This window comes from Crinia signifera, chromosome 4, assembly GCF_055691185.1.
Source record: "Crinia signifera chromosome 4, ASM5569118v1, whole genome shotgun sequence".
Taxonomy (NCBI): Eukaryota; Metazoa; Chordata; class Amphibia; order Anura; family Myobatrachidae; genus Crinia; species Crinia signifera.
In genome coordinates, this window is record NC_139220.1 from 203,614,620 (window position 1) to 203,668,651 (window position 54,032).

Sequence of the window (54,032 nt, forward strand, 5' to 3'; positions counted from 1 at the left end):
GTCAGTGCTGCTGCTGCTGCAGTGTCATAGAGTGATAGATAGTGAGAGATAGAGAGATAGAGAGAGATAGTGACAGAGAGTGATAGAGAGTGCTATATTTTGTGTCTGCTGCCCCCGCCTTTTGTGCTGATCACTATATCTGAGGTGATCAGCAACTTTTTGGGGGTGCAGAGGTTTTTTTTTTTTATATATATACCTGTCAGTTGCTGCCAGTTGCACTGTCAGTTGCACCAAAGGTTGTGCACCTGCTGCCCCTCACTGGTAATCAGTGTCGCATCACTGATCACCTTTTTTTTTTTTTTGAGGGTGCTGTGGGGTCTTTTTTTAATTTTTTTTTTACACACACTGTGATTTTGTGGGTGTCCTGTGGCCACTGTGCGCTGATCAGTGACGTACATCACTGATCAGCTTTTTCGGCACAGGGTTGATCTATTTTTTTTTTTTTTTTGATCAAATTCCTGTTGCCTTTGAGCGCTGTTCAGTGACGGACGTTACTGACCAACATCTGTGCTTAATTTTTGGCGCAGGACCTTTTTTTTTTTTTTTTTTTAACCCCTTCAATTTTTTTTTTTTTAACCCCTTCAATTTTTTTTTTTTATTGGGATCAAATTCCTGTATAAAGTATTTTTTTTTTCTGCACTACATACACACTACACACTACATACCCCCCCTACACTATACACGTGTTGAAACATTTCACTACCAGTAACACAAAAATAAAAATGTCATCCCAAATGTCATCCCAAATGTCATCCCAAATGTCATCCCAAATGTCATCCCAGTCATCCAGAAGAATGTATTCAGTGGAGGAGGCATATGCCATGCTTGCCTCTGACACTGACACAGCCAGTGAGGCAAGCAGGGAATTTGAAGGATTCGTCTTAAGCTCCTCTTCCTCCTCTGGTGATGAGGGACCCCCTCAAAGACGCCCCCGTAGAGCAGCTGAGACCCCCCCCCCAATAATTGATCTCGTATGGACCCCACCACCAGACAATTTTGAGCCCCAGGTTCCTGAGTTTTTGGCCATGCCAGGAATTCAATTTGATTCCACAGGTCTCAGAGAAATTGAGTTTTTCAAATTATTTTTCTCTGATGATTTTATAAATTTAATGGTGGACCAAACTAATTTATATGCCCAGCAGTTTATTGCTCAAAACCCCACGTCATCATTTGCTAGGTGGACCCCTGTAGATGCAGTAGAGATGATGACGTTTTGGGGTCTGGTGTTTCATATGGGCATAGTAAAAAAGCCAGAAATTAGGCAACATTGGAGTACAGATGTTCTGTACAGCACCCCATTTTACCATATGGCCATGACTCGGGCTCGTTTTGAGATGATCCTTAAATTTTTGCATTACAACGATAATGCACAGTGCCCACCCAGAGATGATCCCACCTTTGACCGGCTATTCAAAGTCAGGCCGGTCATTGATCATTTCAGTGCCAAATTTGCAGAGATGTACATCCCTGAAAAATTTATTTGTATCGAAGAGTCCCTTATACATTTTAAAGGAAGGGTTAAATTCCGCCAGTACCTTCCCAGTAAGAGGGCAAGGTATGGCATAAAAATGTATAAGCTGTGTGAAAGCACCTCAGGGTACACCCACATGTTTAGGGTATATGAAGGGAAGGATTCAAGAATTGAACCGCCAGAATGCCCCCCGTCCCTCGTAGGTGTTAGTGGAAAAATTGTCTGGGATTTAGTGCACCCCTTCCTGGATAAAGGTTATCACCTCTATGTGGATAACTTTTACACTAGCATCCCCCTGTTTAAGGCCCTTGGTTCAAGAGGTACAGCAGCTTGCGGTACTGTGCGCAAGAACCAAAGAGGCCTCCCAAAAACGCACATTGCCCAAGTAATGAGAAGGGGTGAAAGCAGGGGAATATGCACCGAAAATATGTTGTTGGTCAAATATAAGGACAAGAGGGATGTCCTTATACTGACAACAATTCACGGAGACAGTACCACCTCCGTCCCTGTACGAGGTACCAGTACCCACACCTCAAAACCTAATTGTATCCTGGATTACAATAGGTACATGGGCGGAGTGGATCTTTCAGATCAGGTACTGAAGCCGTACAGTGCCCTGCGGAAAACAAAAATCTGGTACAAGAAGCTGGCCGTGTATATCATCCAGATGGCACTGTATAACGCTTACGTGCTATTCCGTTCTACCAGCCAGAGGGGGACATTTATGCACTTTCAAGAGGAAGTCATAAAGGGCCTAATATTTGGGAACCAGCAGGCAGAGGGCCCCAGTACTTCTAGTACTGGCCCCCGTATTGTACCAGGGCAGCATTTTCCGAACGAAATCCCCTCCACTGCAAGAAAGGGCAGGACACAAAAAAGGTGCAAAGTTTGCTATAAAAAGGGAATAAGAAAGGAAACTATTTTCCACTGTGAAACTTGCCCCGACAAACCCGGCCTATGTATAAAGGAGTGTTTTAAAATATACCACACATCTATGGATTATTAGGTTCATCATTTCACCGTGCTTCGGGGGTCTTGCTAATGCCACATAGCACCCACCATTCATTCCACCAGAATCTGAGCTGCAAAATCCAAAAATAACTCCTTCCCTTCTGAGTCCTGCCATGCACCCAACTGGTATTTTTTGGTCACATATGAGGCATTGCCATACTCGGGAGAAATTGGGGCACAGATTTTGGGGTGCTTTGTCTCCATCATTCCTTGTGAAAATAAAAAATTTTGAGCCAGAACTGCATTTTTGTGTAAAAAATGTAATTTTTCATTTGCACAGCCCAGTTGTATCAAAATTGGTGAAACCCCTGGGGGTTTAAAATGTACACTATACCCCTAGATGAATTCCCTGAGGGGTGTAGTTTGCAAAATGGGGTCACTTGTGGGGGGGTTCCACTGTATTGGTGCTTGGGGGGTCTTGCTAATGCGACATAGCACCCACCAACATTCCACCAGAATCTGAGCTGCAAAATCCAAAAATCACTCCTTCCCTTCTGAGTCCTGCCATGCACCCAAATGGTATTTTTTGGTCACATGTGAGGCATTGCCGTACTCGGGAGAAATTGGGGCACAGATTTTGGGGTGCTTTTTCTCCATCATTCCTTGTGAAAATGAAAAATTTTGAGCCAGAACTGCATTTTTGTGTAAAAAATGTAATTTTTCATTTTCACTGCCCAGTTGTATCAAAATTGGTGAAACCCCTGGGGGTTTGAAATGTACACTATACCCCTAGATGAATTCCCTGAGGGGTGTAGTTTGCAAAATGGGGTCACTTGTGGGGGGGGTTCCACTGTATTGGTGCTTGGGGGGTCTTGCTAATGCGACATAGCACCCACCAACATTCCACCAGAATCTGAGCTGCAAAATCCAAAAATCACTCCTTCCCTTCTGAGTCCTGCCATGCACCCAAATGGTATTTTTTGGTCACATGTGAGGCATTGCCGTACTCGGGAGAAATTGGGGCACAGATTTTGGGGTGCTTTTTCTCCTTCATACCTTCTGAAAATGAAAAATTTTGAGCCAGAACTGCATTTTTGTGTAAAAAATTTAATTTTTCATTTTCACTGCCCAGTTGTACCACAATTGGTGAAACCCCTGGGGGTTTGAAATGTACACCATACCCCTAGATGAATTCCCTGAGGGGTGTAGTTTGCAAAATGGGGTCACTTGTGGGGGGGTTCCTAACTTTTAGCATCTTATGGTGCCTAGAATCCTACATGGTGCCTAAAAAATAATCTCATAAAAAGGAGGCTCCAAAATCAAGTAGGTGCTCCTTCTATTATGAAGCCTGTGGTTTGGTCAACGTGCACACTAGGGCCACATATAGGATATTTATGAAAACAAAAGAATTGGGGGAATCAATTTTTAGTCACATTTCTCTAGTAAAATCTACTGTGTTCCTTAGAAAAATGTATTAAAATTGCAAATCTGCAAAAAAAATGAAATTTTGAAATTTCACCTACACTTTGTTTTAATTCCTGTGAAACACCTAAAGGGTTAACAAACTTCCAAAATGCTGTTTTGAATACTGTGAGGGGTGCAGTTTTTGAAATGGCATCATTTATGGGGGTGTCTCACATACAAGTCCCTCAAAGTCACATCAGAACTGAACTGGTCCCTAAAAAAATCAGTGTTTGAAATTTTCTTGAAAATTTGAGAATTTGCTATTCATATTGTAAGCCTCCTAGTGTCCAAAAAAATTAAAAGGAAGTTGAAATAATGATGGAAACATAAAGTAGACATATGGTCTATGTTAGTTATTAACTATTTTGAGTGGTATGATTATTTGTCTCACAAGCAGAAAATTTAACATTTTGCAAATTGCTAAATTTTCCATTTTTTTACGACATTTTGGTATTTTTCACAAAAAAACACAGACTGTATCGACCCAAATTTACCACTAATTTGAAGTACAATGTGTCACGAGAAAACAATCTCAAAATCACTGGGATAAGTAAAAGCAAAAAAAAGTTATCCCCACTTAAGTGATACATGTCAGATTTGAAAAAAAGGGCTCTGTCAGGAAGGCAAAAACTGGCTGTGTCAGGAAGGGGTTAAAAAAAATATTTTTTTAAATTTTTTTTTTTTTAAGGGATGGTATCCAGGAATATTTAGACCATCATCGTCTACTCAGTAATAACCAGCATGGGTTCGTGAAAAATTGTTCATGCCAAACTAATCTACTAGGGTTCTATGAGGAGGTTAGCAAAAAACTTGATAATGGAAACACTGTAAATGTGATTTTCCTGGATTTTGCTAAAGCCTTTGATACTGTCCCACACAAGAGGTTGATAAATAAAATGGAGGACCTGGGATTGGGTGAAAATATCTGCAGATGGGTAGGGAATTGGCTGTGTAATAGAGAACAAAGGGCCTTATTCTGCTCGGTACGGTGGGACCGGCGGATCGTTTTTTTTTTCATCTGCGCATGCGTAGCTTTCGCAATGTGCAGGTGCGGCGACCTCACACCGCTCACGGACGGGTCTCTCCGTGCGAAAAAACCTGTCCGCAAGAGTACGGTCAATGTGGGTGGCATGGGAGCGTTTTTAGGGGAGCGGCCTGAATAATGAGGAAAACTGGGCGTACACGGGGTGTGCAAAAAAAAATTTACGGTGCTACAACCGCTCGATCGGCGAAAGCACCGTGCATTTTGGGCCAAAAACAGGCGGACGCCAAAAAGATAACTCCAGACCACCCCTAGAGATACCGTATGAGGGCGGACGCCTAGGTCTGCTATTTAACGCTGATTAAGACACAAACACATACACCTGAATGTAATAAGCAATGCTGCAGCCTATTAAGTAAAAACCATGATTTCACTACCTGCAAGCCACACACAGCCCTCAAACACATTGGAAGCATATCTTTCTACACTTCTAAAGGTTGGTTTCATTTTAGGTAAGAATCATTCAAAGACCTGCTTATATATGTCAAGGTAGTCATTTTATAACCATCTACACCCATTCAGAAAGTGTTTTGGTATATACTTTAAAAAGCAGGAAACTCAATTCACAGAAGTCGACATGTGTCAACTTTTTCACTGTAGCACAAACATAACTTTATTTTAAAGTAAAACCAATGTGGGGACACATAGATAGTGATTAAAATGCCACATAGAACATAATAAATATACATGTAATGAGGGTTAAAATGTTGTTTTATTAGGGTGTGTATTAAGGTAGACAATTGAGTTAATAGAAAACAATTATTGAATAACAGTTAGAATAATTAATTAATTGGCTTAATCATAGTTGAAAGGCTAGATTAGCAGGGCCATATATGTGAAGGGTATGCCACCGTGCACGGACGTAGGCTCACTCTCACGATCGGTGACACACGCTGAGTTTTCCATTGAAAAAAGGTGAGACCCGTCCATGCACCGTGGCGTACGCTCCGATATACGAAAGATGTCGGTGTGAAAACGGATGAGACCCGTCCATACACGGTGTCTAAGAGGAGACCCGTCCGTATAAGGTGGCGTACGCTCAAGTGTACGCCACTCCCCATTGTCGGTTTTTGTGACCGTCCGTATGCGGCTGTTCTGTGGGCGGACTTACGCTCACCGTCCGCGTACTGGAAACGTACGGTGAAACGGACCGTATGTACGTTGCACCGACCTAACCAGAATAAGGCCCAAGGAGTGGTTGTAAACGGTGCCGTATCAGATACACAGGCACAAGTGGAGTACCTCAGGGTTTGGTTTTGGGGCCCATTTTATTTAACATTTTTATTAACGATGTTGGGATGGGGTTACTCAGTAATGTACAGGTCTTGTCCCATCTTGGCAGGGGATGGCGCTGGCGTCGCCAGCCGCCATCCCCCGCCAGCGCCATGGCGATGGTGAGAAGGGGACGCGCGCGCACGAGAGGCGCGCGCGTCCCCTTCCGACGGCGCTTCCATCCGTTCCCCCGGGTCCCCGCCGGCTTGCCGGCGGTAACCCGGGGTCCCCGCCGCCTGCCCGCACCCCCCCCCTAACCCCCCCTAACCCTGTCCGTCTCCCTGAGGCGGAGACAGACAGGGTTTCCGTCGCACTGGCGACGGAGACTGAGACGCGCGTGCATTCGCTGGCGTGGCTGCTGGCGGGTCGCCAGCGCGGACGTTCTGGCGACCCGCCAGCAAGGATGGGACAAGACCCATCTGTATCCATCTTTGCGGAAGATACAAAACTAAGCAAAGTTATTAAATCATCAGAAGATGTCACCATGCTTCAAAAGGATCCTGCAAATCTAGAGGAGTGGGCTAAAAAGTGGAGGATGAGGTTCAATGTAGATAAATGTAAGGTCATGCACCTAGGGAGACACAACCAGTGTGCTAGATATAACCTTAGCGGAGAGGAATTGGGTAATTCAATACTCGAAAAGCATCTAGGAGTCCAAATAGACAGCAACCTGTGGTGTAGTGCCCAATGTAATGTAGCAACAAAAAAGGCCAATAAAATTTTAGCATGCATTAAAAGGGGCATGGAAACTAAGGACTCAAATATGATTATGCCACTGTATAAAGCATTGGTGAGGCCTCACCTCGAATACGGAGTGCAGTTCTGAGCCCCACACTATAAAAAGGACATCATAGAATTAGAAAAATTCCAAAGACGAGCAACAAAGCTTATTAGGGGAATGGACAATTTAAGCTACGAGGAGACATTGAGCAATTTGGGACTATTTACATTGGAGAAGCGACGTTTAAGGGGGGACATGCTCACCATGTACAAATATATCAGGGGCCAATATAAGGATCTGTCCAACACCCTTTTTTCTACTAGAAAGGAATCTAGGACGCGAGGGCATGAGTATAGACTAGAAGAAAAAAAAATTGTTCAGCTAGAAGAAAAAATTTCTTTACGGTCAGAGCACCTGTTTCTTTACGGTCTAGAGCAGAGATGTTTCTTCCTCGGCGTCTGTATTCAGAATGATTTCTGGCCAATCAGGAGCCGACTTTCTCGGCTCCTGATTGGCCAGAAATCATTCTGACTAGAGACGCCGAGGAAGAAACATCTCTGCGCCTGTGAAAGTCCTGTGAGCCGGGTACCAGATGGGAGCAGCGCTTCTGCCGGAGAGGATGCCGAGGTCGTCGCCGGGGACCAGGTGAGTAGGATTTCCTTCCTTAGATACCCCTGGGGACTACCTCGGATCCTGGACCCCGGATTCTTTAGCCCAGGAGTCCCGGAACCCCGGACCAAGGCCCCGGAACCGGACTCTTCTGCCCTGGAGCCCCGGACCCAGGATCCAGGGACCGACCTACCGGACTCTTCTGCCCTGGAGCCCCGGACCCAGGATCCAGGGACCGACCTACGGGCTCAAGGTAGGTAAGTATCAGTGTGTGTGTGTTATGTGTGTATTAAACTTTTATTTTCAGGGTGTCAGTGTGTTTTCTTTAACTATTTTTTGTACTGTAGAACTACAAGTACCAGCGGGCCCTTTAATGCCCCGCATGCTGGGACTTGTGGTTCTCCAAGTCCCAGCATGCGGGGTAGGCTTGCTGGGACTCATAGTTCGCCAGTAGAAAACAATAGTCTTTCTTCTTTTTTTTACACAATCCATCAGCCCGATGCCCACCGCCCAGGGGCATCGGGGACAGCCCCGGACTATCAGCATGGGCTGGTAAGTCCTGGAGGGGGGGGGACCCCTTCATTGGGGGGGTCCCCACTTCCCCAGGACCCCTGCCCATGCTGACCAGCCAGGGGGTTAATGCTTTGGCTGCGGGACCTTATATAATAAGTGTCCCCCGGCTGTGGCATTACCCTGCTGGCTGGTTGGGTCCGGTGCTGGTTCTTAAAATACGGGGGACCCCTAGTCATTTTGTGCCCCGTATTTTGGGAACCAGCGCCGGACCTTGAGCCTGGTGCTGGTTTCATGAAATCAAGGGGACCCCTATTTGACGGGGACCCTGATTTTATGTCACCAGCACTGGCTCAATGAGCCCGGGGCTGGTTATGCTCTGGCGGGGGACCCCGCGCTCGTTTTTTTTTTTTTACTTTGCGCTTTCCTGCAAACGTGCGATTTTCAGACATAAAAATCGCACATTTTCAGGACTAAAGACATCGCACCACTTCGCCGCAAATCGCACCACTTCGCACTTTTCAGCCTCCAAATCGCATCACATTAAATATGCGAATTATGACTGAAAAATGCGATTTGAAAAAGTGCGAATAGCGGCGATGTGGTGCACTAAAAAAACATGTGCATTTATCTCAAAGCATAGAATGTCACCCGACGTTTCGGAGCACGCAGCTCCTTTTTCAAGCACTCTGTGAACAAGGTTGTTCACTGAGTGCTTGAAAAAGGAGCTGCGTGCTCCGAAACGTCGCATTAAAACTTTGTCACCATTCACCAGTCCCAGGAGTGCCGTGTGGAGTGTGTTCATCCTCACCCTATCCATCCTATCCTATTGTTTACAAGGGCACCCGGGTAGCTGCTTATTTGACTTTGGAGTGCCGGATCACAAGGGCCATTATGTGTGTGTGTATATATATATATATATATATATATATATATACATATACACACACACACATATAACATGCAGAAAAAGGGGGAAATTATTTTGGCAATATTTTATAATATGGAAAGTTACAGGGACACATTTGCAAGCAATAATATTTGATAAATGGGTACTTGTGAGTTATCCGGGCTGCCGATTTCTAAATCGGGTCGGATCGGGTACATCGGATGCGATGCGATGCGATGCGATGACCCGATTTTTCCATAGGAATCAATGTTAAAATGGACTGAGTCCATTTTAACATGGAATTCAATGGGAAAAAGGGGTCCTTTTCATACCCCTACTATCCAAGTGGGCATGGAGTTGGATATAAACCTGTGGCGAGCGTAGCGAGTCACCGAGCCCGAAGCGTGGCGAGCGTAGCGAGCCCCGCGAGGGGACACAGAATACCGTCCCCTCGCGGGGCTCGCTTCGCTCGCCACGCTTCGGGCTCGGTGGCTCGCTACGCTCGCCACAGGTTTATATCCAACTCCATGCCCACTTGGATAGTAGGGGTATGAAAAGGACCCCTTTTTCCCATTGAATTCCATGTTAAAATGGACTCAGTCCATTTTAACATTGATTCCTATGGAAAAATCGGGTCATCGCATCCGATGGTCGCATGCGATGCGATGCGATGCGATATCGCATCGCATCGCATCTGATTGTATGCCTTAACTTAAGGCATACAATCAAAAAATCGGCAGCCCAGATAACTCACAAGTACCGATAAATGTTACTGTGAAAGGAAACTAAGGACAGTTGTCGTTTTTTTTATGTAAATGTCTAAATCTCATGTCTGCCCCTCTACCATAATTTCTTTCCAAATTCAGAGACACTCGAGCATAAATGTAATTTCATTAGCGTCAACCTTGGAAAGCTATGTCTATTCTTTCACTTCTAATTATTGTACTTTAGGTGTATAATTTATTTATGTGCCCTGCCCCTTGTAATCACTCCTAGGATGGTTCATGTAATATAAGTGAATGCCATACATATAATATAGCAGAGTTGAATTACACATAGTACCAGCAATCAACTGTACTGGTAGAAACTTTATACACACAAAAGGTATATCTTCCATATAGATAGCAGCACAATATTCAGATGCACAATTTCCACACACTGTGTAGACACAATAATATCTACATATTCTGTGTATAAGTATAATTAATGTTCCCCAGGTAACTGTTTATAGACAATGCTGTAACAATGAGACATTCACTTTCTTTTAAAGTAAAAACTGTTTTGAAAATAATAATCACATAAATATCTAATAATACCCCTTTCAGACATACTACACGGGATTTTAGACCCGGTTCAAACCCGGGTATTTAAAAATCCCGGGTCCATTGCAGGTGCGCAGGACCCGGGATTTTAGAGGACTAAAATCCCGGGTAGAGCCTTTCAGACATACCCTAGTCCCGGGATTGTGCAAGTAAAAAATCCCGGTATTTTGCCGTATGTCTGAAAGGGGTATAAGTGGAAACACCACCTTTTCCTCCAATAGCAGAAGATGGTTAAAAATGTTTGTGAGTATCTGCAGCTCAGCGAATAGATCTGAATCATGCCCCGTGTGTGCTGCTTTTCCAGTCATTCTATTAGTTGTGCTCTGGCGTTTGTACGCTGGAGTTCCCCTGCCGCTGCCCCCGGGGCCATTAGTTGCAGGCGGCAGGCTCGGGGATGTTCGGGGCGGCTCCGGGGGGACTCTGGAGTCCTCCCGAGCTGCCACAAACATCCCCAAGCCTGCCGCTTTATCACTTCCTGCTGTGAATGGTGGCATTGGCAGTGGCAGGGGAGCTCTGGTGTATGATTGCCGGAGCGGAGATGAGGGGGGGGGGGGGTGTGTGGCAGGAGGGGGGGAGCGATTGGGGGGGGGGTCCTGGGTGTGACAGTACGACGTTCTGTGGTGGGTTTTGCTGGGGCAGGAAAAACCTGCCCTGGTAGGTTTGTCCTGCCCTAGCAAAACCCACCACTCAAGGGCAGGGCCGGTGCAAGCCCTGTCAGCGCCCCAGGCGACCCCCCACGTGCCCGCCACCCTCCGCTCACCCCCTCTCCCCTCTGCTCACCCGGTCCGGATGTCCCACCGTTCACCACCAGCTCCAACCTGGTCCACGGGGGAGGGGGGTATGACCATCCCACCGCGAGTGTAGGGGAGGGGGGGGGGGGTTAGGAGGCAGTCAGTCAACTCTCTGACCCGGTCTCCATGGGCGGAGGGCTGTGGGCGCCGCTAAACTGGCTCCACGGTGGGTGCAGCAGACGCCGCTTCCATACAAAGTGCCGCCCTCCAGTGGCTGGCGCCCTAGGCAAATGCCTAAACCTGCCTAGTAGTGGCGCCGGCACTGCTCAAGGGAGTTAATGTTAGCAGCAGCAATAAAATAATACTCCACCAATATGTTGTTTAATGATTAATATGGATTCATGTTTGTGGATCAGCAACCACTTTACTGATTATAACCCATATATCAATTGCTGCAAACTGTAAACAAGAAATATTGTCAGTGATATTTGTCTGGTTCATGTTAACTCTTTGAGTGCCAATGTTGCTGTGAGAGATCCTCAAAATGTTCTGCACAACTGTTTTTTTGTTTGGGTTCAATATTTAACTAAACTTCAGTTAATTGACTGCTGTATTTGTATTTATTTATACTAAAATAACAGTCACTGTGAGCGATGCTGGCATTTTTAGCAGATATTTTGAGGATCTCTCCCCGCAATGTTGGTACTGAAAGGGCCATATTCAATGTGGCCAGCGAGGGCGTTAAAATGCGGGGATCACCGAAAACAAGTGACCGCACACGCCGTTTCCCCGTCGCTACAAAAACCTAGTGAGGGGGAAATAGTGTGTGCAGGAGGTCAGTTGCAAGCTGTGACAGTGATCAATCAGCACTGCTCGCTGTCACAGCTAGCAAAAATCATTGAATACACCACAAAGGGTTAAATTAAATTCAAAATATTGATCATGAACAATTGTGAAACTAATATACAGTAGCAAATGACATTTTGGTAATTGCTAAAAAAAAAAAAAATACTTTTCGATATGTGAATTCAAAATTATTTTATGGCAGAGTGACCCTTTTAAGTCTGCAATATTTAGTAGTTACTATATAGTTACTATATAAGTTGATTCTATTCTATAAAGTTGATTCTATAAGACTGACTGTCCCATGTTTTTTTTACCAGCCTTGGCAGCAGCTCTGTAACCATACGCTTGTGTGCGCCCCCTTGTGGCTCTTCGTGCGTATGCTGAGATGTATCAATTTAGAGGGAGTGTCTTGTTCCTACTCCCCCCTATTGATGCAAGAAGAAGCCCATTAAACATGCACTGACTGCTGGAGACTGGAGGCTGCTCGCAGGAAATCCAGTGTCAGCCCCAATCATTGAAAGTCACTGTAAATGCTCGAAAAAACAGACCTAGTAAGATCTAGATAGCTGCACCCAATGGATGCTCCCTGAAGTCCTCCTTATAATGCCATCACTGCACTGACCAAGCAAGGATCCTGATGCAGCCTCTGTCCACTACTGCCCCAGCTGCCTCAGTGTAAATGCCAATGCATACACTAGATATCCATCCTGCTCCTCCCTGTGTGATGCATTTCAGGAGACCAAGAAACCCGCAGTTATCATGGGTAATAAGCAAACTATATTTACCGATGAACAGCTAGATGCCTATCAGGTAAGGTCCAAATACTGTCATGGTGATTATGTGTTGTGTGATATTCTTTCATTTAATTTATTACTGTAAATGAAAAAAAAAAATATTGTGTGTTTATAATGATTTACAGTATGTAAAAATACCGTAGTGTTATATATGGTCACGTGTGTCTCTATACATTTAATTGTATATAGTATATACTTATATATGTGGATCTGCAGTATATTCAAGGCTATTTAACAAACACATAGGCAGTTGTTTCTGGCAGCAAAGTTTAGGGGCAGCATAATGATAAAAATAAATTGTACAAATATATAAATTGGTGGTATTTACATTTTTGGAAGAGATAATAATGACTACAATCATATGATGTATTATTTACAGTGCATGACACAGAAACAAATGTTGGTGGTCAGCATATGGGATAAGGAGAGTTCTGCGTTGCTTGGTTACAGAATGGCAAGGCAAATCCATTAATGTATTGTCTCTATTAGATACTATATGTATAATTATTTATTTCCTTTAAACATGTATCATTTTGTGTGCATGTGTATGAGGGATGCATGGATAGACATTCATAGTATAATGTACACAGTGAATTATGTGCAGAAACTCCATTAAGTTGTGATGCTGATGCACAAACAGCTTTGGCAGGAAATGAGACCTAACTGTTCTGTGACTCACACATAGGGAACATTAGCTGATCTTAGTGCTTAGCATCCTCTGCTAAGGGGGTGGCTGCAGCCTAGGAGCAGGAGAAACAGGGATTGAGCGGGCCCTTTAGTTGTAGGTAGGCCAACAAAAGAGGCGAACACAATTGATGCTTTATGTCAGACAGATTTATGGAGCATGCATGGAGAGATGAGTGTTGTGGGCTTGAGATGTAAGACACAAGTAGAGATTGCTGTCCAGGATGTTGTCCAGCTGAGGGATGCTTGGTATACAGGGCCTTATTCTAGTTCACTCTTTCTGACAAAATCCTTAGATGGACAAACCCATGTGCACTGCAGGGGGGCAGATGTAAAAGGTGCAGAGAGAATTATATTTGGGTGAGTTATTTTGTTTCTGTGCAGGGTAAATACTGGCTGCTTTATTTTTACACTGCAATATAGATCTCACTTTGAAGTAAAACCCCACCAAAATCTAATTCTCTCTTCACAAGTAACATCTGCCCAACCTGCAGTGCGCATGGTTTTGTCCATCTAAGAAGGATTTAGTCAGAAAGAGTGAACTAGAAGAAAGCCCACAGCCACCTCATAATGGGCAGAAGACCGAGAAAGTGTGCACTGTTGAAGCCAGATAATGGTTATGATAGATGGGGGGGAGCAGTGTTTATTGATTACATAACCGTGATTGAGGGATATTTACAAAAGCTTTAAAGTGAATCCCATTATTTAGCAGAAGCCTGCCATTTTTCAGATAATTCGACTTTAGACACATTATTTTCCAACAATAAAATGATTCCACTAATGGATCCATATATTATCCACTGCAACATCCCATGGTCACAAGCTTGTGTCATTAATAAAGCTGCTTTTCCTCCCAGTGTCTTTACATTGGCTTTGGGGTTATTGGGCACTAATGAGCGCTCATCCAGTATTAAATTACTAGTGAGCACGTAGATACAGCAGGTAGCGACATGAAAGTGTCAGGAGGTACAAGAGACTGCTTAATTGCTGAAAGTGACATGTGCTCTCAGTGGGGTGGGTGTGTTATGTGTAATATGTGGTTTAATGTGTAGGATATGCCTCGATATGCTGTGGTTAATGCTCTTTACCTACAGTATACATATGTGATGAGGGCCTAGTTGCTGGATTAGAGAGTGGCAGTGATATACTGTGCAGTAGAATGCAGCTAGTGTTGGGAATGATATACTACATTATAGTTTCGTTTCTATCATTTATAACGTTGACATGAGAATCTGGAGTGTCAACATGTTGACATTAACAATGTCAAAATACAGCATATTGACATTAATGAAATGGTGACAATATGGACAGGCCGTTTTTAGCCTAACGGTAATGTAAACATTTTAACTATGTTGACGTGTCATACAGTATGGTGACCTTTTATTTGTGTTTGCAGGTGACGACATTTTAGATATTACCATTAATCCAATGTCAGAACCATAACATTTGACTTTTTGGTGTTGACAAGTAAATGTTGACAGTCTGACGCCAGACCCAGTATTATTTTGTCCAATGTATGTGTGTGGTATGAAAGGATAGGTTAGGACTAAAAACAATGAACATAAATGAAAGCGAACCAAGAGTATATAATATATTTGCAATGCCGCTCGGCCGAACGCAACCCCCCCTCCCCCTGATGCAACCTTCCTCTGGGAGAATCCCCTCAGTAACATGGGAGGGGATGTGTTGATCACCATCAACTGATTTTTCCAGCCTTCAGTCGGAAAAGTAACTCAATACTTACTTTTCAGATGGCCGATGTACTCCCACTTCAGGGCTGGCACTGACGTCATCTGACATCAGCTGCCCACCCCAAGTAGGCATTGCCACGCCTGCGTTAGCAAGGAAATGCCAAGCATTTTTACAGGGATGCCCATAAAACACTGGGTATTCCCTGCCTGCCCCCTTCCCTCACATTACTCATTACTGAGCAAACGCGCGGGGGCTTGCACATGCACATATACGCACATGCGCAGACCCCCACCTTCGAAAACGGGGCCGAATTCGGACCCCGGGTTAGTTTTTAATAGAGCTGAGCGTTTTGATTCTGTGCTTTTCCCAAACCAATCGCAAGTGCTGATTTATCCTCTAGCCTTAACTTGCAATAAGTTGGAGAACAGAACTGGACCACTCCAGTCATCTCTAGTGTTTAAATGGATCCTAAAATAGTGGGGTTGTTACTTGCCTCATATAGTGTAATATAGCATTAATAAGGAATAATAATTATTACCCCCACCAGCCGCAAGCCTCCCCAGTCCAGGAGTTTGCAGCGTGAGAACCACATGTACCAGGGATGTGCCATGTCCAGATGCGCACATTACCATTTATCATAGCAGAGATGTGGTTAGTGACCATAAAGGTAGCTTTTGCACAGAACTTTTCTTTAGTAAGGGTTGCTTAGAATCTTTACTGTAAGTAAAATGATGAAGCGGTTATCAGCAATTTATTTCTTCATGATAATAATGCTGTGGTTTCTGTAGACACCTGTTGCTTCCTGTGTAACATAACACACCTGATCCACATACAGTAGTTTGTGCTGCAGATGAGCTAAGATGATTGGCTTGGTCATTAATTATCTACCATTGAGTATCTTTAGTAAATGACCTGATGAGCACACTTGAGGATGAAGTAGAGGAACCGTTTCCATTATGTTTACTTTACAAATGTATACAAATTTGTGTTTTTATTTGTAATACGTGTATTGTTGTTTATTGATCGTGGTGTGTATGAAAAGATTATTGAAAACTAAGTGATATCTAAAGGCGCCCATACACGGTACAATTGTTGGGTGCGATGAGATGCGCATCTCATCGCACAGCTCAAAAAGTATGTGCTGCACATAATTTTGTACTAGATTGCATCTCATTGCATTGCAAAACGTATGCAATGCGATGCGATCTAGTCCAAATTGCATACAATAATTGTACCATGTATGGGCACCTTAACAGAAGTAATTTATGATGGAAACCTTACCCTGACTATACATTTTATTATCACAAATATTCGAAACAGGTCACACACACTGTATCTAGCAGTATTGGGAGACGCACACTTAATTACACCAAGGGTGAAATGTAATAGGATGAGAGATTCAGAAAGTGAGAGATTTGGTAAGAAATCTCCAGTTTTTTTAAAGTGGCAATCATTTACACAGCAAAAGCAGTGTGATTTTGCTGTCTCAATGATTGCCACTTTAAAAAAACTGGAGATTTCTTACCAAATCTCTCACTTTCTGAATCTCTCATCCTATTACATTTCACCCCAAGTGTTATGTGTGGGGAAAACAGACACAATGCTATATATACTGTGTGCCATCTTATCCTTAGTACAGTCCTGAATTATTCATTCTAAAGACTCCGGAGAACAAACCTGGAACTCTAGACAATGATAAGCTACCCTCCAGAACATTCTAACAGGCCTTTCCCCTTCCCCCACCAGTCATTAACCCTGCCAATGAAGTATGTTATGTTGTTTCACACACACACACACACACACACACACACACACACACACACACACACACACACACACACACAGCACTAGTAGCATCTATCTCAGTAACATCTTTGAAGCATACTCTGACATACAAGCAGGAAGAACTAGGAATAACGCAGACAATATACAATGCAAAAATATAAAGCACACTATGGGAACATAGAATTTGATGGCAGATAAGAACCACATTGCCCATCCAGTCTGTACTTTTGGGTTATTATTAGTATTAGGGTTACTTTAGGAGTCTGTTATCAGGATTAGTCTATGTTTCTATGTTTAGTTGATTTGTAGCAGTTTGGGTACTTGTGTAGTTTCACGGCGCCAGCATGGCGCCATGCGTCTGAGTCCCCTTGCGGGGCGCGCTTCGCTCGCCCACGCTGCGGGCTCAGTGGTTCGCCACACTATCTAAAATCAACTCCATGCCAACGTGGATAGTGGGGGTATGAACTATCCACGTTGGCATGGAGTTGTTACTTTATTTTAGATAGTTGTGGCGAGCGTAGAACCCGGAAGTAGCACGGCTCCATGCTGGCGCCGTGAAACTACACAAGAACCGCAGTTTGTGTTAGGTTGACCGCAGACACTCCGCCAGCAGCAGCCCAGTCTGAAGAAGCTGCGGCCAGCTGTCACTGCAGGCTTTCACTGGGATAGTCTACGACTGAGACAGTCTAGAAGTGGTCATGGCTGCCGTACAGATCCACCTCAGAAATGTTTGGACACACCTGTGTTTTTCAGACATACTGTACCCAGAAAACATCAGGTTTGCATTCCCAAAAGTTAGCTTACTGTCAATCAAGCGCCGGACACATTGCGCTTAGGAGACCATTTATTAATAACAATAGAGACAACTTAGAGCAAAATACAAAAAATGATTACCGGGAGTTGTTTGGACACCCCTGATGACCTCCCTTGAGGACTATTTAAGCAATTGGAAGTTTCCAATTAGCTTAATTAATCTGTAAAATGTCACCGTCTGAAGCAGTGTTTTCTGTATCCAATGCCTGGAATCTGTGTGAGTGTTATCCAAAAATTGGGTGCGAGGTAAGCAAGTATTTTACATTGCTAAACCTTGCTCTAAATTGAATTTCCCCTGTTAAGATGTAAGTGTATAACAAAGGTCAATCTCGTGCAATTATATGCTGCCCTTACATACAATTACCTTTATGTTCATATCCTAAAATATTACTAATTTAGTTTAATAAGAAAGGAGATTGTTAAAGTTTGGGGCTAGCTTATGGGGCACCATGTTACTAATTGTCCTATTGTTATGGGTTTCTTCTCAGTGCTGTATGTGAAGCTTTGTGGGCTCATACAAAGCCTCCATGTTCCTGTCTGTCCACTTTCCTTCCACAATTTTTTTCCGTTTTTTGGTGGTACTGTTTTGCGCAGAGGAAACAACGTCAGGTTGCCACTTTGGGTGCAAATTTATTGGATTTGTTTATAGAATTTGATTTCTTTGGGTGGGCTTACATTCATTGAATTGTTAGTTCGTGACCACCCTAAAAGGGGCTGTGGTATCACCCTACTGAGTGGGTAGCCATATCAGCAGGTTGAGTGGATACCTAATTTTGACAGTTGTTGCTATTTTGGTTTGTGTGCACCTTTGGTGGTATCCGTTTAGTTGTGTAATGCATTGCTGGGGTGGGGGCTTATCCTGCCAGTACTTTCTTTACCATCATACTTTAATTCAGGTAAGCATATATTTCAATATTCGAAGGGCCGTATTCAGCAATTTAATTGAACCGATCCCCTTCTAAACTGACGGGAGATCGCAGGGCGATATTGCTCTTATTATGGTTGGATTAAGCCACAAATAGCGGCGAAACCCAACAAAACTAATGGTCATGACGTGAAAAGTCCAGTCTGAGCACTCAAACAGGCAGAGCCGGCCTTAGGCATAGGCCAACTAGGCAATTGCCTAGGGCATTTGGAATGCCTAGGGGCATCAGCAGCTTCTGCTGATTAAAATGATATGCAGCATGCCTATATTCGGTGTGTGAGTGAGGCTGTATCTGCATATGAAATAGTGTATTCATGGAAATCACTGTAACATAGCATTCCGTATGCAGGTACAGCCACAGTCGCACACAGAATATAGGCATGCTGCATATCATTTTAATCATCAGAAGCGAATGGGTGCGCTGGTTCTATTTAAAGCAGGGTCAGAGACAGAACTAGTGGCGGTGCTAAGGGGCAACAGTCAAAATCTTGCCTAGGACGTAATTTAGGCTAGGGCCGGCTCTGCAAACAGGTGACATTTCTGCTCACCACCCCTAGGCGTAGTGAGCTGAAATTATGTCAGCGCGCCTGCTAGGAGATGGGCAGCAAGAATTTAACATGTACCTAAATGTGTTTAGAATAAATAGCTAACAAATTGTCTCCAAATCTTTACATTATTGTTTACTTCTGAAAGTGTTAATTATATGATGTGTACACTGGACACCTCTCAGACACTTGCATGTTTAATATTCTCTCTCCAGCCCTTCTTTATTTATTATTTATTTATTTACAGTTTCTTATAAAGCGCAGCAGATTCCATTGTGCTTTACACTTATACTGATTTCACATTGCACAACCTGCTCTGACCCGGTTTTTTAAACGTTTCTTTAACCGGGTCAGAGTAAGTTTAACCCCTTTCACATTGCCTGTTGTAAACGGTATATCACTGGCTAATTACCGTTTTTGTACCTTTCACATTGCACCCGTTGTGAAAGGTACAAAACGGTAATTAAGCAGTAATATACCCCCCCCCCTCCTCCCCTGGAACTGGCAAGCGCAAACCCCCCCCCCCCTACTTACCAGCGCACACCGCCAGCATTAGAGCTACAATGCCGGCAGTAGGCAGAGCGGGTTCAGGGGGTGACCCGGGGGCGGCAGCCCCTACCCTGAAATGTCAGTACATACCTCCCTCCCCTTCCCCGGGCAGAAGCCCCGCTCACGCGCCTGCAGCAGCATCCCCAGCAGCAGCGCACAGTGTAATCACAGCAGGAGCAGCGGCTCGCCATTTCGCCACACACAGCCATCACCTACCTCCTACCCCGGGCAGCAGCCCCGCTCACCCGCCTGCAGGAGCAGCGGCTCGCCGGGTCACCAGGAGCACCCGCTCTCGCGTGTCTGCCTGCCGCAGCTGGGTCCGCGCACACAGCCCACACAAGGGACCCGCTGCCTCCCAAGCAATGGACCGCGCTTGCCAGGTACCTGGGGAGTGTGTGAGAGACAGAGACCCTGCGTCTCTGGGGGAAGGGGGGTGGTGGAGACCCTGCTTGCCTGGTTCCAGGAGATGGGGGACCCCTCTTGGTTCGAGGGGGGGGAGGAGGGGGTCGAGATCCCGCTGGCCAGGTACCAGGGGGGGGGGGTGCAGTGTAGGGTACCGGTTCAGACCCATTCACACTGCAGAAATAACGGGTCTGAACTGTGTAGGACCCTTCTTTTTAACCGTTTTGAATTACCGATTCACTTGAACCGGTAATTTAAAACTAGCACTTTCACACTGCAGCTATAACCGTTTTGAAACGGTTAAAAATCTGCAATTTACCGTGTTATCAGGGGCGGATTGGCCCACCGGGAAACCGGGCCATTTCCCGGTGGGCCGGCACCATCTCTGTCAGAATCGGCCGCCTATACTACCTGACAGGGCCGCCACGGCATCTCCGTGCTGTGCTGCGGCACTGTGCCCTAAAGGAAGATGGCTGCGTGTGCTTCACTGCTTCCCTCCGGCTCCCTGCTGCTGCGGCTGCAATGAGCTGCAGATACAGCCGCTGGCAGCCAGGGGGAGCACCTCTCAGACTGATGACGTCAGCCTGAGAGGGGAGAGAGACGAGGAGCAGCAGCGCTGTGGCCGGGCTGCAGCTTCCAGCATTATGAATGTGAGTCACTGTGGGCTCTGGGGTGGGGGGGTGTAAGGGGAGAGAGAGACTCACTCCTGTCACACTGTGAGGGACATGGGGAATAAGTCTCCCTGCATGTGCCAGTTACAGTGTAGGCTGTGCTGGAGGGGATTCTGTGTATGACAATCCTGCACATGAGGGGGAAGGGGGTCTGTGACTGTCTGCACGAGAGCAGACAGACTCACTGTGACAACTCAGATCCCCCTCCAGCTCAGCTCCCCCATAGGCAGACATGTGACATTCAGATCCCCCCCCCCCATGTCTTCCTATAGGGGCTGTGCTGGATGGGTATGTGACATGTCTACCTATGGGGGGGGGGGGGGGGGGGACTGGGATCTGTGCTGGAGGGGGATCTGATTACGTGACATGTCTGCCTATGGGAGTGGGGGATGCACTCAGGCCCGACGACAGGGAGGGTCAAAGGGTACAGCTGACCCGGGCGCCGGCGTTCTCAGAGGCCCCAAAGCATGGCTGCTGTGATGATGCACTCAGCCGACCGCCCACTCAACCCTCCTGCCGCGCAAGTTCCTTCACCCACCACCCAGCCACACTGTGGGCGTTACATGTATAGGCGTCATTACTACTGCTGGCATTATGTGTATAAGCGTTGTCACTACTGCGGGCGTTATGTGTATAAGTATCGTTACTACAGCGGGCATTATGTGTATAAGCGTTGTCACTACTGCTGGCATTATGTGTATAAGTATCGTTACTACTGCTGGCATTATGTGTATAAGTATCGTTACTACTGCAGGCATTATGTGTATAAGTATCGTTACTACTGCTGGCATTATGTGTATAAGTATCATTACTACTGCTGGCATTATGTGTATAAGCGTTGTCACTACTGCTGGCATTATGTGTATAAGTATCGTTACTACAGCGGGCATTATGTGTATAAGCGTTGTCACTACTGCTGGCATTATGTGTATAAGTATCGTTACTACTGCTGGCATTATGTGTATAAGTATCGTTACTACTGCGGGCATTACATGTATAAATGTCGATACTACTGTGGGCATGTATAGGTGTCATTACTACTGTGGGCATTACATGTATAGGTGTCATTACTACTGCGGGTATTACATGTATAGGTGTCATTACTACTGCTGCCGTTATGTGTATAAGTATCGTTACTACTGTGGGCATTATGTGTATAAGTAGTTTTCCCGCTAGGCTGTTTTAAGCGTTGTTACTACTGCGGGCATTATGTGTATAAGTATCGTTACTACTGCGGTTATTATGTGTATAAGCGTTGTTACTACTGCTGGCGTTATGTGTATAAGTATCGTTACTACTGCGGTTATTATGTGTATAAGTGTTGTTACTACTGCTGGCATTATGTGTATAAGTATCGTTACTACTGCTGTTGTTATGTGTATAAGTGTTGTTACTACTGCTGGCATTATGTGTATAAGTATCGTTACTACTGCGGTTATTATGTGTATAAGCGTTGTTACTACTGCTGGCGTTATATGTATAAGTATCGTTACTACTGTGGGCATTATGTGAATAAGTATTGTTACTTCTGCAGGCATTATGTGTATAAGTATTGTTACTACTGCAGGCATTATGTGTATAAGCGTCGGTACTAATGTGGACATTACATGTATAGGCATCATTACTACTGCTGGCGTTATGTGTATAAGTATCGTTACTACTGCAGGCATTACATGTATAATCATTGTTACTACTGCTGGCGTTATGTGTATAAGCATTGTTACTACTGTGGGCGTTATGTGTATAAGCATTGTTACTACTGCGGGTGTTATGTGTATAAGCGTCGGTACTACTGTGAGCATTACGTGTATAAGTATCGTTACTACTGCGGGTGTTATGTGTATAAGTATCGTTACTACTGTGGGCATTATGTGTATAAGCGTTGTTACTACTCCGGGTGTTATGTGTAAGAGCGTCGGTACTACTGTGAGCATTACGTGTATAAGTATCGTTACTACTGCGGGTGTTATGTGTATAATTATCGTTACTACTGCTGGCGTTATGTGTATAAGTATCGTTACTACTGCGGGCATTACATGTATAAGCATTGTTACTACTGCGGGTGTTATGTGTATAAGCGTCGGTACTACTGTGAGCATTACGTGTATAAGTATCGTTACTACTGCGGGTGTTATATAATATATACACACACACACACACACACACACACATATATTTATACATATACGCCACCCTGCTTCCCCCTCCCTACCTGAATCCTCCGCAAACCCACATCCTATGCCACTCTGTGTCTGCCCTCTGTCATCCTACGCCACCCTGCATCCCCCCTCCCTGTATCCTCTGCCACCCAGGGCCGGTGTAAGGCTTCTCAGCACCCTAGGCAAAACTTCAGCCTACTGCGGCCCCCCCCCCCATACTGCCACTAATACGGTGCCACCATGCGTCTCCCCTCCCTGCATCCTCCACCACTTTGCAACTCCCCTCCTTGCATCCTCTGTCACTCTGCGTTCCCCCTCCTGCACTGCATCCTGTGCCACTATGCCCCCTCACACTCTGTGTCCTGTGCCACCCTGCGTACATCCTCCCTTCGTCCTCAGCCACCCTGCATCTCCCCTCCCAGCATTCTACGCCACCCTGCGTCCCCCCTCTGCAGTCTGAGGGGCTGGGGACATAGCCAGCAGCTCGGAGAGCAACTATCCATGCCCCCACAGCGGCGAAAATGGGGCGTGGCCTTGTTGAAATAGGCCACACCCCCGTAATGCGAGCGCGCCCCCCCTCCATAAGGGCTGCTTCAAGATATTTCCCGGGCTGGTTTTTATTCCCAATCCGCCCCTGCGTGTTATAGTTGCAGTGTGAAAGGGGTATTAATTCCATAATATGCATTGCCAAAGTACATTTCCTTTCTGTCCTGCTCTACAGAACTAAGCGCACTGATTGGTTTTGTGAACTATCCAAGGAGGTCCTTGTTGAGCATACCAGCATGGGCTTCCATTTTATAGTAATGCCTTACAATGTCATTGAAAAAAATGGTGATTCAGAGGTAGTCACTAATGGATGCACGGCTGTAAGTTTTTGCAGAGTTGCAGTAGAGCTAATATGCAAATGTTGCTTTCAGCCTATAGTGTTCATTGTAGCACCCGCAAGCTTTGAAAACACATGTTTTTAGAAAAAGGAGGGTGATCTACTGTGCTCACTTGGGTATTCGTGTGTCTAAGAGGCACTGCTCTAGCCAATAAGGGTTTCCCAATCCCTTTTTGATATTTTAGACGTTACTATTTGGGTGGGCTTGAGCGGTGCCTGTGTTTACGTAGTAAGTGCTTGATTTTGGTGTGGAAATGGATAGAAATTAGAAATTAAAAAAGAGGGTTTATGTAGATTGCTTTTTATTTTTACAATAAGATGTGAGGTATTGATTACAGGTAATAATTGGGATGTTTGTTTAATTGGTGTTTTCAATATACACTTAAAAGGGGTCCCCTGTTGCGGGAATTTTTTCAGAGTGTGTCACTCTTAGGAGATCCCCGACAGGAGTTCAGGTAACTCCTAAGTGTTCCTTTGACCTCCGCTGGTCCCATTACTAACCTGTAATCAATACCTCACATCTTATTGTAATCCATATACACACCAAAATCAAGCACTTACCACGTACACAGGCAGCGCTCAAGCCCACCCAAATAGTAACGTCTTGAAAACACATGTAGTTCCTCTTCCATGTATGTGGTGTCGCTGTCTGCTGTAGTACTTATAGCACAGTGTGGTCTGTATATCAGCACTGATATGCAAACCAGATCATCATCTGTGTTAGAAACACCACAGAAAACAGCGACACCCCAGGCAGGGAAGAGGAACTGCATGGGTTTGCAATGCTGGCGGGTGCTAGAATGAACACTAAGCCTATACCTTGTATAGTTTTGGGTGGACTATGAAAACCTGAAAATCCCTCCTTTCTATGGCTGTGGACAATGCAGCTTTGCTGGACAACATGGTCCCCTCGGGGCTGATGTGAAAGTGCACTGTGGCCTCCTCAGAAGAAACTGTTTTTTTTTTTTTTTTTTTTACACTGTGTGCAGAACGTGTGTAACCCAGAGCATACTCAGCAAGTGTAATAGAAACAGGCTGATTGTAGCCAGATGGCACACACCCTCCCTGAAACTCCTGGGCACGCCCTGTGTTTTCCCTGACACTCCCAGAAAACAGCCGGTTACTAGCCCCAAATGCCGGCTTCCTGTCAATCGATAGCTTGCGATCAGAAAAGATGCTGTTCTTTATTATTTTTTTTTGCTGAACGGCCTCGCACATAAGCACATCCGTACGCATGCGCAGTTGATCAGGTCTAAATAACCCCCATTGTAATAAGTACATCTTACTTGATTATTAAGGTTGGTATGCTTTTTTGACCATTTTCCTAGTTTGTTTTATTTACAGATTTATACCTTTTTCTTTTCTCTAGGATTGCACTTTCTTCACCCGAAAAGAAATCCTCCGGTAAGTGAGCGTTAATTATCACAGGCTGGAATAATCTGCAGTCATGTATGCTTCCACCGACAGCCAAAGCACACTGTCATGGGTCATTAAGGACCCCCCCCCCCAACCCGTGGTCTGTGCATATACAGATGGGGGCACAGACCGTTAATGAAGGCCATGTTGCAGAATGCAGGAATAGACAGACACTAAGTAGGAGAGAGCTGTCATTGAAGTGCCTGAGAACAGGAACAGGAGGGAAGAGGGTCATGTTCCAAGGAGCGTACAGTCTAGGGGGAGGGGGGAGACTGGTGACACGGGACTTGAGCAGAAGGTGGCCTATTGGCAGAAAGAAAGTGAGTCAGGGATTGCCAAGGCATGAAGCAGGGGGTTGGGAGAGCAGCTGTGAGACCATGTTATGCAACTAATGGTACGCTTTGATGAGCAGGTGAGATTTAGTGCCTGTTAGAAGCTTTGAAGGCTTAATTGGGGGTCCATTCAGGTGCGGATGTCGTTACTGTCACTGCTGCTTTGTTGCCATTTTCCAGTTACTGTAAGTTATGAATGAGTTGGATGTAACTGTCAGAATATTAAAAAGAATTAATAGCTTAGTGTCTCTTCCAGCACAGTCATGAGGTTGCTGCCCAGTATTGGTTTTGTTTTTGGGATGTCTCCAGTAGCTCTGATCCCCAGCTTTTTCTTCTGGTCAGTTTAATAATCACTTTTCCATTGTGAGATGGGTTTAAAGTGTTCCTTGTGTTATCAGTGTTGCTATTCAAAGACTTTTAGGTACACAACATTTATTGAATTATGTCCATTACCCAGTGTACACCAAGTGAAGGTCCGACTGGGACTCCATCCCTCTTTTAAGTCCAGTGAACGGTTGAGGATGTTTTCACGCTGCAGAGAGATTAAATAAACTAGATGAGAAGGCGGATAAATGGAAAATGAGGATCAATGTTGATAAATGTAAGGTTATACATCTTAGGAGACATAACGAGGGTGCGACATCTAATTTAAACGGGGTAGAATTAGGAACATCAGAATTGGAAAAAGACCTAGGAGTCCAAATTGACAACAAACTAGGGTGCAGTGCTCAGTGTCATGGTGCAGTCATTAAGGCCAACAGGATACTAACCTACAAGGCACTGGTTAGACCTCATCTGGAATTTGGACTGCAATTCTGGGCCCCACATTACAGAAAGGACATTATAGAGCTGGAGAAAATCCAGAGAAGGGCAACCAAGCTAATAAAAGGAATTAGGAATGTTTACGCTGGAAAAGAGGCATTTAATAGGAGACATGCTTAACATGTACAAATATATCAGGGGGAAATATAATGAACTATCAGGCTCCCTCTTTGTTTTGAGGTCAGACTCTAGGACACGTGGGCATGCACTCAGAGTAGAGGATAGAAGATTCCATAACCTTAGAAGGAAAGGGTTTTTTTATGGCTTTTATGGCAGTAAAGGTACGGAACTCCCTTCCAGAAGAGGTGGTGTTGACAGACACAAGAAATACATTTAAAATAAGGTTGGACAAACATTTACAAAAAGAAAGAAAACATTCAGTGGTACAACCCATGATCATCATTAGCCCAAAGTTGCAACAAAGGAAATAAATTCAAATGGGGATATCACCTCTAGACCATACACTCTAATAGGTCCTGTAAAAAGATAAACTTGATAGACGTTTACAGCAGCATCTCTCCTCTCCTTCAGAAGAGATCACCCTCTCTCTCGGGGCTCACAGGCCCTTAATAAATAGTCAGGAGATGCAATACCTCTCACATTACCCAGGAACTGGCAATTTACATTTCTCATTTGATATATTTATCACACAAATTGAAAGAGTTTTTTTTTTTACTAAGATGGGAGTTCTGTTGAAAATGGGATGTTGCCCATAGCAACTATTTCTTCTTATTTAGCACCTTCTAGAAGATGATAAATTGAATCAGTGTATCTGTACGGGAAAACATTTGATTCAAATCTACTTGACGCAATCTAGAGCAACACCTGTCAACAGGATAATGGGGTGCACTGACCAACATAAAAGGTTAAATAGCACATGACTTGCATGGCATCAAATTGGCAAAACATATCTTTTGTCACCCGGTTTGCCATACACTCTGCACGATAGGCATCCAATAGCAAGTGACATCGCTAGATTTAAAGTGCAGCACATTGAACCTGATGACATGGCATGTGACCGCAGGAGTGTGCAAACTGGGTACACACTGAGGGCCTTATTCTAGTTCACTCTTTCTGACAAAATCCTTCTTAGATGGACAAAACCATGTGCACTGCAGGTGGGGCAGATGTAAAATGTGCAGAGAGAGTTAGATTTAGGTGAGTTATATTGTTTCTGTGCAGGGTAAATACTGGCTGCTTTATTTTTACACTGCAATATAGATCTCACTTTGAAGTAAAACCCCACCCAAATCTAATTCTCTCTGCACAAGTTACATCTGCCCCACCTGCAGTGCACATGGTTTTGTCCATCTAAGAAGGATTTTGTCAGAAAGAGTGAACCAGAATAATGCCCTGAGTGATGTAGGTGATACATTGATCCAATCTGACTGATCAGACAACATCACACTCCAGGCCAATGTACATATTAAATATAATGTAGGTGCACCGACAGTCACAATGTCTGTTTTTAAGATTTAACTTTTATTATTTATTCATTTAAAAAGGTGAAATATTAAAATATGAAAGAAATAAAGAAAGAAATATAGAAATTTAAAATATCAATGACCACTGCTCCCCAACCTGAATTTTTGCAGGGTTCCTATTATCCCTGTATGTTTCCTATATGTTTGAATTATAGCACTTTCTCTTGTAGTTTTATACAGAGATATCTGTGCTTATGTTGCGAACTCCTATTTTGTTACACTGATGTATCAGATTTTAATGTTACACTGCAGGTTCCTAATAATGTGTATCCATTCCTGTTTATTTAGTAAATTCTTACACATAAGGTCCTGACTATTAAATATTCCTTATAGGGCGTTCAATTAATGAGCTGATGTGTAAATTGGAGCTATAATTAGTCTTGATAGCTCAATATAACAGACTAACCTCTCCTATTACTGCAGACAGACTCTGTCAAAATATTGCAGAAAGAGGTATAGTCTTTATATTATGCCACTGTACTGTTTCGTCAGCGGTATTATGCTATGTTTGACGGGCCGGCAGGAGCTATAAATACGTTGTCGAACTAGGCATTCATGTAGTTCTTGGTGTTAAATTATAGGTATTCCTATATCCATGCATCCAACAAGTGTAGGTATTATACCCAAAGCCAAACACCATATACTTTATACGTTTAAATTTTCAGACTCTGAGCTATATCTGGTATAAATACAGCATAGTAGGTATATAACCCAGCTCATAAATCAAAGAATGTCTGTATGGTGTTCTCCTTGGTGCGATGCGGCTTTATTGAAGTATTTGTGCTGCTGACAGTATCTTCCTGTACATTGTTTATGCCCACTGTACTGAATATTATAGTGCTTGGGATTAAGATATTAGAAATCACCAGTTGCACAAAGGCAATATATATTTGGTAAACTTTTATCCCAAAATCATATGTCAGGCAGGCGCTGATTATATATAGATCAGCTGTTACTGCATGTCCTCTAAAGCCAAACACCCTTCAATTGTATATACATTCAAAAAGTGTTTATAGTGTGCAGACATTGAGCTATATCCAGTATCTCTGCTATATCAAATAGTCATGCAACCCAGCTCATAAACCATTAGGATGTCTGGAAGGTGTTCTGCTTAAAAGGCTCTGGTTCTGGTTCTGGCTTATTACTGACAATGTTTAGCACTATGTATCCTAGGGCTTGAATTATAATATTGCAGTTTGCACAGAAGTAATGGGTAAATATATAGTTGCTTTATCCCCACTCATATATCTCATAGACACAGATTTTCAACTGTCAGCCACTACACTTGTTAGGCTCACACACTGCCTATTGTTAAGATGTTGAGGATTACACGGAAATGATGGATAAATATATAATTGCTTTATCCTCAATCATATGTCCCGTCGACACAAATTATCAACTGTCAGCCACTATGTTTTATGGGCTGCACAGAGGCGGTTATATGAACTGTTTTGAATGTCAGAGCAGCATCATATATCTTAGGCTGCACGGAGGCGGCTATGTGAACTGTATTACCGCTATTCGTGCTACTTATGCCTGCAAAATGCACTGAATACACTCAACCTCTTTAGACATTAACATATAATTTCTACCGGTAATTTGGAGGCTAGGAGTTGGCACAAATCAGCCAGTTAGTATACTCCTGCCGCCACTGTCAATTTTTGTGTCAGAGCAGCGCCGTGTATAGTAGGCTGCATGGAGACGGCTATGTGAATTGTATTGCCGTTGTCCGTGCTACTTATATCTGCTAAATGTACTAGACACACTCTATCTCTTTAGATATTGACATGTAGATTATGCCAGTAACTTGGAGGCTAGGAGTTGGCATAGATCAGCCAATTAGTATACTCCTGCCGCCACTGTCAGTTTTTAAATGTCAGAGCACCGCCGTGTATAATGGGCTGCACGGAGGCGGCTATATGAACTGTATTGCCGCTGTCCGTGCTATTTACGCCCACTGAATGCACTAGATACACTCACTTTTATTAGACATTATCATATAAATTATACCGGTAGCTTGAAGGCTAGGAATGGCACGAATCAGCCAGTTATTATATTCCTGCCGCTACTGTCAGTAAATGTCTAAGCAGCGCCGTATATCCTGGGCTGCACGGAGGCTGTGAGTCAGCCACCGTTAGCCGAGCACTACACTGCATTTTCTGCACGGAGGCTGTAAGTCAGCTGCTGTCAGTCTGACTCCACACCGCTGATATCTATTTCACTCGGCCACTTGGTACATTACACATCGCATGAAATTTCATATATACAACATTTTTAAACACATTAGGAAACAGAGGGATGGAGAGCTATGGTCATTGCTAGCCAACGACCGTTTCACCAAGCTTCCTCAGTGCAGAAAATAGCGGTGTAGTGCTCGGCTAACGGTGGCTGACTCACAGCCTCCGTGCAGCCCAGGATATACGGCGCTGCTTAGACATTTACTGACAGTAGCGGCAGGAATATAATAACTGGCTGATTCGTGCCATTCCTAGCCTTCAAGCTACCGGTATAATTTATATGATAATGTCTAATAAAAGTGAGTGTATCTAGTGCATTCAGTGGGCGTAAATAGCACGGACAGCGGCAATACAGTTCATATAGCCGCCTCCGTGCAGCCCATTATACACGGCGGTGCTCTGACATTTAAAAACTGACAGTGGCGGCAGGAGTATACTAATTGGCTGATCTATGCCAACTCCTAGCCTCCAAGTTACTGGCATAATCTACATGTCAATATCTAAAGAGATAGAGTGTGTCTAGTACATTTAGCAGATATAAGTAGCACGGACAACGGCAATACAATTCACATAGCCGTCTCCATGCAGCCTACTATACACGGCGCTGCTCTGACACAAAAATTGACAGTGGCGGCAGGAGTATACTAACTGGCTGATTTGTGCCAACTCCTAGCCTCCAAATTACCGGTAGAAATTATATGTTAATGTCTAAAGAGGTTGAGTGTATTCAGTGCATTTTGCAGGCATAAGTAGCACGAATAGCGGTAATACAGTTCACATAGCCGCCTCCGTGCAGCCTAAGATATATGATGCTGCTCTGACATTCAAAACAGTTCATATAACCGCCTCTGTGCAGCCCATAAAACATAGTGGCTGACAGTTGATAATTTGTGTCGACGGGACATATGATTGAGGATAAAGCAATTATATATTTATCCATCATTTCCGTGTAATCCTCAACATCTTAACAATAGGCAGTGTGTGAGCCTAACAAGTGTAGTGGCTGACAGTTGAAAATCTGTGTCTATGAGATATATGAGTGGGGATAAAGCAACTATATATTTACCCATTACTTCTGTGCAAACTGCAATATTATAATTCAAGCCCTAGGATACATAGTGCTAAACATTGTCAGTAATAAGCCAGAACCAGAACCAGAGCCTTTTAAGCAGAACACCTTCCAGACATCCTAATGGTTTATGAGCTGGGTTGCATGACTATTTGATATAGCAGAGATACTGGATATAGCTCAATGTCTGCACACTATAAACACTTTTTGAATGTATATACAATTGAAGGGTGTTTGGCTTTAGAGGACATGCAGTAACAGCTGATCTATATATAATCAGCGCCTGCCTGACATATGATTTTGGGATAAAAGTTTACCAAATATATATTGCCTTTGTGCAACTGGTGATTTCTAATATCTTAATCCCAAGCACTATAATATTCAGTACAGTGGGCATAAACAGTGTACAGGAAGATACTGTCAGCAGCACAAATACTTCAATAAAGCCGCATCGCACCAAGGAGAACACCATACAGACATTCTTTGATTTATGAGCTGGGTTATATACCTACTATGCTGTATTTATACCAGATATAGCTCAGAGTCTGAAAATTTAAACGTATAAAGTATATGGTGTTTGGCTTTGGGTATAATACCTACACTTGTTGGATGCATGGATATAGGAATACCTATAATTTAACACCAAGAACTACATGAATGCCTAGTTCGACAACGTATTTATAGCTCCTGCCGGCCCGTCAAACATAGCATAATACCGCTGACGAAACAGTACAGTGGCATAATATAAAGACTATACCTCTTTCTGCAATATTTTGACAGAGTCTGTCTGCAGTAATAGGAGAGGTTAGTCTGTTATATTGAGCTATCAAGACTAATTATAGCTCCAATTTACACATCAGCTCATTAATTGAACGCCCTATAAGGAATATTTAATAGTCAGGACCTTATGTGTAAGAATTTACTAAATAAACAGGAATGGATACACATTATTAGGAACCTGCAGTGTAACATTAAAATCTGATACATCAGTGTAACAAAATAGGAGTTCGCAACATAAGCACAGATATCTCTGTATAAAACTACAAGAGAAAGTGCTATAATTCAAACATATAGGAAACATACAGGGATAATAGGAACCCTGCAAAAATTCAGGTTGGGGAGCAGTGGTCATTGATATTTTAAATTTCTATATTTCTTTCTTTATTTCTTTCATATTTTAATATTTCACCTTTTTAAATGAATAAATAATAAAAGTTAAATCTTAAAAACAGACATTGTGACTGTCGGTGCACCTACATTATACTTACTTTTCTTGTTTCGTATGTGTGTCTTTACCTAAGTAGTAGGTAGCACCTCCTCAAAACAGAAATCTAAGGAAATTTCCTACAAAATATTTACATTAGAGGAGATGTGACTGTCCCATAAATATAAGAGACTGGTGCGGGAATCATTTTTGTTTTTGTCAATGTACATATTAATCCGGCCCTGTAGCAAACAATGGCCTTTATTCTGCTTCACTCGCAGAGGCAAATTCCTTCTCAAATGGACAAAACCATGTGCACTGCAGGTGGGGCAGATGTAACTTGTGCAGAGAGAGATAGATTTGGATGGGGGTTAACTTCAAAATGAGATCTATATTGCAATGTAAAAATAAAGCAGTCAGTATGTATTTTCCTTGCACAGAAACAAATTAATTCACCCAAATACAAATCTCTCTGCATATGTTACATCTGCCCCCTCTGCAGTGTACATGGTTTTGTCCATTTCAGAAGGAATTTGCCTTTGCAAGTGAACCAGAATAAGGGCCAATGTGTAGAGCAAAGTATTAAACAATTTTGAAAAAATCAATAACAGGTGAACTACAAGTCCAAGGGGGCCCAGTAATGCCCCACTTGTAGTTCGACTGCAAAATGCAATTAAAAATATTTTTTTTTACATTTTACACGTATCAACCCGGCATCCACCACCTAGGGGCCGCCGAGGAGAGCCCGGTGCTGGTTCCAATATATGAAAACCCCCAGATTTTTTTGACCCACGTATTTTTGGAACCAGGAGCGGTCCAAGAGTCCGCGGCTGGTTTCAGAAATACGGGGGACCCCTATGCTTTTTGTCCCCAGGAACCAGGTCCTGCTTAATGAGCCGCAGGAGGGGGGACCCCATGCCACTTTTTTTTGTACTAAATACCGCATTTTGGTTTCTAAAAAAATTGCAAATGTCTAAATATTTGCACATTATTATTACTAAAAATGGCACATTTTCCTTTCTAAAAATCGCACTAAATCGCATGCAAATTCTGACTTTGTCTAAAAAATCACACCCTATTACATTTGGGAATTTTTCAAAAAATTTGCGATTTAATGCGATTTTAAAACTTGACTAAAAATCGCACCTTATTACATCTAGCCCTTGATGTTCTGTTGTTTATGATGCACAGCCCTCTAATGGTCCTATTTAGGGAACATACCTATGAGATATTGCTGTAACTACAGTATACTTAAGTTACCAGCTAGTTTTCATTCTACACCTGCATTGTAATGACTAATCAGTGATGACTGAAAGGATTCATTTTTTTTATTTTTATAGCCAATGTTTATGGTTTTTTCTTACAGGTTACACGAAAGGTTCTATGAGTTGGCTCCTAACATGGTACCAATGGATTATACAGATGACCCAGATGTGAAGTTGCCCATGCAGCTTATCATTAATATGCCTGAACTGATGGTGAGATATACAGTATTATACAATCTCATATAAGGCAAAAGAGAAATGTTTTAATGTTCCCCTTAACAACTGTGCTATTTTATATGACTGTAAAATAATTATTTCAAACGTAAGATGATGCCAAAATCAGTAAGCTTAGATTGCAAGGAGTCCTGTGGTTTTGAGATGTTGACCATGACAATTATTTTCATCTCCCTACATTCCAATTGTTAGCAAATTAACGGGATAATGGCATTCACAGAGAGATTGCCTTTTTGGGGGGTTCAGAGTTGGGTATGGCTAGTGCCGCACAAGCGGCCTCATCGAAGTAGGGTATATATATATATAATATGTATATAGATAGCGGGGTGTCGGCGGCACTCTTCTTTGAGTGCCCCCGCTACATGTAACTGACTGCTTCACCTCAGCACCGACTTAATTATATGTCCCTGAGCTGGAGTTGGTTTTTGCACCTAATTTCGGGAGTGCCGCCTCAGAACACACACACACATACATATATATATATATACATTTCCAGGCAAGAAGCTGCGTCACTCCAGGGGTCTTTTCACAGGTTTTAATCTTGAATAAGGTGCATACAGGTTACATGCTCAGTTGGTCAACGTTTCGATGTTCGCAAACATCGTTCTCAAGACCACATGTATCAAGACTAAGTGCACATACAAATATAAAATGGTTTATATTTGTATGTGCACTTAGTCTTGATACATGTGGTCTTGAGAACGATGTTTGCGAACATCGAAACGTTGACCAACTGAGCATGTAACCTGTATGCACCTTATTCAAGATTAAAACCTGTGAAAAGACCCCTGGAGTGACGCAGCTTCTTGCCTGGAAATGTGTATATCTTACTGAAGGCACCCGGGGCAGGTTGAATATATTTGTGTGGAGTGCCGAATCTATCCATCCAGTATATATATATATATAAATTGGGAGATCCCCTTCCTGCGCTTACAGTATAGGAGCAGCACCTCTGAGGGGTCCTCTGTTAGGCAAGACCCAAATTATAGAAATGGGAAAGGGGGGGGTTTTCAGAGGGCGCTTTTGATAATAAAACAATCACTTACAGTTGACATTAACATTTAATATGAAATGTATAAACATATAGAAATATATATAAAAACCCAAATTAGGGTGTCAAATGTACACAAAGTGGTGAACAATCGTATGTAGATACAACTCAGTTCAGTTGGTCAATTCTGTCAAAAGCAAGAGGCAAGAGGGCCTTCTCACCCACACCTTGATAAAGGGGCGCTGCCCCGAAACGTTGGTTGCTTTTTGCACGTTTACAATACAGAGTTTTTATGCAAGACCCACGAGTGCATATATATATATATATATATATATATATATGAGGAAACAAAAAGAGGGCACTCACCATTTGTTGCGTAAATGTGCAAAAAGTTTTAATGTTGCTCACATGACCAGACTAACGTTTCGGTCTTAACACCCCCTAAGGGTGTTCATGGTGGAAGGACCTCTTCTCTGTACTGTGTGGCTTTGACAAAGGTCTTTGATAAGACCGAAACGTTAGCCTGGTCATGTGAGCAACATTTAAAACTTTTTGCACATTTATTCAACAAATGGTGAGTGCCCTCTTTTTGTTTCCTCTTGTGATTGGATTTGTCCATGGAGTGAGCACCACCGTGGTGGCTCAGTTGGCATAGGTGCGGAATTTGGAGAATTTAGATTGATTTTCAGATTGATTCATAGGTTAGTTTTTCTTCCCAGAATGACAATGTACCATCTCTCTTATCCAGAATTGTTGCAGCCAAATTGCATTTCACCATTTACGTGAATAATACAACAGCATTGACTTTACAAACATCTGGTGCATTAATACATATAATTAGCACCATGTGTATGGCTGTATTTAAAGCCATCATCTAGTACGTTATGTACAGGCTGTTTCTGCTGCAAATATTATCATTATTGCTGTGCTATTAACATAGCCAGCGTCGCAAGCAGAGTCCGACATACATAGACCTATATAAGAGTATCTTGTGCTAAATGTAAGCATATGCGGGGGATCACTTTGTGATGGGCTCTACACTTTCTTCTCCTACCGTTATAAGGTAAGAGTCTCACCGTATTGATTTGTCACTTCTGCACCTTGAAAACATTGGTTATTTGCTGCACTTTTATGCATTTATAAAAGAATATCGTTTTTCAAGCCTCTGAGTACTTCCATTTCTTCATGGATTTACTTGTTTGTATTGGAAGGCACCTCAGCAAAAGCACACAGCAAGGATTGAGTGCCGGTCCTCCCCACAGATGTGTGTGTGTGTGTGTGTGTGTGTGTGTGTGTGTATATATATATATATATATATATATATATATATATATATATATATAGCACTTACCCAGCCTCCTAGAAGGAAAGGAATGGACCAACACTCACTGTTTGAGGTATAAAGAATTCTATTGGCAGTTACAGCATGATGTAATACAAGCAGGCTGACCCAACAGCCGTTTCAACTGGATGCCTCTCCAGTTTTCATCAGTTTGATGAAAACTGGAGAGGCATCCAGTTGAAACGGCTGTTGGGTCAGCCTGCTTGTATTACATCATGCTGTAACTGCCAATACAATTATTTATACTTCAAACAGTGAGTGCTGGTCCATTCCTTTCCTTCTAGGAGGCTGGGTAAGTGCTATCAATTAATCTTTAAGGACCTTGCACCCCCAACAACATCTCTACATCTATAACTGAGTGCCGTCTTGCATATCCTTATTTATATATATATATATATATATATATATATATATATATATATATATGCATCCTTCAAGAAAAGAAGCGGCACTCCAGGACTTGTATAAGGAAGAAGTCACTCTTTATTCATCAATCTACATTTCGGTTTTATGGAAGAAAACGTCATCAATAATGATTCCTGATGACGTTTTTTTCCATAAAACCGAAACGTAGATTGATGAATAAAGAATGACTTCTTCTTTATACAAGTCCTGGAGTGCCGCTTCTTTTCTTGAAGGATACAAATTTGCTGTTGAAGGCACCGGGCAAGCTAAATCTATAACAGAGTGCCGGATATACTACTCGATATATATATACATATATAAGCGTTAGGATGCTGACACTCCACTCCTAATGCGGCTCCTTGCCAGGTGCCCTCGAGTTGGGCCAGCCGTGGCTGGACACGAAGTATACAGGAGGACAGGTCCCGGCCTTTGGGACTTACATGCAACAAATCGACAACTAGCCTTGCTGGTTGGTTGACGTTTCAGCCTTTAATCTGGCTTTTTTTAAGTATACACACGATAACCCAAAGCAGCAATGAAGACTCCCCTGAGATAGGTAGGCGGCACTTGGAGACAGTGTTCAATAGGTTATTGTATTAGAAAAAATGCATGGTACAAGACAACTTTTCAAGGCCCCATCTGGCCTTTTAATCAGGTCATTTGCATATAAGTGAAGGAAAGAGAACAGCGTGAACAAGTGTCTTACCGGCTGGACGGTAGAAATAGCGTGCACAAACTGTAAACGAGGATCGTGACAGAGGGTTGGAACTTCCGGGGGTTCGGGTTTACAATGCCCTCCCCTGCACGGGGTGTGTTTGGATGTCAAAACACGCCCTCCCCATGGTTCCTTCCTTATTATTATCCTTATCTCATAGTGAATGAGATAATAAAAACAAAAGTGCTAGAAAACCGTGATGGCAGTGAAGCAATATGTATATATAACAAATAGGTACTTGTGAGTTATCCGGACGCCCGATTTCAAAATCGGGTCGGATCGGGCACATCGCATCGCATCGCATGCGACCATCGGATGCGATGCGATGCGATGCGATGACCCGATTTTTCCATAGGAATCAATGTTAAAATGGACTGAGTCCATTTTAACATGGAATTCAATGGGAAAAAGGGGTCCTTTTCATACCCCTACTATCCAAGTGGGCATGGAGTTGGATATAAACCTGTGGCGAGCGTAGCGAGCCACCGAGCCCGAAGCGTGGCGAGCGTAGCGAGCCCCGCGTGGGGACACGGAATACCGTCCCCTCGCGGGGCTCGCTTCGCTCGCCACGCTTCGGGCTCGGTGGCTCGCTACGCTCGCCACAGGTTTATATCCAACTCCATGCCCACTTGGATAGTAGGGGTATGAAAAGGACCCCTTTTTCCATAGGAATCATTTTAACATTGATTCCTATGGAAAAATCGGGTCATCGCATCCGATGGTCGCATGCGATGCGATGCGATATCGCATCGCATCGTATCTGATTGTATGCCTTAACTTAAGGCATACAATCAAAAAATCGGGCGTCCAGATAACTCACAAGTACCAACAAATATAAAAAGATAGAGAATACTTAATACATATATATATATATATATATATATATTACGTATATTCATGATCATAAAGGTGGAATAGCAGTATCGATAACTCCGTGTTACCTTACATTCTTTTATTGCTAATTGTTATAAAACTTGCTGTATGTCATTTTATTTAATGTGATTATAAAATGTTTATTTAATCAGTGTGTCCGACCTCATTTGTGCACAGCAATAACTTCCAATACAAATTGAGCAGCGCAATGTATCATTAAATCTTGGTTTTCTCTTTTGTCTCTTGTGAGTAACGGCAACTCACGATACATTGCTGCAGCATATTTATATTTACCTACTAAATAGTAAATTAAGTATATTCACAATTTAAAATATTTAGCGCCAGGTTATAGTTTGTGGAGTTCATTCGGCCGCGGCTTAAGTGTCCTCTACACTATCCAATTTTTTAAGATCTAATAATACGCCCCGCCGATAAAGACGGAGGCATTGTGGTGCAAGACCGGGTGATTTACACTAAAAATTTAAATGCACTCCTAGAGGACGGGTCCACATTTCAGAGATTAAGATTTAATCCTACTGAGCTATATAAAAAATTCTGGATAATATGAAGCACATAAAACGGGACAAATTGACAATCACCTCATGAAAAGGTTAATCAAAGATCACCCCAAAATCCCAGTGATGTATTCCATACCAAAACTACATAAAAATGCAACGAACCCACCGTCTAGACCAATTATCTTGGCACGAGATTCATTAACTCATCCAATTGCTCAATTACAGGATTCATATGTACAACCGCTGATTATGAAAGAACAAACCTTTCTAAAAGACACAACTCAATTATTGAATATGCTGGATCAATTATCAAATATTTCTTCTAACCTTATATTATGTACACTCGATGTAAAAAACCTAGGTCATGGGTTCAATTCCCACCATGGTCATAACTGTGCGGAGTTTGTATATTCTCCCCGTACTTGCGTGGGTTTCCTCCGGGTACTCTGGTTTACTCCCACAATTCAAAAATATACTGGTAAGGCTAGTTGGCTCCCAACAAAATTACCCTAGAATGTCTGTGTGTGCATGTACATGTGGTAGGGAATATAGAGTGTAAGCTCCACACTGGGGCAGGGACTGATGTGAATGTTCAAATATTCTCTGTAAAGCACTGCGGAATATGTGTGTGCTATATAAGAAACTGTTAATAAATAAATAAAATATATATGGTTATCCCCCACTCAAGTGCCCTAGCGGTAATTAATTATTTTCTTCATAAACATTGGCTTAACCAGATTACTATACCTCTGTACTTACAATTATTGGAGTACACGTTATCCTTTAATAATTTTTTACATAACGGACAATTTTTTGTCCAAAAGACTGGTTGTGCGATGGGGTCTCCAGTTGCCCCGTTGCTAGCAAATATTTATATGTTTGAACAAGAACAAATCTTCTTTTTCAATAAACCACATATTAACTGCAAAATATATTTTTTAACCTCTTATATCGACGATCTCCTGCTATTGTGGAGCGGCACAGAGGAGGAATTACAATTACACATCCAGTACATGAATGAAATGGACTCCCCTATAAAGTTTACCTCCCAGATGAGCAGTATTTCCATCAATTACCTTGATGTGTGCATTGCCATTCAAGGCCAAAAAACATCTACTCCGTTCACACAAAAGAAACAGCTGCCATCCTCCAGCGCTCAAACGGGGTCTCCCCCGCTCACAAATGATGGGGCGACTAGAATTACTAATAACAAAGAAAAGTTAGAAAATACCTTGGAGTAAATGATTATTAAATTCTCGATTCGGGGATACAATTACAGAATGCTGCGTGATCAGAAAAACCAATGATGCAAATTCCACTTAAACAGTTATTACAGGGATCAAAGGCTAAACAAACTACAAATATGATCCTGTTTATTTCTACATTCACCCTAACAGTTCAAAAATAATTCAGACAACAAAGAAATTATTGCCAATGGTCACAAGTGGTAACCAGTTACTTTTTAAACATTCACAAATACTGACGAGCTTTAAAAGAGGACTGAGCATAAAAGATATATTGGTTAAAACCAATCTATCGCCCAGAATGGAAATTTCCTTGCTGTTACAATATATATATATATATATATATATATATATATATATATATATATACACACACACACAGAAATACAGGGGGCCCAGCACTCCGCTTAATAAACTAACTCACCTTAATATACAAATATACAAATAAACAAATAATCAATTAATGGGGTTTTAGTTCATGAATTGATCAATGCATTTAAGCTTGCAGCCCATCGCCAAGGGACCCCATTTCACTGCAAGTCCTTCACTAACAACTGGTTTTCTTAGGAACCTGGCAACTGCTTACACATAATAGCTAAAATAAACGTGTTTTTTTTTTCTTGGTTTAGAGCTCACCTGCCAAGTACCTTATAGCTTTTAAAGGTGAAATAATTCCCAAACACAGCACCTGAATTAGTATTAAAGCGGCAGCTGTCACAGGTTTCTGGTAAATGAGCATATCTAGGGTGCATGAGAAAGCCAATTCATGAACTAAAACACCATTATTTATTTGATTATTTGTATATTAAGGTGAGTTAGTTTATTATGCTGAGTGTATTTGAATTTATTAGAGTATGTGGTCACAGGCCATTGCACCCCAACCTTGGAAGTGTGGGTGCAGTTTGCACCCCATTCATAGGAATGGCGAGTGTGTTGGTACATCTATATATTATTAATCTATTATTATTGGATTATTTTGTGTTTTGGCAATGATTCATAGCCAATATACAGTATGTGGATGTAGGAGTATTGTATTATCCGGAGGGTTTATACTGCATACACTATGGGCCTGATTTAAATCCATTCGGTACTGCGTGCATTCGTTGCGTGTCTGGGCAGGCGGGTATCTGCGCATGTGCAGGCGTATGGTGCGTGCACCCAAAGGCGACCTTTCGGGTCGCCGGGTGCACGCACCCACGCTGGCGTGGGGGGGGGGTGGAGATGGGCAGGGGGCGCCGGGCTGCCCCATCACCATATGGGAACGCCCAGCGTTCCATGGGCAGTGACGCGGGTGTGGGGGGCGGGTCGCTGACATCACCGGATGTCAGCTGCCCGCCTATATCCACGCCAGCGTGCACTCAAATGTAAGTAACTGAAAAGTCACTTATATATGCTTGCACGCTAAACATCATTCGATGGTCGGTGACCATCGAAAGATGTGGGCAGTTACCCAAACAATGCGAATGGATGTTTATGCAAAACATCCATTCGCAGCTGCTCGGGCGCAGCCGCACTTTGAGGGGGCGGCGGGGGGACGGTCGTTCGCCGGGCGGGGTTTGGTGGACTCGCAAGGCTGCGAATTCGCAGCCTTGCGAATCAACCTGAATAAACCCCTATATCTGCTAATAGTGTATTATTTATGCACAGAGTTGATATGTGATAGCACCACCGCAGTGGAACGCATGCTTCCGGGCTATGCGTTCCACCGGGCTTTACGACCCGCACACCGGACATCAGCGTGAGCTAAGGGGATCTATCCAGTGTGACAGGCGCATCTATTTATGAGAAATAAAGTTGTTCATCCTGCGTGGCAGGCGAGTATATCAGCGCTGGCATGCTATAATATATGGAAGGAAATGTGCAGATTTGAAATAGCCAGATTCATGTAGATGTATTGATAGGTATTATTGATCCGTGTTTTACCTGTGTAGTGGAGGTGTGTCCTTGAGGGTATTGGGAGGATATAAGGTTCACATGGCAGCTTGGTGGTTCTGCACTTTAGGAGGAAATAGTGGGGGCCTTGAGAAAGGTCTGGAGGCAGACCGAAATGTTGGCCCATGGCCCACTGTCATGCACATTGCACTTTAAACTGAATTGGTAAAATGGATTAACCCCTGGCAATCCCGAGAATTTTCCGGGCTATGCCCAGGCTGGCAAGCCCTGAAAATTCTCGGGATTGCCAGTGATTAGCACCAGCGCTGAAGCTGCCTGGCTCCGGCCGCTCCGCCGCGCCCCCGGCTCACCCCCCCCCCAGCTGTTACATTACAGCATTACAGCCTGCAGCGCCGGCTTATGACAAGCCGGGTCGCAGCATGTAGGGACGGGGAGCCGGGGCGCATGGCTGGACAGCTGCTGATTGACAGTTCAGCATCGCTGCCTGGACCCAGGGAAGACAGTGGTGGTTTTTTTTAGGGAGCGCTCCCCATAAAAAACTCGCCCACTGGGGAGGGCTCCCTAAAAGAAAACCCACCACTGAAGGGGTTAAAAGCTGTTTGTTCAAGAATACCGGTGAGTGTCCTCACATTTTTTGCTATATAGATATATTCAGCAAGTCGGTGCGACACTATGCAGCAAAAAACAACAATTCTTTATCACACCATCCACCGCCAGTGCTGCAAGTTCGAATGGCTACCCAAACCCTGTACATGCCTGCACTGCTACAGTGATCTTCAGGCATTTACAGCATTAGAACTGGAATACATGGAATACAGGACAAACTGCACCCAGTATTGAATCAATACAGGACATAGTATAGTATACAGGTTGGGTGGAGTATTGTAGTATCAATAGTATTGTAATGAACATTAACCATGCTGAACACCTCAAGCAACATCAGAATGAATGTGCAACAGATACGAGTTAGAAAGTATGTGTCCAGGTCCACCTCCAGGGGTGCCGAGAGGGGGGGGGGGGGGGGGAGCAGGTACAGTTTACCTGGGCCCAGGCCTCTCAGGGGGGCCCGGGTCTGGACACACAGTTTTTTTTTATTTGGTGGCAAGTGCACTGGGTCTGAGTGCGCCATAGTCAACTTTTCAGCGGCGGCATTGGGAGTGCGGAAGTGGGCGGACGTGGGCCAGCATGGGGGCAGCAGCATCACAGAGGTCCTTCTGCTCTCCGACTCCAGGGCCTGCTGAGAGCCCACCATGTGATTTGGGCGTTTACTCCTGGCAGAGCATGTTAACCCCTGGCAGAGCATGTAACTCTGGGCAGAGCATGTATTCCCGTGCAGAGCATGTAACCCCTGGCAGAGCAGGTTAATCCCATGGTAAAGAGCATGTTAACCCCTGGCAGAGCATGTTAACCCCTGGCAGAGCATGTAACCCCTGGCAGAGCATGTAACCCATGGCAGAGCATGTAACACTGGGCAGAGCATATAACCACTGGCAGAGCATGTAACTCTGGGCAGAGCATGTAACCCCTGGTAGAGAATGTTAACCCCTGGCATCAAGCATGAAGCCCATAGCAATGATAGGTAAGTGGAACTTACAAGGGTCAACAGAGTGTGCGGGGAGCTCCGTCCGTGGGGGCCCCAGGAAGTTGTAGTACCGGGGCCCATGATTTCTCTTGGCGGCCCTGTCCACCTCCACCTGCTTCCAATATTTTTATTTGACTATCTGCATCAAAGTTCATTTTCTTAGGCTTTAAAGATGGACTTTGATCACCTGAGGTACCCACGTGTGCACCAAATGTTCACAAATGTAGCTATAGCTAACATATTGTACTGCGCTCTGCCTCTGGGTGGTTGCTGCTGATTCCAGGGTTGTCCAGACCCTTGGGTTTAATGGGAGGTAGGTATGGAAACAGCACACTCAAGGTATCTATCATGCGGTATTGACCAAGTGCAATGTAGTCCTGTTCTGTGTGTCTGTGTGTGGGTGATCAGATGAGTTCCATACAATTTTGTATCTGTAACATTGCTGAGTAAATGGATTTTGATCATATAGTAATGACATTGTATCTTTGCCCCAATTAAGGGGTCTTCTACTACTTCTCTTGCAAAATGTAGTTACATTAGTTCCTACTATTATAATTATTGAGAGCCTCTACAGAGAGCTAATAAATATTGACAAGCTGAAGGCCATGCCACACTACATTAAGCTTTGTGAAAGTTTCCCTAATTACAAAGACCTGGAAAGTCAATGTTTAATCAAATGGAAAATGACTGGACAGGAAAGGTTATGTGCTATTGACTGGTTTTATATTTTGTATGATGAACCAACATACTGATGGAAAGACAAACCTTGCACAGTGATGGATTGTGCATTTTAAGAGTCACTTTCCTCACACTAGAAAAACAGCAGCTTGAAACATAAACACTGGCGTTACGCTTATTGCCCTTTAAGCTGTAAAACGAATAAACTGTGAGAAGCTTCTGCAAAGAGCAGTCAGGGCTGTGCAGAGTAAAGAATAAAGCGAAAGAAGTTTAACATAACTGTCAGCATGTACAATAAAATTCACCACTTTTAAATATAATTAGATACAAGTACAATTAGCCCAAGGACTCTTGGGGTAGAGACCAGTGGCGGCTCGTATCTTATTGGGGGAGGGTGGCTGCCTCTGGCCACAGCACGGGTACCGCGATTCAGGCACCCCCCCTGTCGCTGCTGCCGCTGCCTCCTCTACCCCCGTCCCCGGCACCTGTGCTTTGATGACAGGCGCCAAGTCTGGCACATGCACGGTACAAACAGCTGTACTGCGCATGCACCCAGCTTCTATGGGCTGCTTGGGCAACAGCCCATAGAAGCAATCTTGGTCCCGGTGCCTATACAATATAAGTTACAGGCACCAGGACCAGAGCGTGCACAGTACCAATATAGGTACTGCGCATGCGCACTCGCCGTTTTTTGCACGGCAGCCCGCACAAAGGGGTCCCGGAGGGAGAGAACACCTCCCAATGGGACTGCCTTTGTGACTGGCAGTCCCAGTCCAATTGGAATTGCCAGTCACAGTGAAGCCAGTGCAGTCTCACAGACTGCATCTGGCTTCACTACAAAGGCAGATTTTACCTGGGGGGGGGGGGCTGCAGCCCATAGGTAAAAACCGCCACTGGTAGAGACCAAATAACTGTCTTTATATGTACACATTGGTGCTCTTATACACTGGATAGTACAGTATATGTTATGCACTATTGATTGACAAATGGGATATATCAATGTTTACCAAACTCATTCTGAGAAAGACACAAAGAATGGTGGAGCGCTACATAAAAATAGGTTGGACCAATTGGGTATTACAAATAAAAAGCAATTGCATAAGGTATTAATAAAAATAGGTGTACACCCTGAAATGGACTGCATAGGTAATTAGGCATAAATGCATATACACATGGTATCTCACTTGTTCCCAGTGTTACTCTCCTGGTATAGGGATTTAGATTCTCCCACTTTGATGCTTGTGAAAACTGGAATGGCGGGTGTCCATAAACCTGACTGGATGCTCAGAAACCTGATCCTGTATGTGTGGATATGATGGTTCAGTCCTTGTAAAAAGGTGGCTCCAGTGATTGGCAGGTGGTGGTGTCCGTTTTGATGTCCAGTTGTTGGGTTGTACAGCACTTGAAAGAATTGGGAGAAGGAGAGTTCGTCCAAGTAGAGAGATTCCTGTTTGTAATCCAAGGTGTAGTCAGGGTGTCACGCTCAACCTGACGCGTTTTCAAAAGTAGGCAAGTATGGCCTAGAGATCGCAGATAACCTTCTTCTACAGCAAATCTAATGAAGGATGTCCTCAGTATTCACCCTTGTTTAGACTTGCTGATCTTGTATTTTGAGGTCATTTAACCAGCACTGTGGCTGTTTTAGGCACAAAGGTGTCCAAAGATGAATAATAAAAAGAGGCAAGGAATTCATTGTAAAATTACACTGCTATTGGCTGTTCCATATAGATATATGAGAAAACATTTGGTAAGGAGCAGATTGAGGACAACCTGTGTATGTGCCGCAGGAGAGTCTCTGCTTCACTGGCTCTCTCATACATCACACTGACACATCTAAAATGACTTCTTTCTTTTCCAGGAAAATCCTTTCAAGGAGAGAATTGTGCAATCTTTCTCTGAAGATGGGGAAGGGAACCTTAGTTTCAATGACTTTGTGGATATGTTCTCTGTAATGAGTGAGATGGCTCCCCGAGAGCTGAAAGCAATCTATGCCTTTAAGATCTATGGTAATATATATGTTTTTCTCTCCCAAGTCACTATAAAGTCTGTTATTTATTACATAACTGGATGCAAATAGCACCGTATACAGTCATACACTGGGTGTGTTTTAAATGTGTAGTTGCCAACAATAATAGATGAATAATTGATCAATGGATAATTAATTAGCACTAATTTCCTTTGGGAAACTGAAAACTAAATCATCACAAAATGACATGTTACTATGGACTCTTTCAGCTGATATAATAAATCTTTCAACTCCATAAGATGAGCCCTGTCTGATTCTGGAAAGGAGTCTGTGCGAAGTGCAGAAACAGACAAGTAGAACCTGTTATACAATAACAAATGAAAAAAAATATCTGCATGGCACTTAAGTTGGAGAACTCACCGGCATTCTTTAGGCCACGCCCAGCACACAACTTAAGTGCTGGGCATGATTCGACTAATTCAATAGCTCTCGGCACTTATTCCTACAGCTATTTAGTAATCACATGTAAATTAATACCCCAGTGCTAGTCATGGGTAAATTGTAATGAAAAAATGTTGGTGGAAAATATGTTTTGCAGCCCTGCCCTGGATGATATGTATTGGCCTATAAGTGTCTCTTAGTATGAAGGTCTCTTACACCAATGGCTGAAACTGTACATATCACATACATGCATATCGTAGTTTAGACCAGGCATGTCCAAACTATGGCCCTCCAGCTGTTGTGAAACTAGAAGTCCCATCATGCCTTGCCACAGTTTTTCTATTAGAGAATGCTAAAACTATGGCAAGGCATGCTGGGATGTGTAGTTTCACATCAGCTGGCTCCCAGACATATATGTTATTGTTTGTGTGATTCCCCCTTTGTTGGTATGGCTGGTCTGCTCCAGGTTAGCACACCCTAACACTTTATTAACACTTATGTTTTTTCACTATCACATTGTATGTATTATTTTAATCACACCTTCACTCCCTTACATAGCACTTATGTGCTTCTTATTAACCCTTACTAACTTTCATTTGTGTGCTGCCCGGGAGTAGTCAGCCTGTGCCGGCATGTTGGGGGCCCACACCCCAGACCCATACCCAATATTATGGACTCCCAGTGACACAGAGACGCCATGACGTACGGCCTGGGGGCTTAGCCCTATATCTGCAGATATATCCAACCAAGATCTCTGTATTATCTGATTATTATGTAGATATTTCTCACTCAGTGTGCAATTGGGATACAAAATGTTTTTTTCCTAACCAGAATTACCCCTCCCTTTTGGCACCTGAGTGACATCACATTCTGATTGAGCAGCTTGCCAACAAATGTATTGGGCCATAGTTTGGACATGCCTGGTTTACACCATAACGTCACGCAACATGCAGTTGGTAAATAAAGGGTGCTTACAATTGTTCTTTTACGCTTTTTGATCAGATTTTAACACAGACAACTTTATATGTAAGTCGGATCTGGAGAAAACTCTCAACAAGGTGACAAGAGAAGAGCTGGAAGAGGAAGAGGTGACACTGGTATGCGAGAAGGTTATTGAAGAGGCAGACATGGATGGTGATGGAAAACTGGCATTTGCAGACTTCGAGAATATGATATCCAAAGCTCCAGATTTTCTCAGGTAATTATACTACTGATTTAAAAAAATGGTACTCTTTACCTAGCACGGCGCCCATCGCGGGTACATTTATGTCTGCCCGCGACGCGACCGACGCGATGCCCACGATTTCCCATTGAAACCCATGTTAAACATGGAAATCGCGTCGGTCGCGTCGCGGCCGGCCATAAATGTGCACACGATGGCCGCGACGCGATGCCCACGATTTGCCATAGGAATTAATGTTAATAGGCCCGATGGACACGATTTTCAGGTTAAATGGCTGAATGGACCCGATTTTACCATAGCAAACAATGTTAAATGGGCTTTACAGCCCAAATACTTACCCTGAACTCTGAAATGGCCCCCCCAATTTTTTACGCCACCCCACGATCAACGTGAACCCGAAGCGTGGCGAGCGCAGCGAGCCCGCGAGGGGCGGCGGTACGCGTCCTCCGACCTTTTCATACCCCCACTATCCACGTCGGCGTGGAGTTGAGAATAGAATAGTGTGGCGAGCGCAGCGAGCCACCGAGCCCGAAGCGTGGCGAGCGCAGCGAGCCCCGCGAGGGGCCGCGGATACCTTCACAGGTAAACGCGTCCCCTCGCGGGCTTCACAGGTGTCCGCGTCGCCACGGACACCTGTGAAGCCCGCAAGGGGACGCGTCTAGCTGTGAAGGTATCCGCGTCCCCTCGCGGGGCTCGCTGCGCTCGCCACGCTTCGGGCTCGGTGGCTCGCTACGCTCGCCACACTATTCTATTCTCAACTCCACGCCGACGTGGATAGTGGGGGTATGAAAAGGTCGGAGGACGCGTACCCCTCACTTTTAGTTATTTATTTCTTCATGTCAAAATCAGACAGTAAGCCGACATTTCGGACCCAGCATGGTCCTTAACCCCTTCCCGACATTTGACGTACATGTACGTCATGGTCGGGAAGTACTTCCCGACATTTGACGTACATGTACGTCATGACTTCAAACTGTCACTGCGTCTAGAGACGCAGTGACAGTTAGGTGATGTCTGCTGTCCCTGACAGCAGACATCCCCCCTCGTCGCCCAGGGGGGGCAGGGGTGCCCCCCCCGGTCGGCGATCGCTGTGATTGGCTGTTCAAATCTGAACAGCCATTCACAGCGTTTCCTGTGTTACCGGCGGCTAAGCCGCTCGGTAACACAGGGATCGGTGGTGATCGGTGCAGCACCGATCACCACCGAGCGGCAGCACCCCCCTCCCACCCGCCGGGCACTCACCCGGCAGCAGCAGCAGCTCCAGCGGCTCCACCGCTACGTCCGGAGCGCACGCTGCGCTCCCCTCCTCCCCCCTCCCCCCCGCAGCAGCAGCAGCAGCAGCAGCAGCATCATGCTGCTGCTGGAAAAGTTAAAAAATAAAATAAAATAAAAAAAAATGTGCAAATGTATATATATATATATATATATATATATATACACACACATATATATATATATATATATATATGTGTGTGTATATATATGTATATATATGTATATATATATATATATATATATACACACATATATATATATATATATATATATATATATATATATATGTGTGTGTGTGTGTGTGTGTGTGTGTGTGCGTATACCGCACCGATCACCTACGATCGCCAGCCCCCCCCCCCTCCCACCCGGCAGCCCCCCTCCCTCCCACCCACCCGGCTGCCGCAGCGCCAGCACCCCTCCCACCCCCCCGCCAGCCGCAGCGCCAGCCCCCCTCCCAAAGCTGGTGACCAAAATGGGGTCACTTGTGGGGGGGTTCCACTGTATTGGTGCTTCGGGGGTCTTGCTAATGCGACATAGCACCCGCCATTCATTCCACCACCAAAAATCACTCCTTCCCTTCTGAGTCCTGCCATGCACCCAACTGGTATTTTTTGGTCACATGTGAGGCATTGCCGTACCCGGGAGAAATTGGGGCACAGATTTTGGGGTGCTTTGTCTCCTTCATTCCTTGTGAAAATTAAAAATTTTGAGCCAGAACTGCATTTTTGTGTAAAAAAATAAATTTTTTTACACAAAAATGCAGATCTGGCTCAAAATTTTTCATTTTCACAAGGAATGAAGGAGACAAAGCACCCCAAAATCTGTGCCCCAATTTCTCCCGGGTACGGCAATGCCTCACATGTGACCAAAAAATACCAGTTGGGTGCATGGCAGGACTCAGAAGGGAAGGAGTGATTTTTGGATTTTGCAGCACAGATTCTGGTTGAATGACCCCCGAAACACCCATACAGTGGAACCCCCCCACAAGTGACCCCATTTTGCAAACTACACCCCTCAGGGAATTCATCTAGGGGTATAGAGTACATTTCAAACCCCCCGGGGTTTCACCAATTTTGATACAACTGAGCTGTGAAAATGAAAAATTATTTTTTTTCATTTTCACTGCCCAGTTGTACCACAATTGGTGAAACCCCTGGGGGTTTGAAATGTACACTATACCCCTAGATGAATTCCCTGAGGGGTGTAGTTTGCAAAATGGGGTCACTTGTGGGGGGGTTCCTAACTTTTAGCATCTTATGGTGCCTAGAAACCTACATGGTGCCTAAAAAATAATCTCATAAAAAGGAGGCTCCAAAATCAAGTAGGTGCTCCTTCTATTATGAAGCCGGTGGTTTGGTCACCGTGCACACTAGGGCCACATATAGGATATTTATGAAAACCAAAGAATTGGGGGAATCAATTTTTAGTCACATTTCTCTAGTAAAATCTACTGTGTTCCTTAGAAAAATGTATTAAAATTGAAAATCCGAAAAAAAAATGAAATTTTGAAATTTCACCTACACTTTGTTTTAATTCCTGTGAAACACCTAAAGGGTTAACAAACTTCCAAAATGCTGTTTTGAATACTGTGAGGGGTGCAGTTTTTGAAATGGCATCATTTATGGTAGTGTCTCACATACAAGTCCCTCAAAGTCACATCAGAACTGAACTGGTCCCTAAAAAAATCAGTGTTTGAAATTTTCTTGAAAATTTGAGAATTTGCTATTCATATTGTAAGCCTCCTAGTGTCCAAAAAAATTAAAAGGAAGTTGAAATAATGATGGAAATATAAAGTAGACATATGGTCTATGTTAGTTATTAACTATTTTGAGTGGTATGATTATTTGTCTCACAAGCAGAAAATTTAACATTTTGCAAATCGCTAAATTTTCCATTTTTTCACGACATTTTGGTATTTTTCACAAAAAAACACAGACTGTATCGACCCAAATTTACCACTAATTTGAAGTACAATGTGTCACGAAAAAACAATCTCAAAATCACTGGGATAAGTAAAAGCAAAAAAAAGTTATCCCCACTTAAGTGAGACATGTCAGATTTGAAAAAAATGGCTCTGTCAGGAACGCAAAAACTAGCTCTGTCAGGAAGGGGTTAATCATGGCGTTTCTGAACCCCACTTGCACTTTAATGAGGTCACGTTTAAGCCCCGCCCCCCGATCTCCTGCTGAAAGTCTTCTCTCCGGGCTTCTCCCAGAGAGGAGCTTTCTAAAGTCGGCAACCCTGCAATAATGTATGAGAACAGCATTGATACATCTAAGGTCAAATCAGGAATCAATACACCTATGTGAAAATACCTACCGAAAAACTTCTGTATTTTGTATTTTATATAAAGAATTCTTCTTTTTATTGTTTGGAATAAACTTATTCTATTTTTAAAGATGAATCTGTTGTTGGTGAAACACATTTAAGTGCACCTCTACATCTTTCTCTTTATCTCTTTTCGTTGGACCTCTATTAACAGCGAGGCCCTAGAGTAGTGCTGCTTTCCTAAAAGCGCAGGACAAGGTCACAACCCCCCTTTTTCTGTGAATATATATATATATGTATCCCTCCCTCCCTACCTCCCAATATATATATATATATATTTATATATATATATATATATATATATATACCTTGTAGCGGACTGGCACTCTCTTGACTTAGTTCAATGGTGCTGCGTTACTTTGCCAAGAGACAATAGAAAGCAGGAACCCCCCAAGAATGGTAAAGCACGTCACTGCAGCAATACTTAGATGAAACCAAGATGAAGTTTATTCGCCTCGACGGGCCGTTTCGGGGCTCAACCCCTTCCTCAAGAGTACCTGTTTGAAAGTCTCTTGAGTACCTGTTTGAAAGTCTGCTTTCTATATATATATATATATATATTATATATATATATATATATATATATATATATATATATATATATATATATATACAATGCATATAATACATGTTAACTTATTACAAAGGTATCCAAGCGTTAGAAAACACAATATGTAGGACATCCAGGTATTTTAGCAATCCGATCGCACACATACAGTATATGATACACAGCATAAAAACTTTAGACATGTTACAAAGCACAATATGAAAACAAATCACATAAACATAAAAAGACTACAAAGTGCATAATTCATAAACATATTTAAAATAACAAAAATATCAGCTACCCAATATATGTATTATAGAATCTATATGTATAGTAAATATAATACACAATAAAAGCATACCCATTGGAAAGCATTTTACTTTGTTGGCAAGTATACTACTGTTTTGCTTTTGTTTTGGATTGGTCTTGTGTCTTGCAGAAACAATTTATTTAATTTCCTCTATTTTTCAGTACCTTCCATATAAGAATATGAAAATGCGTTGAATGGTTTCACTGGTTCAGAACTACTGGATCTCAGGCATCCACAGGACCCAACCTGCAAAAAATTCCCACCTTTATAAAGGAAGCCTACTTTACAAAAGGAAATTCAGTATTCTCTAGTATTCAATGATGAATCTGACTGCATTTTTTAAAAAAAACTAAAACTTTTCTTATTGTTAAAGCAAAAAAGAAATAAGAGGAATTTTGTACTCACTACCACTCCTGAAGAGGGTAACAGATGAATTTGCGGGGCCTTATGTGAGAAAATATGGATGTTCAATGTAATGCTAAACCATTTGGCTGTTTAACACATTATCACTCCAGCTATAAACTTCTAGTATCACTATCATGTAATATAAATTATATTTTTAAAGGGCTTATATCGGCTTGAGAAAAGGACAACAGTGGTATGATTGAGATGCCATTCTGGACTGTCAGCGTGCGTTATTCAAGATGACTCAGGAACAAGTGGATATGATTACACTTTTACACTTTGTGCCAGGGCAAAACACTGAAAACAAAATAACAAATATAAATAAATACAAGTTTTTTGTATTAGAGACCTGAGTATATATCTATATATGGTGTTTCATCACTTGATGTGTATTTTAATCAGGTATGATAAGTGAAGACATAATTTGAGACTTTTAAACATCAATTATCCTGCTTCTAGCAGAGGACACTGAGTAAATGGTTATTTTAGCCGGTGGTCTGATTATCTTGCATTCACTTCAGCTTTGCAGTGGTGATGTTTGTCAAGGAACATGACTTTGTATCATGGAAGACGGGACAATCTCAAGGGCTAGCTTGGAAGCATAGACACTCATTCTAATCCATGGACTAAAGGCCGCACGAGCAGAGGGCTCAACCATAGCAAATCAGTGAACTTCTAAAGGGCATTGCTTCTAAGGGAGGTGTTCTGAAATATTAATGCCTCTCCCATAATTAACATGGTGCCTTTCATAGTCATTGTAAGTTTCTGTACATGTCATGTTTTTCTCTAAAGGATCACAATTATTCACTTGCACATGGGTAATATGTCTGTAAGTAAAAAGAATATCTTGAAAAGATTTCATTTTTTGTTTCCTAGAGTCTCACTTAAAATTGGCTTTTGGGAAAGCTGTCATCTTGATTGTTTATTTGGTGTTACCATATAACTCTGAACATTAGACAGTAGCTATTATAACTGATAAAAAAATGAGAAAGAACATTGAGATTGAAAACATGAAGTTGTCAGACAGAGTTTGAAGAGTAACCTACTTGTGAATAATTAAAGTCAAGAGGGGAATGGCTGTGCTGAGACAGAAGGAACTATTGGGTCTAGTAGTGCTCATTAAGACTATAACTGGCACCCCGCTGCACCCACAAGGAGGGGGGAACTGGGGGCGTAACAATAGCGCCCACAGTCCCCCAGGCGTCCACACTTAGTCAGCGCCTCCCTGCCGTCGCCGGGGCTGCGGCGCTATAGTTACGCCACTGAACTGGCAGTATAAGTGTGGTATATGTTGTTAGCATAAAAATATCAAATGGTTAATATGTCCTGGTCGCTTTAATGGTGACTTACCTAGTATGGCAACTCCAGAGATGTCTTCTGAGCAGGGCCATCTTAACAGCATTATGGGCCCCAGGGCAAAGCAGAAAGCAGTAGATTGGGGCCCCAGGGCAAAGCAGAAAGCAGTGCAGTGGGGCCCCAATCTACACAACCTCACTTCTCGGCACTCCTCACTGATAACGTTTTTTATTTGTCCTGTCATAGG

General features: G+C 43.2%; 1 protein-coding gene across 1 annotated transcript; it reads left to right on the forward strand.

Moving 5' to 3' along the window:
- The first annotated feature begins 12,256 nt into the window (after positions 1-12,256).
- On the forward strand, positions 12,257-53,345 carry CIB2 (calcium and integrin binding family member 2). Its single transcript, XM_083183478.1, has 6 exons — positions 12,257-12,638; positions 25,100-25,134; positions 33,661-33,772; positions 45,893-46,040; positions 47,444-47,639; positions 52,246-53,345. Exons 1-6 carry the CDS (start codon positions 12,588-12,590, stop codon positions 52,265-52,267), a joined length of 564 nt encoding a protein of 187 aa, XP_083039604.1. The 5' UTR covers positions 12,257-12,587; the 3' UTR covers positions 52,268-53,345.
- The last annotated feature ends 687 nt before the right edge of the window (positions 53,346-54,032 follow it).

What these genes read in the sequence shown, in the direction of transcription:
- CIB2 (XM_083183478.1), top strand. Translation starts at nt 12,588, where the DNA reads ATGGGTAATAAGCAAACTATATTTACCGATGAACAGCTAGATGCCTAT. An exon ending in ACCCGAAAAGAAATCCTCCG is followed by an intron (nt 25,135 to 33,660) that starts GTAAGTGAGCGT and finishes TTTTTCTTACAG; the next exon opens with GTTACACGAAAGGTTCTATG. An exon ending in CTATGCCTTTAAGATCTATG is followed by an intron (nt 46,041 to 47,443) that starts GTAATATATATG and finishes CTTTTTGATCAG; the next exon opens with ATTTTAACACAGACAACTTT.